The sequence below is a fragment of the Hakea prostrata genome, chromosome 1 (genome assembly GCF_041222555.1).
Source record: "Hakea prostrata isolate BN-2017 chromosome 1, UWA_Hpros_2, whole genome shotgun sequence".
Taxonomy (NCBI): Eukaryota; Viridiplantae; Streptophyta; class Magnoliopsida; order Proteales; family Proteaceae; genus Hakea; species Hakea prostrata.
Window position 1 is genome coordinate 68,546,678 of NC_142600.1, and position 71,899 is coordinate 68,618,576.

Here is a 71,899-nt window from a genome sequence, read left to right on the forward strand (position 1 = left end):
TCTTTTTCCTATAAATAAATGAAATTCACTGTCTTCTGCAGGTCTTCTAAGGCCAATGATGTGGGTAAACAAGTGTATGGAAGCACAGTTCCTGTCCTTGATGGCGAAAAACTAACCATGAGATTATTGGTGAGTTATTATTTGGTTTCAATTATGCAAGCATATAGTGTAGTAGAAAACATTACTCTGTGGTAATGTGTGTTTGTGAACATGTATAGCTTATTTATCAGTCATCATTACCATTAACTCGTATTTCCTTTGTGTCTGCTAATTAACACTGTTTCGCCAACTCAGGTTGATCATTCCATAGTGGAAAGCTTCGCTCAAGGTGGGAGAACGGTAATCACATCGCGGGTTTATCCAACTATGGCGATAAATGGAGAAGCCCGGCTCTTCCTTTTCAACAATGCCACTGGTTCCAGTGTTACTGCCTCCCTCAAGATATGGAAAATGGATTCTGCATCCATTAGACGTTATTTTGATCAATAAGAAGACACACAACATTTCAGCACTGGCTTTCTTCTTGTATAATTTTGTATGATCTCATCCCATTTTTGTGTCAGGCAACTGCCATTAGTTTGCCAAGGATGTTCCTATACATTGGCGATTTCTATTGAATCCAGATGGAAGCATATGTAGAAATTTTTGCTTGTAACCAAGTGAATAAATATTTTTCCAGTATCTATAAATGTCTTTAATTGTTGATGGCTTGAGTCATTGCGAACAGTTTTAAGCTAAATTGTATTTAATTTTTGGATGAGCTTATCTAGATTTAAGTGAGCATGAAACCATCATAGCAGGTAGTAATACTATACTAAATGTTACTGAGATATCATCTTGAGTGCATCAGTTGTATCCTATTCCAGTTCAGTAAGTAAATTCACAAAAATTTCAAGGACATTGAGCAGGCAGACTCATAATTGTGTTGTTATGTTGAATCTTTATGTTCTTTTTTGAGGTGTATTAATGGATTCACTAGGAAATTTGATCTAACAGGTTATCTTCCTACAAATGACATGTCAGAGCTTTCAAACTAATAGAAGGTTGGAATGTCTCTGCTTTAGGTTTGTCTACAACACAAGGTCTCTGGACAAGCACTCTTTGGTTTTTTATTTTATTTTATTTTATTTTTTTAACATATAATTTAAATACAAGGTGAGATTTCGCCCCTAGCCCCAGGGAGACTCAATCCCTTAACCTCATAGTTATGAAGCATTAGTCTCCCTGAAATAACATACAACACTTTTGTTGGCTCAATATTTTATGGGAGCTCTTGAGTTCAAATTCAAATTCAAATTCAGGCCCAACTTATTGGTTTTTTGTGGTGTAACTTCTTGGCCTGTAGTAGCAAGTTCTCTTTTTAGCTTGTTCTGTGGATTAAACTTGGGCCCTGTGGGTAAATGTATGGGTTCTCTTGCACTCTCTCCCACAGTGACAATGACAGTAGAGCAAAAATTTTCTAATTTTAATTTCTGGAGATAGAAACTATTACTTTCTATATGCATATCAGGTTGGAGTTGGACCCAACATGGAGATCTCTGGGCTCAGCCCCATCCTTGTATTTCTCTGTTTTATAAGATTACCGAGCTTCAATAGTGTATTTGGATTCGTAATTATGTCACAGCATTTAGGGGGTAAATGGATAACCAAAATCCGCTTCTGAATTCACATCCGCATCTGTTTAAGGGTATCTGAATCTGTCCGATTACTAATAGGATGTGGATATAATATGCCCATTTCTTACTAGTTATTAGCCGTCCGATAAAATTATCCAATTAAGTTATTTATTTGAATTTGTTTTCTTATTTTTATAGATTTCTACTTTAGATATGTGACTTATTCTCTACTAAAATAAATACCAAAGTTATTAAATTCTTAAAATTTTTAACCTATCCATCACAAATAAACTGGTAAAGATGTCAACAGGGTAATCGAAAACTTGTATTCTATTTGTATTCATACACATTTAGAAGAATTTATTTAAGAAAATAATTATATGATTATCATCTGAATTCAACTGAATCTGTCTGAAAATCAATAGGATATTATCCTAATCTGTTCGAATATAATATAATGCAGATATGGTATTACAACTATCTAATCCAGGTATAAAGAGCGGAGTCGAGTGCCGTGAATCCTCGTAGGTAGCTCATGGCTGACCACACCTTCATAATCATCGTCTATTTTTTTTCTTTTTTCTTCTTTTTGGTGAACATTATAATCATCATGTTAGACTTTCTTGGAGACCCAAAACCTACTAATATATTGACGGAATGATTAATCTTTCTTTTTGGCTGAAAAAGGAATGATTAATCACTAATATAATAGGCTCATTTAATTTATGCCTTTCAAATCCCCAACAATCTCTGCGTTAACTCTCCAAATCTGTCGCGCACTTTGCGGCAGAGAATCAATCCTGTGAGATTCATAATCAGTCATATTATATATTTCTTTCTTTTATGGTGAAGGACACGAATAATAAGTGAATAACTAGAGGATTATAATAGGATGGCCACAGCTTTAAACTTAAGGAACACGTAAAGAACAACCCCTAATAAACCCTACTTAAATATATAATAGGCATTCTTTAATTTAAAAGTTTCCTCAAGTTGGGGTTTAGGATTTAATCTCTGGATTTCACTCCATACCCATAAATCTACAAATTCACATTTTTAGTGTAAAAAGATGAATCTCTATATTTCATGAATCTAGAGATTTTCACAACCAAACAGGTACAAATCTCGCATTCATGAATCCAGAGATTGGATTCATATAACCAAATAAGTCCAAAGTGAAACTGAAACTCTAGACTGTATGTTTTAGGGCATTAAATTAAAGATTGCACACTTTCAAAATTACAAGTTACACGTTCATTATTTTCCATCAAAGATTATATTAACTTAAGAGTGAAATATCCATCTTACCCTAATTATAATATAATGACCAATCTATTCCCATTTAAACCTTCTCACACGATCACACCCAACTCTTAGGTGAGTGAAGGGACCCATCTTCTACCTACATTTTACGGAAAATTGTCTACCACCATTGTTGGAAACACCCTCCCTCCCCCGGCGACCACCGCCCTCACCATTCAAATTAAGTTATTTTCTACCTAATTTGCTAAAATATTTCTTATATTGGTTGCCATGAGTCTTGTTGGAATTCAAAATACCTACATGGAATTCACCATTCAAGAATCAAGCCTCACCTGAAATGGATTCAATTTAAATGCTTCCGATATAACGAACATATTCATTGGACTTGAAAGAGTATGAATTGGACAAGGCAAAGTCCAAGATTATTCTTCCAGTAAACTACTGAAAACATTGACAAATATTAGATGCCAAACTAATGTTTATAACGTCTCGTTTCTCATTGGAGATTCTTGAGCTCCAAGTGCATTCTGATTTTAGACTTGCAGTGTAGGCTTTGTTAGGTTTTCCTACTACTCTAGATTGAATGTATAAAAGTTTGTTATTTGAGATTTCAAAACTTGTTTCAAAGTTTAGGTTTGTTTGGTTTCAATACATTCCTAGATCTAGTAACTCTTTTGCTGATTACCTAACCAAGGGGGCAAGGAGATTTAAGTTGGTTCGACATTGGTGGGGCATCCGGGTTGAGATCCTCGACAGTGCCCTTTGTAGCGGCCATCTAGCAGCCGCAACTGATGAGCGTTGCGTGAACCCTCCAAGAGATCATGGCCGTTGGCTCTTTTCAATCATAATTTTTCATTAAATCGTGTTCATTTCAAAGGTGTACCGGATTAAACCAATAAAACAACCATACCCTTAAATTGAACCAATCCTCTCAATGTCTCTTGTCTCTACCCTCTTTTGACGAAGTTGCAGTAGCCAATCGGAGTCAACAAAACCTCTAGTAAATGAATGCGACTACGAGACCGAACAAAGTTCTATTTTTTTAGAATTATATTTCCGTTTATTGACAGGATTTGGAACCATAAAAGCTACATTCGACACTACAGTGTTCTGCTTGCGAGGTCACAACGCCGACCACCTCAGATCATTGGTGTTGAGTCATCTCACCAACAGAAATTCAAGAAGTAGCTGTCCGGTTTGCAAAGGACCCGCACCCTCAATCACTGCCGTTGTGATCTGAGTATGTCTCTCAGTCGTCCACGCGGACTTTGCTGTCAAATGGAGAGCGACGTGTCCATGGATTGGTCCTTTGACTTGTTAACAACAATGGGATTAGATGAAGGTGTACTGTGAGACTTCGCTGGTTTTTCTGGGATTCAAGATTTTGCCACTCATTTTTTGCCGCCGCCACAACCCAGTTATGCTTTTGCCGCTACAGATACCTCCATTTTTAACGTTTTTGACAACAATGTTGGTTCCCAACTTAGTGATGCAAACCGGTTTCATTTACACAGTTTAATAAAAATTTTGACTGAAAGCAGCTGACATCCATGATCTCTTGTAGTTCATGCGGCGTTCATCCATAGCGGCCGTTGGATGGTCGCTACAAAAGGAGTTGTTGAGGATCTCAACTCGGGGCATCACCCCTTCTTTCATTGTTTCCCCCTCCTGCTCTCTTTGTATTCAATGTCTTTGAATCAATTTATATAATGAAAAAAAGAAAGGGATAATTACTATTGTCCCCCTATACTTTGATTTTATTACTAATCAAACTCCTTCTTTATGAAATTACTGTTGCCCCCCTCACTTCCAACGGTGTTAAGTGGTTGTTAACATCGATTATGTAATGTCTATTTTGCCCTTCATTAAAATTAAGAAGTCAAAAAGATAACATTACCCTCATTTATGAAAATTATATTGAATGTTAATTACATGATTTTATCAATTTTTTATTTTAAAGAATACCAGTCGTCTCCATTTAAAACATGATAAAGACCCATATCAAGAAAGTTTGTGAATGAATTACCTCTTGAGATCTTGTTTCTTCGTCCCTAACTCCATCAAAATGTGCATCATGACAAAGACGAATTATTTCACAGTATAAACTTAAGTTTTAATAGCAAGAAAAATGATATAGGAGAAAAGAAATGAATCTCTCTATGTATGTTGTAATTCTTTGAATTTATACAAAAGATCGAAACAACAATAAACTCTGCTGCAGCGTGATACTTATCAATGAGGGTTTCATTATTGGACTAAAAAATACAAATCATATAGATTTTCAAGTAAGGTTCATCTTCAATGGAAGTGTTGTCCTGGAATTATTTTTCGTTTTTTTGGGGGTAAATATCACTTACCTCCCTTTTTAGTTAACTAAATAACATTTGGATCCCTTCTTAGTTGGATAATATTATTTACCTCCTCTTTTACTTATTAAAGTTATTAAATACCACAATTTTTTTTTAAATTTTTTTGTTACTTAATTCTAATTTTACCATTGAATATTATTCTAAAACCCAAATTACCCTAATTAAAAAGGTATTTTATTTCAAAGCCTCAAATTATTCTCAAATACTCTATTAGTTAAAATCCTAAATTACCTTCTGTTAGGAAATGCCATGTCAGCATTTGTCACATCAACCTCCATTAATTTTGATGATGACAAACACAATCTATTAATATCTTCATTAAGATGTGTCTTATCCAGCTCATCACTAAAGTGGATCTCGATGCAATGTGACCGAACCAAAGACTCACCGGACACTTAAGCTAGAGTCAAATCAAGCTATCTTGGACAAAGAACCAAGTCAAGAGAAGTATTAAGTCCGATGCACAAGAAGAGGCGAAGACCAAGTCAAAGATCAAGACTTAGTTTAATTTAGGACTTAGGACACTCTTGTATACACGCACATGTAAAATCATTGATAATATGTAATTCATGCCACTAAATTAACCTAGGGCATGTTAGTGAAGTGTTTGAGGCTTGGGGTTGACCAAAAAGTCCAAAAATCCAAACCAAGTCCCAGTCCCAAAATCATTCAGCAACTTGTGCACCAGACGGTTGACCGTCTGGGCCGACCTCTTGGTTCTGGCTTAACTTAAACGACTAGTTATTGAGATGGACGATCGTCTAGAGTAAAATTTCAGTGAAATTTTATATCCGTTGGGAAGTTGGGCCAAGCAATTGAAGGATTTCTTTATAAGTCCAACCACCCCCATTTGAAGGGTTTAATCTTGCCAACAAAGTTATTACTCCCTCAAAAGTGAAAAAATCATTATTAAAGTGATCTAGCATCAATTACTAATGTTTCAACTTCATTCAACTTTGAGGAACATTCCAAAGTTGCTAAGCAAGCTCATTGGAGTCAAGCTTGGAGTTATTGAAGGTCATTGAAACCTTTTATTGATGCATTGCGTTTCTTGAAGCATTCATTCATTGCATCACATTCACACAATGGATAAAGTGTCACTCTCCTTGTTAGGTAAATCCAACACTTCTTATAATTGTATTAATTGTGATATTCTAGTCTAGGTTAATTAAAATTTGTTAGAGGGTGTTCTTGCCCTATTTATAACAAATATTGCTTAAGAGTGCTCTTGCCCTACTTAGTAAACAAAAATTATAAAGGGTACTCTTGCCCTATAACAAAGATTGTAAGGATTTGATTTTCTATCAATTGTATTGAAAGAAAATTAATAGTGAAATACTCTCTAGAGGCCAAGAGAGGAGTGGACATAAACTTGTAAAGTTGAATCACTATAAACTCTTGTGTTGTGATTGCTCTTTGTTAATTAATTTCATTTAAATCGTAAATTTATATTGAAATTACAATTAAATTGAAAATTTGGAAAAATCCACTAGATACAACTTAATCATCCCCCTCTAAGTTGTATTAACACCCTCAATTTAAAATATCGTTAAAACCTCAAAATACCTTTTAATAGTTAAAACCTTAAAGTATCCTCAATTAATTTTATTCCAATCTAAAATACCCCTTTGTCTTTTAATCTAGGTATTTTTCTTTCATTAGAGGAACAAAAGAAAGGGGGAAAAAATAATAATAAAGAAAGAAATGAAACCTAAGAAAGACATTTATATTTTTTGATTGATTTTTTTTCTTTACTCTAATGAAAAAGAAACATATAATTAAAGAGCATAGGGGGGTATTTTGAGACTTTAATAAAATTAATTGAGGGATAATTTAGGGTTTTAACTACTGAAGTAATTGAGGGTATTTTAAGTTTTAAGAATAATATTAATTGAGTGTGGGTAGTATATGGTTTTATTTGTTATAGTAATTGATGGTAATTTAAGATTTGGACTAAAACATAATTTTTAAGTCAGGGTAATTTGGGGTTTTAAAAATTACTTAACGAAAAAAATTAATAAAAGGAAGTGTTCGAAAACTTTGCCAGCTAAGAGGGGAGATAAGTGATAACATCCAACGAAGAGGAGGTTCAAGTGCCATTTGGTCAACTAAGAGCGGAGGTAAATGATATTTATCTTTTTTTTTTTTCTTCTTAAGAATTTAATTTGGGGATTGGTGGGACCATACACTTATGAAAAAAAAAATCATCTGCTATGCACAACCATGCACATTTAGCCAAATAACTGACTGAGATTTAAAGATTAATTTCAAATTCGAAAAGTCCAAAATAGTCTTATAATTTTTTTGCTTTCTCAGCCAGTTATTGATATAAATGTGTATTGCGTAGCAGATGATGTTTATTTATTTATGATTGTTGAAACTCTCATGCTTCACTTAAAATTTTCACAATCACAATGATAAAAGTTAAAAAAAAAAACATATAATATATTAATTGATAGGAAATTTGGTCACATGCACAATGATTATTATATATTAGGTGATTTCAATTTTTAACTTTGAATTAAATTTGATATTTCCTTATATTTAGTTTTTATTTTGAATTTTATTTAATCACATCTTTCCTTTATTCAGTGATTTATTTAAAAAAAATAGATTTAAAGTTAATTAAAGGTAATATTATAACTTGACAAAATAATAATTAAGTAAAAAAATAACTACAGGATTATTTTTAGAATTTTGAAAAAAATATATAGATGCCACATCATTAGTAAACTATAGGAAGTTAAGGGTAATGACCATTAGTAAATTGTAGATCAAGTTAAAGATTAGATTAATAATTTAAAAAATTACTGGGAATAAATTATATGAAATAAATTAGGGGCGAAGCTTCGCCTATATTAATAATATAAAAGCTCCCCTGATGTAGTCGTAGTGGGTGCAAGCTGCACTGGATGAACCTTGATCCAAAACAAAAAAGTATAGGAAACCGTAATTATCCAAAAACAAAAATCTCATTTCTCAATTTGTTTTTCTTTCTATTTTTTTTTTTTTTTGGGTAAATAATTTGTCTTTCTTTCCACCGTAAAATACAAAAGGCACGTAAAGTTTTTAAATCATTAGAAGGATAGGGGCGTAAAGTGAGAAGATATAAAAGATTTCCACGTGGATCTACGCATTGTGTTCATCTGACGTGGCAATTCCGCAGAACATGGCAACGCTGAAAAAGCTACGCGGCGCCGAATAAGCGTGAGGTAACGGTTCGGACAACCTCAGCTCCAATATGCTCCGACCCGACCCGACCTGAACTAGCATCGAAGGGGATTTCTTTCCATTGTTAAAAAACTTTAAATTCATGCTGACAGGTTGGAATTTGCAGATTTAGAAGGTTCGAACGATCTTTTTCGTACCAAAAAAGGACAATAGTAATAATATATTCATATTTAATTCCGAATATTCAAATATTTGGGCTGACGACCGGATTGAAAACCTAGAAACCAGCAAATCCCTTTCACACGCGGCCAGCGCGTTTGTATTGTAATAACGAGTAAGGCTGGCCGCGTAGAAGTAGCGGTTACTGAAAGAAGTAATCGACAGTGCCTCCACAAAAAGCCGCTACAGTTCACAAGCAAAACACTCCTTCACTCGTCAATCGTCGTCTCAAATATCAGTCTGTGAGTGATTATGTAAAATCTTGGAACCAGGAAGATTTCTGTGTCTGGTCAATCAAATCTCTCATCCATCCATGGCTTCAATTGGGGTTTTCTCGTGTTTCTTGTTCTGCATTGCTGCAATGCTCAGCTTCTCTTTCGCCGCAGATCCCTTTGTTTCCTATGACTGGACAGTTTCTTACGCAAAAGCTTCACCACTGGGTGTTGAGCAGCAGGTTTTCTTCTTCAATCTCTCTTTTTAATACATTTCTCGGCTCCTTCACTCCTATCTAATCTGTGGTTTGAAGCTTTTCTGGTTTATACTTTTCTGCGATTCGTTGACAGTTGTGTTTTTGTCTATTTGAAACTGCAGGTGATCGCGATCAACGGGCAGTTTCCAGGTCCTACTATTAACGTGACTACCAATAACAATGTTGTGGTTAATGTGATGAACAACTTGGATGAAGAAATCCTCTATACTTGGTAAAAAGATTCAACTCTGTCTTCTTTGTTTCTTTCGGTTATGCTTTGGGTGTTGTACTGGCGATACAAGTGTAAGAACAACCCTTCTTTTGTACAGGGATGGCATTCAACATCGCCGTAATTCTTGGCAAGATGGTGTTCTCGGTACTAATTGTCCTATCCCTAAGGATCATAATTGGACTTATCAGTTTCAGGTTAAAGATCAAATCGGAAGCTTCTTCTACTTCCCTTCTCTCAATTTTCAAAGAGCAGCGGGAGGTTATGGTGGTATAATTATAAATAACCGTCCCGTAGTTTCCATTCCATTTTCCACTCCTGATGGAGATATCACCATCTTGATTGGTGACTGGTACACTCGAAACCACCCGGTTAGTCTTCTTGTTTGCTCCGTGGTCGCCTGTCTCTGCGAATGTTGTTCTTGGAACCTTGATTCAAGGCCGTGAGATGATGCTCTGTTTCTATTTTTGGGTTGCAGGATTTGAGGACGACCCTTGATGCGGGAAAGACACTTGGCATGCCGGATGGAGTTCTCATCAACGGGAAGGGTCCTTATAGATACAACACCACCCTTGTTCCGGAAGGAATTGAATATGAAACCATCGAAGTCCACCCAGGTATATATTCATGAGACAATTTTAGGACATTTGGTCTCTGAATTTTCCACATTTTAGCTTTACTGATTATTCATTCATCATAAGACAATGTTAGGATATTTGTCTTGCTAAAAGAAAAGTTAAGATTTTTGGGCTCTGAGTTTTTCACAATGTAGCCAATTTTGTGAGGCATTGATCAGCCATTCAATAATTTGTGAGGCATCTTGAATGGACCATGAATTCAGAAAATAAAATTTTGTTTTTGATGAATTATTATCAGTTAGCATAAGCCGATGAATATCTTCATGGAGGGTTAATTTTCGGTTGCCAGACTTAATGAAGCAAACATCTTGTTTTTTATTTTTATCAGTCAGTTCTTTTAGATCTCATACCATCTACTATTCACCCAAGGATATACCTCTGTTCTACTTCTAAATACTGAAATTTGTATCTGATCTGTCATTAATGTTTGACATATACATATAATTTTTAAAACCATTGTATATTTTTAATCAATTAATATAATTGCCAGTTTTCTACCAAAGAGGTGAAGTATTAGATGGTTAAAATTGAGCAACATATGTTCTATTTTTATTTACTAATAATAATTCGAGGTCAACACATTATTTTTCATATTTGAGAAGTTTCTCTACTTGACATGGTCTGTGTTTGCCCTTTTGTGTCACATTGAAGCTGTTCTTGATACTACCTCTACTCAGATTGCGAAGTACTCTAATTAACAATGCTTTGATCTTGAGACAGGAAAAACTTACCGTATTCGGGTCCATAATGTTGGAATCTCAACTAGTTTAAACTTCAGGATCCAAAACCATAACCTGCTTCTTGTAGAGACAGAAGGTTCATATACAACGCAACAAAACTATTCTAGCCTGGATATTCATGTCGGACAGTCTTATTCTTTCTTGGTTACAATGGACCAGAATGCAAGTACGGATTATTACATTGTTGCAAGTGCTAGGTTTGTGAATGAATCTCTTTGGCAAAGAGTCACAGGTGTTGCCATCTTGCACTACACAAATTCTAAGGGTAAAGCCAGTGGTCCTCTACCCGATCCACCAAATGATGTTTATGACAAGAGCTTCTCAATGAACCAGGCAAAATCCATCAGGTTTGTGCAGTTTATCTCTTTGAAATTCATCTTCTTATTTTCATTTCTCGTTTGGAATGAATGGGTTCCCTTTGCACGAAGAAAATTAAATCTTCCAAGAAGTTTATATATGTTGTATTAGCATGAATTCTGATTTTTGTTTCTGAAAACTTCAGGTGGAATGTTTCCGCCAGTGGTGCACGTCCTAATCCTCAGGGATCTTATAGATATGGTTCAATTAATGTGACTGATTCATATTTTCTGAAGAACACTCCAGCTATGACGATAAAGGGAAAACGCCGGGCACTACTTAGTGGGATCTCATACGTTAATCCCACCACACCAATCAGGCTTGCAGATGATCATAATTTGACAGGAGTATACAAGCTTGATTTTCCCAAAAAGCCTCTTAATGGAACACCCAAAATGGAAGCATCAGTGATTAATGCTACATATAAGGGATTTATAGAGATAGTATTACAAAACAATGATACAACAGTCCAGAGCTTTCACTTGAATGGTTATGCATTTTTTGTGGTTGGGTAAGCAAACCTTTCTCCTTAATGCCACTGATATTTATGAGTTTATGATTCGTTGTGCTGGTGTTCAGAGTTAGATTTGTTCATCTGGTTGCAGGATGGATTATGGGGAATGGACAGAGAACAACAGGGGTTCATACAATAAATGGGATGCAGTTGCTCGGTCAACAGTACAGGTATTCCATGGTTTTCTAGCTTGTTCTTTTGTTGATTCATCAGAACTCTCATTGAGCTTATTTCTTGCAGGACCTATTCTAAGTTACAATAAAAATGACGACAGTAAATCATGAAACATTAAACTGTTATATTAATGTGAAAGCATATTTTGGATGTGAAGTGTTTTACAAGTTCTCATACAAATATATATATTTTTTTGTAGGTTTTCCCAGGGGCATGGACAGCTATTTTAGTCTCGCTTGATAATGTTGGGGTTTGGAATTTGAGAACAGAAAACCTTGATTCATGGTATCTTGGTCAAGAAACTTATCTGCGTATTGTCAATCCAGAAAAGACCAACAAGACTGAAATGTCCAAGCCAGAAAATGTCTTATATTGTGGTCAACTATCGAAATTGCAGTAGGAATTCAATCTCTTCTTCACCAATTGTTCTCCATTTTTCATAATGTTTGTTATTTGTGCAACAGAATGGGAACTAACCTCCATTAAAATTTTCAGGCGAAAAAATGCAGCATCATCAATCAGAGGAGGAAGATCAAAGCTGCACTTCATATTAGAGATGTTCCTTCTTTTTGCTGTTTTCATTTTCAGCTAAGCAGCTCTTCATGTTGAAGTTCTCTGATGGTTATGGTATTGTGATGGATTTTCTTGTTCCTGTTGCTTGTGGGAAGCATCCCTGGTTGGGGTGATTCTGTGTGTCCTTTGTGCAGAAAGTCCTGTCAATGTTAAAATTTTCTCTGTAGTGATTTTACTGACCTGTTTGTTTTTAGGTCATTACACCCCAGTCACTTGTAATTCTGGATGATATTGGGGACATTTCATTCTTTTCCATCTTAATTTTATGTACTGATCATGAAGTCCCAAATCTTGATACCATCTGATTCGCCATTGATTCCCTTTCCAGAGAAACAAATGTAAATGTGCGTTTAAAAATTTTCATTGGTGGTTTCATTGATTCCCTTCAGCACATACAAATCGACACATGGAGAACTTGGGCTGTTATTTAGTGTTAAATGGAAATTGTTATTATATTATCGTTCATACTTTGAGAGTTGACTTCTTTTCAAAATGGTGCGTTTGCAACATTTTGTGACAAGAAGTACCAACAATTTGTCTACCCCACGATGGAATAGTGGTGCTGGATTCTTGGATGTCATCCTCAGTTTTCTTATGAGTCATTTTGATCATGGCTAGCTCAATATGGATGCTTCTTAAATTAGCCTTTGCGTTTGATCCTGTTGTTGAGGTTTTTCAGATGGAGAGAGGTTGATTTCTCCATTGTTTATCTGAAGAATGTCATGAGCAAAGCTCTAAATCCTGGTAAAATTCGGGATTCACAGTGATTCCAGGCTTCCGGATTGGGCGAACTGTCAGCATTCAAAGTGCAGAGCAAGTGTTCCCCAATCTGCCCTGCTTTTGGGCTTTGCATTTCATTTTGCTTTCTGTGAAGAGTTACATTCATTTGTTAACAATTCTCATGGATTCCAGAGCTTAGAACCTGAAATCTGCAGGAGGGCGCCTCTGGCAAGAAAGAAATATTGAACATTGAGATACCGCAGTATAAAAGAACTTTGGCTCTTCTCACCAAGCCATTGCACTGAAAATCACTTTGTTCTGCAAATACCTGGGTCAATCTTCTCCGCTGATGATGATTTCATTCGGATTTCCACATACATCTTTCAATTGATCCGAGGTGAGACTCATGTAAAACTGGTTGTAAAGCATAGTTTCTCGATCTTATCTTTTGTATTTAATTCCAACTGTTATTCTAAAGTGTCAATATAAGTTATGGGTTCAGTTGAGTATCCAGTGAAGGGATGCTTATGGAAATCAACTCTACCTTGTGTATCTGAATCAATAGGCTGTGGCAGTGTCAATATTGATCACAAGCTTGAGCTATAGTGTCACAGTTCTTGGAGTAAAGCGTGGAGAAAAGGATGTATTAGAAAAGAGGAGGGAAGTTCAGAGAGGGGAAGTTAGCAGAAGATTGAGAAATCAGAAATAGTACTTCAATTCATTCATACCCATCTCTCTGCATTCACTTCCATTTAAAGAATTCTAGAGCTTGTAGTTTTTTACATCAGATCTGATCGTAGGCAATCACGTCCCTCCATAGCTAACAACCTGAGAGTATTCTAGAAGGCATAATCCTTCATAAAGGAGGGAAGCTTGCTTGGTCGATTGGATCTACATGGCGGGACAGGTGGAGTTATGGTGGTAAGTTTTTGGCTTTTGTTGGGAAGCTGATGTGTAACATTCCCTTCCCCATCAAAATCAACCTTGTCCACAAGGTTGAAGTCAGTGAACTGTTGCTGAAAGGCACGGAGTGCGACCCATGTAGCATCCTCTAAAGGAAGTCCTTCCCACTGAACAAACAGCTGGGTGATAGGCTTCCCTATTGCAAGCACCTGGTGTGTTTGGAGAATGGAGATTGGGCGGAGCTCTTTTGGGGGTAATTGCAGTGCGGAAGCAAATGGAGATGGATCTCCCATATAGGGTTTGAGGACTGAAACATGGAAAACAGGGTGAATATATGATCCTTCAGGTAAGGCGATTTTATAAGCTACTTTCCCAATTCTCTCCGTAATCTGGTAAGGTCCATAATAGCTCTGGCCAAGCTTAGTGTTGAGACGATGGGTAACAGATGATTGACAATATGGTTTTAGGCGTACAAAACCCAATCATCTACCTAGTATTCTTTATCATGCTAGCATTTATTAGTCTGCTCCTTCATGTGAGCTTGAGCTCTGCCCAAACTAGCTTTCAAATTGGTCAAAATTTCTTTGCGGCTCTGTAACTCATCTTCAACAATAGTGTTGGTGGTGGAGTGCGGTATGTATCTACTCAGTGTTGGAGGGGGTCTACTGTATAACACCTGATAAAGGATGGTGTTAATGGTAGAATGGTAAGCAATGTTATACCATAGCTCAGCCCATCCCAAGAACTTGTTCCACTTCTGTGGTGCGTCAGAAACAAATTGGCAGAGATACATTTCAAGAGTTCGGTTGAACATCTTTGTTTGACCGTCGGTTTGGGGGTGGTAGGCGGTACTATATGCCAAGGTGGTGCCTTGAAGACAATGAAGCTCCTTCCAGAAGTGGCTGACGAAAATAGTCTCTATTGCTAACAATTGAACAAGGAATTCCATGGTGTCGCACCACATTAGAGGTGAAGGTCTCAGTGATGTGCGCACTTGTAAATCCAGTAGGAAGATAGATAAAATGTGCATACTTAGACAGATGATCAATCACACTCGTTTTGGGACTGATGATGGCTGAAGTAGATTTGAGTAGGGGACTTGAATTGCTGGCATATTTGGCATTCAACGACGTAGTGTTGGACCTCCTTTGCTGGTCCTACCCACCATACATTAGCAGTAAGGCATTTTAACGTGCGCATATAACTTTCGTGGCCGCCCATTGGTGAGTCATGGCATTCCTTAAGAAACTTGTGGTGTAGACTAGAAGTTATAGGAAGGAGAATCCTTACTTGATACAAAATGATGCCATTGCGATCCTCATAATCTTGGTGGTCATCAATGTGGAGCTGAAGGCCCTCTCTTATGCGTTTGAATTCTTTGGAATCCTTTGTTTCTGCCTTAAGAGTCTCAAAAAAATGGGTGATGGAGAAATTATTGCGAAGGTATATAGATGAGGCCTTCGAGACAGAGCATCAGCTCCCTAGTTGTGTTTCCCTAGTTAGTATTGAATTTCAAATTAAATCCGAGCAGTTTGCTGATCCAATACTGTTGCTCTGACATTTGGATTATTTGATCGGTGAGTTCGTGAAGGCTTCGATGGTCAGTTCTGATGATAAACTTGTTCTCAAGTAAATATTGCCTCCATTTGGTTATTGCTTGTGTAATAGCAAACATTTCTCGTGCATATGTAGAAGCCGCCTGTAATCTTGGTGTCAATTTGTGACTATGATACGCAATTGGGCGGCCTTGCTGAGATAAGATTGCCCCAATTCCTCCGCTAGAGGCGTCGGTCTCTACCACGAATGGTTGAGAAAAATCTGGAAGCTTTAGCAGTGGTGCTTGTATCAGGCTCATCTGTAAGCGACGAAAAGCATGCTCGGCTGCCTCGGTCCAAATAAATTCTCCTTTTTGAAGGAGATGAGTTAACGCTAAGGTGATTTGGCCATAGCCTTTGATAAATCTGCAATAATACCCCAATATTAAACCCATAAACCCTCTTACTTCTTTTTGATTTTTGAGAATTGGCCAAGCTGAAACTACAATTACTTTTGCTTGATCGAAAGAGAGCCCCTTTCCAGAAACAACATGCCCCAAACGTTCAATCTCAATTTTACCAAAAGAACACTTCTCATTTTTGCATAGAGTTGATGTTGTCGTAGGGTCTCAAGTGCAAGGTGAAGATGTTGCAGTTGTTTTTCCCAATTTGTGTTGTATATTAGTAGATCATCAAAGAAGACAAGCACACATCGACGCAGGTAAGGGAGAAAGATTTGATTCATGGCTGCTTGGAATGTTGAATGTGCGTTAGTGAGTCCGAAGGGCATTTTACGAGGAATTTGTAATGTCCGTCGTGTGTACGAAAGGTGGTCTTTTCTACTTCTTCCGGTCTTACATGAATTTGGTGGTATCTTACAACGAAGGTCCATCTTTGAGAAGAAATAGGTGCCATAAAGCTCATCGAATAGTTCATCGACAGTAGGTATAGGAAAGCGATCTCTGATTGTTATGGTGTTGAGCGTGCGGTAATCCACATAGAATTTCTAGGTCCCATCTTTTTTTTTTTAACGAGCAACATTATGAAGAGAAAGGACTAATGCTTGGTCTTATTATGCCGCTGCTTAACATTCTGATGACTTGTCATTCGATTTCCTCTTTCTAAAGTGAGGATAACGATGTGGGTGAACGTTCATCGGTTAGTCCCCTTTCTGTAAATGGATCACATGATTGTTGGCCCATTCTGGTGGAAGTCCTGTTGGTTCTTTAAAAACTTCAGAATATAGGTCTAGTAATGCTTGCAGGTCCAATTGATTTGTGGGCATTATGGGCCGACTATTTGAGACCAGCTCCAATCGTAATAGGATGGAGCAAAAACCCAATTGATTTGTGGGCATTATGGGCCGAACAAGCGTTGCACAACCCATGGTATTGTAATTGTATTGGAACGTGCTTTGTGGCCCCATGTAACAGGATCGTTCGATCTATATCTTGGAATTGCAAGGTCATCTGACGATAATAAAAAATGATGGGCCCGAGTTCTGCCATCCACTGCACCCCTATTATGACATTTACTCCTGATACAAGCAACACATGCATCAAGATTAGTGGTGTAATTTTGTAATTTGATGGGAATCCCTCACACTAACCCTTCGCACGCTAATTTGTTTCCATCACCAATCAATACTAAAATGCTGCGTGCTGGTTCCACCGTTAGATCTTGGTGTTTTGCCACTTCACTTCTAATGAAATTATGAGTGCTGCCCCTGTCAACGAGCACTTGAACGGGTTGACCCTCAATGAAACCTGTTAAGTGTAATGTGGTTGTAGAATCAACGCCCATGAGAGAAAACATCTCTTGGCCTGGCTGGTACACTTAGTTTGGCTTGCCCCGTCATACCAGGTTGATGTGATTCCATGGTTCCTTTTGTTTCATTGTCTTCTTCATACTCAAGTAGGAAGAGCTGTTTGTTTTTACATCGGTGCCCTGTAGTGTATTTTCCTCGCAGATGTAACATAAGCCTTTTGTCTAGTTGAGCCTTTATCTCTGCAAGAGTTAATTTCTTATAAGGTACACTGATAGGTGGTGCCGGTAGTGTTGGGATTTTTGGCAAGTTGGTTGTTGATGATGGCAAGAAGGATGGAGTGATTCTGGTTGCCAAGGGTGTGGGTCACATGAAATTCTTCTTAGTCTCACTGATTTTTTGTTCTTGTATTCAAGCTAGCATCATTGCATCCATTAGCTCTGTTGGTCTGAACGCCTTGACTTTGCTGCAGATTTTAGATTTGAGATTGGAGATGAAACAAATGACTAGGAAGTAGACTGGTAAACTGTCTATCGATTTTCAAGAGCTTCAAACTGAGCTTGATAGTCGGTGACAATATTTGTCTGCATCAGTTTGGATAAAGAAGCACTTGGATCTTCAAAATTTGTCGGTCCGAAGTGGATCTCAAGTGAAGGCTAACTAGGTAGAAAAGAGTTTCATCTTGCTCACCCATTGGAAACACTGGAGAGCTATTCCTTCCATATGAATTGATGCCAGATTGAGCATTGTTGATCCTTTGATATCCCATGGATATCAATTAACTTATTGGCGCGAAAAATCCTTTCGATTGGATCTGTTCCATCAAATTTCGGAAAATCTACTCCTGCTGATCTCGCCTGGATAGAATTGGAACTATTGGAGGTTCCTGGAGACGATCCTAAGATCCCTTTGTTATTTGAAGTTGGAGATCCCAACAAATTTCTTCCATCCATGGCTGTTAATTTAGTCGTTATCTCAGCTAACATAACGTGTTGCTCAGCCAGCGTGTTTCGCTGTTCTGCTATAGCTTCCTAGAGGGAACCACTCTTACTAGCATGGTCGGTAGATGCTGAACTCAGCTGTTAGCAGTAATTCTTCAGCTTGTCAACCTCTGGTTCCTTCAGCCATAGGCATCCGGTAGGTTGGACCAAATGTTACATTCTTTGAGTAAAGTGTGGAGAAAAGGATGAATTAGAAAAGAGGAAGGAAGTTAGCAGAAGATTGAAAAATCAGAAATAGGACTTCAATTCATTCATACCCATCTCTCTGCATTCACTTACATTTAAAGACTTCTAGACCTTGTGGTTTGTTATATCAGATCTGATCATAGGCAATCATGTCCCTCCATAGCTAACAACCTGAGAGTATTCTAGAAGGCATAATCCTTCATAAAGGCGGGAAGCTTGCTTGGTCGATTGGATCAACGTGGGGGGACAGGTGGAGCTATGGTGGTAAGTTGCTGGCTTTCGTTGGGAAGCTGACGTGTAACATATAGATACAAAACTAGGTTGGCAGCTGATCTGTTCTTGACTACTTTGGTGAAGAACTGGTCCATAACTTTCTGTTATTTTTGAAGTAGATAATTTGCATTGAGCATCTAGCATCGTGAACAAATAACTTTAATTGATGATAAAATTTTGGGTTTCATGATGAGCATTTTGGCGTTGGATGTGAAATTGCTTGCCATGTAAAGGAGGAGGAGTTGAGGTTGCATAGCTTGTATTTTTCTGTATTTTTTTTCTTTCTAGGTATATATCCACGGGAGGGAACACAATGAAGAAGCAACCTGATCAGGTGGTAAGAATTCGTGCATAATTGTGTTGCCCTAGTGGATGCTTTGGTCAGGATCAAAGGGTATTTTGGTGGCTTCCATTGCATTCTTTTAGGCATGCTTTTCCTAGCAATAATTTAGATGGTGCAATATATTCATGAGAAATTTTTTTTTCCAGAAAGTTTAGATATGTTTTCGTTGTCCTTCAATTCAAGTACATTTCCAATTTGTGAACAGTGTTAGCTAGCATTGATCAAAGCTTATCTTTTAACCCAATTAACTTACGATTGCCAAGGTGACCAAGTTGAGAGCAATGGTTAGAGGTTTGGGTTTGCCCCACCCTCTCCCCCATTGCCTTTCTTACCTGGGCATTGTGATTTTTGAACATCTTCAGATTTTTTTAACACTATTGTGCAATAAAATCCTGTTGCTTGTGTTGCTTTGTAGCTACAGATTTGATGCATGGGGGTAGCATTAGCATCTGAAAATCCATTGCTATAGGTTTGTCGCCAAAAATCCTCAGCTATACATCCATGGCTATAGAGTATGCTTCACCTATGGTTTTTTCTCTATAGCTGCAGAATTAATTAGTGACCTCACGTCAAACAATGGATAAAAAACTGCAAGTAATTTGTAGCTATAGGCTGTTGCAATTGCATTCTTTTACCTTCTATTACAGAAAATAGTCATAAACCCGCTTTTGTTGTAGTAATTGTTTTTGTCCAGTTCTCCTTATATTTGTTACCATCACTATATATTAGATCCTACATACCCAGCACAGAGGACAATTATTTAACTTCTTCCTCTCATACAGTGTACACCAAAATTTGCTTAGGTAATGAACCTAATTGTTAGATGGTTTTGATAAACTTAATACTTCAACACACCTAATTCTTGGGGAGTACTGTTCAATTCTTAATTAAGTTTTCTGAAGATCAAGAAGGAACAAGCACGTTAAGTTCATAGAAGTATTTTCATGTTATGCCATTTTTATCTTCATGATACTTTTTTTTTTTTTTTGGTTCAAAGGGGCTTTATTAAGCCAGGGGATGAGATATTAATATGCCTCAGCGAGAGTCGAATCCATGACCTCTTCACTAAGAGGTGTTGGTTTCAACTAGTAGAACAGTTCTGCATTGGCATCTCCATGATACTTTTATCATATTTAACAATATCTGCAAAATATTTGCATGATGTATGACTGATACTTGTTGTTCATAAATTCATCAAGGATAACGAGCCGGCCTCAAACCATGGTTGACTCGGAGTACATAGGACCAAGGGGCTACACTAGAGTGCCTCCAGAGGTTATCACCCGACTAATGGGTTAAATCCGTAAAACCCGATCCCTTTTGGTCAAGCAAGGGTCCATAGGAAGGGAAGTCAAGAATCCAGCTAGAGCAGAAGTGGTCGAGGATATCTTTTGTGCACAACGCCAGCTGGATCCCACAAAGCAAACTTTGCCCCTAAGGAAACCCTTTAATAATCGTACCTATTAGTAGAGATGGTGAGGTGACATTCTCTTCAATCTTTCTTGGGAAGGTGCAAAGTTGTCAAGTTTGGCCTTGGCTATAGTGCTTATTCTAGTCTTTAATAGGACACAATGAAGCTTCCATTCTTGTGACCAAGGTTTAAAGTATCCCACGATACTATATGATACTAGCAGATACGTATCCATATTTGACCCAAGTGATACGATACATTTCGATATGTCTCTCTATTGAACTACGGTAAAATACATTATCCAGAGCGATACAATAGTCGATATGGGGACAATAAGTCTCTTAAAAGACCTGACCGATACGATATTCGATACCGATACTTTAAACCTTGCTTGTGACCTGGCACCCCCAGTAATGGATCTACACCAGGTGAACAATCCAACGGTTACGAAGAGTCAGGTTTCACTATAAATGCCCCAAATGGTAATGCTCGTTTACTCCCATAACTATCTCTTAGATTTTTAGCTCATGCAGTTCTAAACCCATCTCTAGGGTGTTGCTATACTCAAATTTGACTTGACCTTCAAAGGCAGCTATCCAACCACCCGAGTCAGCCCGTACTCAGCCTTCTTTTTGGACAGGAAAGCAAGTTCAACCGGATTCAAGTGTGGTTTGTTCAAGGTGTCAAATTTGGGCGCAACAATTTGCGTCAAATGCTTAAACTTGTTTGAAGATTGACCTGCTTTGACATATTTTGGTGGTGACTTGAATGACCAGTTTTCTAAGATCTATAATGCTAACATAGGGTATGAAATGGTTTGACTTGGTCGACCTATTTATTCCGTTGGTGTGATGCACCGCATCTAATTATATTATTATTCTAATACTGCGTTGGTATGCCCCAATATTATGGTTAATTAAATAATTAGTGTCATTTGGACTGGATCAAAATGCATTTATGTCCATCGGTCTTTCATATGGAGGAATTAGACTGAACTCAAGACGGGAAATGACCAGCATATCTACTCCTAGAGGTACTAGGAAGTCAACCTCGACATAGACTCCATAGGTGGACCCCCCAAGGTGGGCCCACAATTTGCTGACTAAGACCCATTGAGATTTTATTGTATAAATGATATTATGTATATATCAAAATGCCTTCGGTGAGAAAGCGTTGCAGGGGAGGTGAATTGGTGAAGTGAAGTTTATGAAATAAAAATAATAAGAGAGAGAGAGAGAGAGAGAGAGAGAGAGAGAGAGAGAGAGAGAGAGAGAGAGAGAGAGAGAGAAGGAGGCCTTTGGTCACAAGGAGATGAATGGAAAAACAAGTGGTGACACTTAAAGGTTTGGGAGAGTAATTAGTGAGACTTAGAGGAATGGGAGAGCAAGTGGTGACGTTTAGAACAATGGAGAGCTTGTGGTGACACTAGTAAATAAATGTCACCAAAACTTATAAATAAAATAATAAATAAGTAACATAATAAAAAAATAAGTGAACTATAGGGATGAGGTGGTGGGAAAAAAAATGGTGAAGGAAGGAGGTGGTGGCACCTCCCACCACCCACCATCGTCTCATGCCTTCCCTACCACCAACATGGGTTAAATGAGAATAAATAAATCCAATATTTTACTTATAAAAATGGAATACGGGGGGAGGGGGTTTTAGCATGGAGAAAGAAAGAGAAGAGAGAGAAGAGAGAGAGAGAGAAAGAGAAGTAAATAGAGAGGGAAGAGAAGAATTCGTTTGGAAGAGAAAGAGAAAAATTGAGAGAGTGAGAGAAGAAGTTGTGGGCTGGAGAGAGAAAGAGAGTGAAGTGCGGAAGTGGTACAAGGATATCGAATCTTCCTTATTTTGGGAATTTCAGGGACTTGTTCATATCAAAGCAGACACCCAACAGGTAAAATTTCTCCAAGCTTAGACTGTTCGGAACTCATAGCTTCTTAATTTCCCTAGAAGTTCGACTGGCATATGGGATCCCTAATTCGGAACCGGGTTGTCGACCAGTTCAGTTGTTCTTTCTTTTGATAGAGTTACCCCCACATACATAATCAACTGTAACTTCTTCATTAAGCATTGAAATTGAGAGCTTAAAGATACATTGGAAAGAGAACTCAAAGACCTACATTTCTTATATTTATGAGAAACCTCAAATCTGACCAGAAAGTAGTCAAAAGAGCCAAGGAAGTACTGGAATCTGGCCAATCAGAGTTGGTTTTGAGTTGTACCGTATAAATTGGCCCTATACTATGATTGCACATGTCTTATTATAAATAGAGTAAGTTTTGGTATTATTGGAAATATAGGGGTAAAACAGAAATTTTTTAGCAAAGCATCTGATTTGAAAAGACAAGAACCAAACGGTGAATATGTGAGTATTATGATTCAATCCATGCTATGTACAATTTTACTATATTTTTAACCATCATAACTCATTTGAAAGATTTATGCATTTTGATGCATATAACCAATACAATAATAATTAATTGATTCAATATATGATTATTCTATGCATGATTAATGTGCATACATGTAGGTGTTTTACAAGTTTTGTTAATAATCTAGTGGATTTATTTAATTATGGATTATTCATTATCCTTGCATTTTAAACCATTAAAGGAAAAGTTTAATTAATGCAATATTGAAATTGAATAAAAGACATCGTGCTGACGAGCACTGTCCTATTATAAGTCCTGTTAGGCATTATGATCAAAATTAAAGTGGAAAGATATGGTCCAAGCCGATGATAGTAGCCTATGAGTTGTACATGGCTTTGTGTCCAAAGAATGTAACCACTTCTACACCATTTTGGTGGTATTGCAACTGCAGTGGTTTAGAGAGATGTGCCTACTCCATAGATATTCTTAGGCTTATGATTGTAATGGAAGAGAAAGAGAAAATAAAATATTTGAAAGAGCTTGAATATTTTAGTTTTAGAAATGTTTTCGGAACATGTGTTTTAAGAATGATTGTTTTTATCGCAACACATGCAATGCATTAACAAGTATTTCTAAAGAGACGAAATTATTTGAAGCAAATGCATGTTTTCTTTTTAATATATTACATAATCGTATTAAAATATTGACTGGGCTAATGTTGCTCATACCCCATTACCACATATAGACAGACAATCAAAGGGACAAAGCTAACGGCATAGTAATCAAAGAGCAGAATTGAGATCCCGTGGTCTCTTTTGATAATACTAGCTATTTCAGTTCATAGAAGAGTTGTATCCAAGTATATTAGTGGTTTGTATAAAATAATATATGTTCAATTCAATAGCTAATGTGGTTTTGAAATATAGATGATTGTACTTATTGGTACATATAATTAGAATTTGTAGTTGTCATTAGATGATCTATTTCTATGTTTTCCACTTTTGATAAATTGTATTTTCGTTGTTCTACCATGAAATTTAATTATGTTACTAAGAAAGAATGGTTAAGGAAGAGGTAACTATGGGAATCTAGATGGATACATTAACATTTTCGTTGATGTATGGAAATCTAGTTGGATTCCTGGTTTACCTGGCTTTAAAATTCAATCTCAAAAGCCTTTTGGAGTTGAGGTATCTAGGGTCTCAGATCTGATAAATAATGGAGAACCTACCTGGAATCATGGTCTACTTAATCAATTATTCTCTCCAAGAGAAGTGGAAGCTATCTTGAAAATTAGATTAAGGAGATTCTTTTCTAGAGATAAATTAATATGGGGTGGATCAAAGAATAGTCACATCTCAGTTAAAAGCTCTTATCATCTTTTGTCCAATCAGAGAGATGACCAAATGAGTCTTGAAGCATCATCATCCAGACAGCATTATTGGACACAAATTAATTCCCAGGGATGGATGACCATATGTAAAGTAAATGCCTACCAAAGGTTAAAGCTTTCATTTGGAAAGCAGGAAATCAAGGTATCCTTACTGTAGATAATCTTCTGAGGTGACAAATCATGGTGGACCCTGGGTGTATAAGATGTGGGTGCGAATGTGAAACAACTGATCATATGCTTTTTGATTGTCCATATGCGAGAGCTATCTAGTTTAGATGTAATTTGGATGCAGTTATTAGGAGCAATCAACTAGTAAGCTTACCAGCCCTTCTTAATGGGTGGCGATTACTTACTCTCTCTAATCGTTCGGTAGAGGAGGATTTGTTGTGTTTGGCATTTATGGTTTGTTGGTCCATCCGGAACTAGACTGAGATGTCAGTATTGGACTTTCCCTCCTGCTGGTCAGCTGAAATTGAACTGTGATTTTTCTTGGCTTTCCAAAGAATCTCTTGGGGTTTGTGGTTGCATTGTTCGTGATTCTAGCGGTGCCCCACTGCTGGCTCTATCAATCCCATGTCAGTCTCATTCAGTTTTGGTGGGCGAAGCCACTGCTGTTTTAGAAGGTTTGTTAGCTATGATGGAAGGTGGTTTTTGCGAGGTGATTGTTGAGACAAACAACTTGTCTCTTGCTCGTATGGTTAATTAGAAAATCCTCCCACTTCTTGAAGTGGGCCCACTCATTGAAGACATTCAATATATTTGCTCTCTTCGGGTGGATTTTGTGGTTAGATCTATTTCTAGGGATGCTAATTCAGTTGCTCATTCCCTAGTTAGGATGACCGTGTCTTTGGCAAACAAGACGGTTTGGCCTATTTCCTCTCCCTGGGTTCTTGATCTTTGTAATTAGGCTGTCTAGGTGTTTGTTTGCCCTGTTGTTTAATGATTTTAATGAATCTATTTCTTACCAAAAAAAAAAAAAAAAACCATGTCACCCAGTAGGGTTTAGGTGCCATGAGCCCCACTCCCTAGTAGTTGGGGGAGTAACAGTTGGGTTTTACTTTATATGCCTCACATTCATTGTCAGTATTATATGATAATTGGGGTTTTCAACTTAAAGTTTTGGTTTGAGAGTTTGTAATGCTATATTTGAGTATTTCAGGAGATCTCCATCGTAATCCTCCTGTAGCGTATCACATTGGTAGGTGATCTATAACTTGCAATTGATCATTCAAGATTGGACCTTTTGGTTGTCAGTTGAATTATAATCCTGAGGTGTGGAATTCCAGAGCATGCTAATTGTCAAGAAATGCATGTATTTCTTTCCTTCTAAAGTGTGCTTAGACTCTACTTTATCAGTAGCTACAAGCCCAAACTTATGATGGTGAAGAACAAAACGATTCCATGCATTCACCGATGAATATCATATCCAGGTTCAAACTTTGATTAAGTGATAAATTTTTCCATTAAAAGAATTACTATCAGAAACTACTATGCTCAAGTTTGGAAATCATAGATCAATGGGATGATGTTCTATAACTTGGATAACAAAGCATGCTGGTTTATCATCCTGATATAGGGCATTAATATTCTAAAGCAACATGCCTCAAGTTATTGGATAATAAATGATATTATTTGCATAAGTAAAAACTGTTTTATGCACTTGTGCATGGTAGAAGAATTACTGGTACATGGTACCACTAATTTATGAGCATCATATATAACAAGTGTAATACCAGCACTAGTATAAAATAAAAACTACTAACACATATTTGGATTTAGCAAGTTTAAAGTCTCCAAGCAACAATTTTTCAGAAACAAGATTGACATTGAAGATCCAACATAGATGCATACTACCATCAACAGTGACACCATAAATTTGCAGTTTGTCTCTAATGAAATTGAAGTTGTTAAGACTCAGAACCCTTCTGCATTCTTGAACCAAATCTTAAGCAATCAACTCTCCCAGCAATTTCTCCTCAAAAGGAAGGAGAGAAAGAGGGAGAGAGAGAGAGAGAGAGAGACAGAAAAGAAATCTAACAAATACACTGCATGGGACCTCCTAGAAGGGTGACACGCCAACATTTGTGGAAGAGAAAAACCCATCTTTCATGATAACATCACCTCCTTCCTTCACATGCCAAAACACAGAATTAAAACGATTGAGATGGGTTGTGGTACTGAGAACAGCAATACAAGTAAAAGTGCGTAGCAGTACCTGTTGGTGCACGTTAGTCTTCTTCACAGTCTGGTCTGGCAGAAGACCAAAGTGAATGTGCGGGAAGTGGGCCCACTGAAACACATTTTGCAAAAACAAACAAATTGGAAGTAACCACAGATCAAGAACAGCCAAGAAGAAGAGAAGAAAGAAAAAGATTAATTGAAACCCTAGTTTCGAAGTAAAGATGGAAATTTAAGGAGATGGGAAATTAACCCTAGAATCTTCTTGGATCTTACGTTCTTTGCAGCTGCACTGAAGGCTTCTCTGTGGCTTATATCAGGATTTCCAGCCTTGATGCGTTGGATCTCGTCCCTGCAGAAGGGCAGATAGATTGATAGATGCATGTCAAAAGCTCATCCATGTGCTACCCAAAGTAACATAGATTTTAATGCAGAAAAAATGGTTTGAATGTTTCTGTCTTTATTTTTAATATAAATATAAATATAAATGTTCCACACTTGTCATTATTACTCACTTGATGAATCGGTTGTAGGCAGATGGGACTCTCTGTCGCTTCTCCGGAGCTGGTCAGACAATGGCAGAACAGAAAAACAAATTTAATAACACTTCGCTGACTTTCTCAGAATTCTACTTGTAACCTACTTCCCCCATCATCACTTCATCATCACCTCTATTTATCTCGTTTCCCTCTGAAAATATATAAGAAGATAAAAATTCGTCTTATATGGTGTGTCTGTTATCTGTATTTCCGGACGAAAAAAGAAAAGGTGATGAAATTTCAGTTATTCTGAAAAGGGCTTTTAATTATATGGTTAACTAACAGCAGTGAAAAAGATATGAACCCTAATTCAGATAAATTCAACCAAAGAGAACTTCATTAAAAGCTCTACTTGGGAAGGTTGTTCAAGTCGTTGTTATTCATATATGATCGTGCCTACTCGATGTGGAATTATTGATCCTACCTTAAATCTCAATATCTCAAATGGGTTTTTGGGTTCAAGTTGAAGAAATTGCAGCAATGTTTTTAGGGTTCGCATTATGCTCAACAAATACATGAATTTGGTTTCTCCCCCCCCCCCCCCCCAAAAAAAAATCCAGGCTAGAAAAGTTAGAGATTTGAATTTTTGAAGGTGTCAGCATAAATATCATGCATTTCCCAAAGTTATATTCTTATTGATGCTCTATCGAAAGGTTGGCCTTGTAGACCTAGATTAATAATTGCAAAGGAGAAGAAGAAAAATGAAAGAGAAAATGGGTTTGCTATATCCGAGCGAAGCAAATACAGAAAGGAAAGAAAAAAAAAACAGCCATCTGAGATTATGGTTTTGAGAGTGATACCAGACCCTGCATGAGATCAAAAGTGAAGAAAGTGAAGCTAGCAACTTACGTCTATTAACAACAGGAGGTCGAGGGAGCTCATCTGCAACTCCACGACCTGAGACCCGATGGTCCATTGGGTTAGGTTGATCCACCAGAAGGTTTGGTTGTGGGCTTGGGATCTCTTCCTGCAACACAGCCATGAAATATCAAAACTCAAGACCATGAGTTCGAGTAGTATTGACAGAATCACTTAACTACTATATATACAGTGTTTTGGTATACCAGAAGATTGTGAGAAGAAGAGAAGAAAGCATGACCGAGGTGAAGCTGACTTGCAGGAAGGAGTAAGCTACCCATGTTGACAGAAAGTAGGTTGGTGCAGTGACCGCATCGAACGGTAACATTCTTGAACAAGCTGCTGCAAGGAACGCTCACCTGCAGCCATGAAATTGAGAAACTTTCTTACATGTAAGAGATGAAGAAGAATAAGAAGAAAGAAGCCTAATAATCTAATTTGGAAAACACCCTAATATCAGGAGGAACGATACCGCGAGAACGGTGTCACAGAGCGTGCAATGGACGTAACAGAGCTGCTCGGAAGGAGAGAGGTGGTCCAGTGTAAAGGTTGAAGAGGATGACATTTTAGTTTTCTCCCTGATTGGATTGACTGATTTGACTGATTGATTGATAGGGTGACTTTTGATTGATTGATTGATTGACAGATGAACTGCTTTGGATATGCTCTTCTAGTTACAGGAAAAGAGAGAAAGCAAAGAGGGAAGAGAACTGGGGAGAGAAGAGGAGCGGTTGGAGGAAGAAAAGCAGAAGGAGAAAGTGTGAAGAAGAAGAGCTACAAATAGAACCACACCGATAGACTGATATAGGAACCCAGAAAGAAAAAAGAAAGAAGACCAGCAAATCCCGCTTTATATTTCTTATTTCTGGTTTCCCCTTGATGCTGATTTAAAAAAAAAAATTTCACTTCTATTCAGATAGCTTAAACATCGAGGTGTATGTACAAGACAAGAAGTGTAGACTGTAGAGGGGAACAGAAAAGGCATCTTCCAGCTAGCTAGCTCTAACATACGCCTGTGGTTAAAAAGTAAGCGACTGTGTGGATGCCATTCCCGATAATGAGAGAGAGAGAGAGAGAAAGAGAAGCAGCAGAGCGGCAGAGGTGGGAGAGGAGTAAGAAAGGGACGTGTGCGTGGATTGATTAGCACCTGTTGTTTTCGAAGTTAATAGAGGAGAGCTGTGGGGGACAATAGAAGAAGGGACCCTCTTGTAACTCTCGGGCAATAAGCTTACAAAGATCCCATAGGGCACCGGGGAATTCTCCATCTCTAGCATGTCTTTCTGCTTCAGTACTAATCTCTTAATTTTCTCTGCTAAGATGAACCCAAAAAGCTCTCTTACACAGATTGGACCATTCAACCTTACCTGGTTACCAAAACAAAAAAAAAACCATTCAACCCTACCAGCTCATCTTACCCATCTCTCTCTCTCTCTCTTGCACACATCTCACCCAAAACAGAAGACTAACACAAGCATAGGCACAATCACACATATGTATTCAAAAGAAAGTTAGTGAAGTAGAACAGTAAGACCAATATCCTTTCTTCCTTTAACTTTGCCAGGCACCTTTGTCCTTTGCTGAAACCCATTTCCTATTATTTTCATTCTTGTCCGTGTAAGGCTAATTTGGTTAGGTCTGAAACAGTTCCCTTTCCACTTTCCCTCCAAACATTTTTTAGAGTTCCTTCCTTTGCTAATTTTCCTCTTTCAGTTTGATTTATTTACAAAAGTAGCAATGTAGCTACAACTTTGTTGAAAAAGATGGCTCTCATTCTATTTACATGGGTTCGAAAACCATCACCATCTATCCACATGCAACCCATGGCTCCTTACTTTCCTTCTTCCCTAAAATTGCCCTAAAAGTAGAGGTTCATCCCACTGATCAATTCCACTCACAGCAAACTAGCATGGAAAGAGAGATCTATCACTATTTATGTTTTTTTGGGTGTCGGTACAAAGAGAGGATCTTTGATGATTCTTATGCAAATTATTTCTTTTCCCAGAGTAAGTGATCATTCGTTCACTGTTGTGCCAACTCTTAGGAACTTTGAATTTTGATCTTCTCAAATGATAATTGTTTATAGTTAATAGTTTGTTCTTATAAATGATTTCATGTAAATATGTCATAAATCCAATAAACATAAAATCCAAGAAAACCCTCGAGTCTAGCACTTCCTTGATTTATTGTTCGATAAAAATTATGTTGTCCAACAACAACCTAACTCAAATGAGGAATTAATGGTTCTTCATAATGAGTCGATCATCAATTGGTCGGTTCTGAATATGAAGACTGGATAGGTGAGAGAAGATTAATAATTGGAAGCTGCAACAACAAAGCCCATAGATATGATACATCAGATGCAGTGAGTAGAAAGAGATGGGGGGGATGAACCATGGACCAGATTCACCAGAACATACAGTATGGTTCTTACGAGGGAATACAATCTTTTGTGGTTTATATGACTTTGACAACACATCCGCAACTCCATTTAGTAGCTTGAAAGGTAGACCGTACCTGTATTATGCCAGATTGATAAGACCTTAGAGTTCCCGTACTGTTTCTAGGGCTAGAGCTAATGACAAAAGTACCTTATTTTCACTGTTAGAACTAAGAAGAATCAATGATGACACATGTAGTGTTTTTTTCTTCTTTTATTTGTGTGGAGAGGAATGGAATCTGTGGGGTATGAACACCAGAACACGTACACATATAGTGGCGTTTACTGTTGGGTCTCAATTTCTACAGCTCAAGGCTTGACTGCACAGTGATCAGTGATGGAATATTGGCTCCTCCAATGGGTTGGAAGTTGGAACCCATGGCAAACGCTTCTGTGAAACATATAATGTATAAACCACCACAGCAAGAGTCCCTTGATCTCTGAACGTCGCCACCAAATTACTCGAATTTTCAGGTTTACAAAAAAAAAAAAAGAAAGAAAGAAAAACAGAAGTTGGGCATGCCTTGATTTCCCCTTCATGTAATAATATTTAATCGTGTAAATTATCAGAAAACGAAACAAGTTCTTGGGGTTTTGTCATCTACTTCATCTCCCTTTTTGTATTTCAGTATTAATCACGTTCTTATAATGGATCCCCTGCTCAGCTCATGCATGCAAACATCATTACATGTAGGGTAGGGAAAAGCCATTCTTACCTGCAAAAGGCTCTGATGTGGTATCGCCACTGTTGTCTACAATCTAGATTGTGAGGATCTCTCTCTCTCCCTCTCTCGCTCTCTCGCTCTCTCTCTGTGTCTGAGAAATACGCTATGGTGGCCTTATAGTTGTCCTTGGTGGGGTAGAACCCGATAAAGGCGAAAATGAACGCATGCAGGTCTGAAACTTTGGAGCCGTAGAGTGGTTTGCCTCCTCTGTGACCCTAGACGTACCACAGTGGTTGGGTTTTTGGATCGTTAGATAACCTAACGTGCCATCCTTACATTCATGGCAATTGGCAAATAGCCTGCAAGGATTGTTACCATAGACAAATGCGTGATCTATCTGCAACGATATGAACAGTGATACCCCACAGAAGAGATGAGATCAATTTTGTAGGATAGAGAAGCAGCAACAGGACAACCCTCGCCAACGTAGCGAACTAGAGCACCCATCAGGTCAACCCAGAATGAGACAATGCCCAAAACTCGGATGGATCAGCCTAAGCCTGTTATGTTACTTGATTTTGAAGATGTATTCCCTACTAAGGGGTAGAAAACTCAAATGACTCAATTTTGGAGATTTGTGATGAAGTAGAAAGCTTGACTCGATCCAATGGATTCGACCTGTGTGCCTGATTAAAATCAACATATATGTACCTTAATTACGTTCGCCTACAAGGTCACAGTATTATTATTATTATTTATTTTTTTGAATTTTACTGTAAGGTTTTGTTGAGTTCTTGTAATACCATTGTGACAATTGGTTGACAGATCTTCATTCTATTCTTTTTCTACATAGTAAAAAGTTCTTCATTGTCGTAGACGTAATATACTACATTAGTATACGAACTCCGTTAAATATCTGTATTCTTTTAATTTTTTTTTTTTGTCGTTGTTCATTTGTTCATTTGTTGGTGTTTGCTGTAACAAAGCCAACCCATTTGAGTTGGGACTTGGGAGTCTAGGACCCTAGCTACTAGCTAGGTGACTCAGTTTTTATTTTATTTTTTCTGGGTAAAAGCTAGGTGAAGCTAGCAGTTACTGCACTTGAGCTGTCTCAGGTTGAAATCTCAAGCTGTAAAGCTAAAGAGTAAGGACAACTGGGTGGGAGAGCTTGAGTAAGTGAAAATAAGTCTGACTGGGTTAGCTTTAAAGAAAAGCTAGGTATCTCTGGGGACCGCACCACAAGTAGTTCACATGTTGTCTGATTTCTGTAGAATTATTGCTGACCAAAATGCAATCTAATCTAGTAGCTCTCTCTCTCTCTCGGGTGTTTGATCACTGGGGTCTTCAGTAGTGTTTCACATGAGCTTGAAGCTACAGGTCCACAACTTGTACTTGCTTCTATCTCTATCATTAAATCTTCCCCAAACCAAATTAATTTTGGAAGAAGGTACAAGGGTCGGTGCTTTTCACATTAAAGACGAAGAGTGGGCGTGGTCTGGTAGATAACTCCTTGAATCAAAGGACTTCGATAATAAAGAATCTCTGGCCACACTTTCAAATGGTCCAATCAGAATCTTTGTGATTACTTAATTTTTTGGTGTTCAATGTCTTTAGAAAACTAATTCCAATAATAAGGGTTCCTTTGTGGTCTTGATACTCCTTTTAATGTCTAGAGTATTATGATTTTAAGAGTCATATCATCTCCTATATGAATGTATAGTATATATATTGTATGTATGTTGTATCATACAGATCAATGCATTTAATTGCAACCCAATAGAGAGACCTATCGAAATATATCGTATCAATTATATTCAATATAAAATACGTATAAACTAATATCATACTTTTAATCCTTGAAAACATGGACCATTTGATCAAAGAAAAAGAAAACATGGACCACGGTTCACTGAGTTAAAACATCATTCTTAAGCTTTTCCAGGTCTCTTGAATTTATATTGCGGTTCCATACAGTACTACTTTCACACTGTGAACTTATTAGCCTGCATATAACTCACCAGCCCAATATGATACAATGCAGGATGTCAGAATTAATTGATATATATTCAATCTTCTTGTACTTCTCATTGACTTTTACAGGACTTCTCTCTAAATGCCCATTTTTCTTTTTCTTGTTTCAAGTACAATGGTGGAGCTGATGATACTTTTCCCTTGATTTTCCTTGTGTTCCTTCTGTTACGAGTATTACTTGAAAACAAGTTGAAGCACCAAAGTAAAAGTTCAATCTTTGAAGTGTGTTGCATGGACAGTTCACGGGTTACTGTGACTTTAAAGCCAAATCCATGTGTGTAGAAGGATTAAGAGCTTCTGAGCATCTTAACCTGCATAGTAGTATGTCCAGATGTTCTCTTTTCCATTTTTATCCAAAGAAGCTGTTAGAATTAGAGAGATCAATCACACACAATCGAATAGAAAACAAAGAAGGAGACACGGATTTTATCCTGGTTCACCTCAATGTGAGGCTATGTTCAGCACTAGGTTCTTCACTATATTCTTCTCGAAAACAACCAACTTACAATGTTTTGTTACTAGAGAATATCTATCTATATATATATATATATACTTAGAAACCCTAAGCCATAGTTATTCATAGGCCCAAAGCCCAAACTGTAAAGAAACTACAAGGCCCATAGAAACATGGACCCTCTACAGGATATGGGGGTGCTGCTCCCACACCCCTGTTGGGGCTGCTTCCGCGGACCCCCACCCACTCACTCGTGTCCGTCGGCAATACAATGTGAAGCACGAGCCATACTCAACAATCTCCCACTTGGTGAATGCTTTACATGCTTCCTCCAACACAAAGCAGTTGTACGCCATTCAAACTTCTCAGAACTCACTGCGTTGATAAGAATATCAACACTATTTACTTTTGTGTCAATTTTCTGTAGCATCACAACTTTTTGTTCTATCTTCTCTCTGATAAAATGGTATTGTATGCTAATATGCTTGGTCTTACGTGAAAATCTGGGTTTTTGGCAAAAAATATTGCACTCTGACTATCACACCCAACTGTCACTCCATCTTATGTAAAACCAAGCTCTTTACACAACCTACGCAGCCAAATCACTTCCTTGACAACATGTGTCAAGGCCATGTACTCTCATTCTATAGTAGATAAGGCAACTGTGCTTTGCCTCTTGCTCATCCAACTAACAGCTCCACTAAATAAGAAAACAACATATTCACTAGTAGATCTTCTACTATCAATGTCACCTCCCCAGTCAACATCCACATAGCACTATAGCTCTAATGGTGGTTGTCCCTTTGAGCTCTTCATGCCTTCATAGCATAACTCAAAATCAGATGTACCGCAATGATAGCAAAATTACACATGCTTCACTGCCATCCAATGTTTTTTCCCTGGCTTAGACATATATCTGCTCAACACTCCCCCTGCTTGGGCAATATCTGAACGAGTACAAATCATGGCGTACATTAAACCTTCCAACAGCACTTGCATAGGGAATTGATGCTATCTCTTCTTCCTCCTTTTCAGTCTTGGGGCACTAGATTGCTGATAACTTACAACCTTTAGGCATGGGAGTTTTTACTAGCTTGCAATCTAACATATTGAATTTCTTCAGAACATTTTCAATATATTGCTTTTGACTCAACTACAACCTTCCTTTTTCATAGTCCCTCTTAATCTGCATCCCCAAAATTAGATTTGTTGGGCTTAAATCTTTCATCTCAAATTGCTTTGCTAGCAGTCCTTTAATTGTGCTGATCATCTTCATATTGTTCCCAACAAGCAACATATCATCTACATATAATTTGTTAGGATAACAAAGTTACCTTCTAATCTTTTACATAGACACAATGATTAGCATCACAACGATCAAACCCAAGCTTCAAGACATATGAGTCGAATCGGTACCATATCACTGGGAGACTGTTTCAAGCCATAAAGTCTTCATTTCCTCTGACCACAAATCCCTCTAGCTGCTTCATGTAGATATCCTCTTCCAAATCACCATGGAGGAATGTAGTCTTTACATCCAGCTGCTCCACCTCCAAATTATATGTAGCTACCACAGATAGAACAAGACATGGAATTTAATTTTGCAAAAGGTGAAAATACCTCACCATGATCAACCCCTTCTATCTAGAGTATCCTTTTGCAACGAACCAAGCTTTGAAGTGTTCTATCTCCCCATTTACACCAACCTTTTTTTTAAACACCCACCTGCATCCAATCGCCTTGCAATCTGTAGGTAGTCTCACCAAACTTCAACTTTTGTTTTTATACAGGGAGTTCATCTCATTTTTCATAGCCTCCTCCCATTGTTTGTAGTAATTCGAGCTTCTAGCTTGTTTTACTGTGTTTGGATCGTCACCTATGACATTCAGGGCATAATTATCATTACTGGCATAAAGGATATAATTATCAGGTATATACCTCTCCGATGGTATTCTCTCCCTCATGGATCTCCTTAACACTGGACCAGCTGCTGCTTCAACCTCAGCCTTAACCTCTGTTTCAAAATCTATATCCTCTTTCTCATCAGGTTCGACTGATTTAGAATATGAATTTTCTGCTCCACTTTGTGAGCTAACTAACTGTTCTTCAAAACCCACATCTAACATCACTGTCTGTGGCCTTTTTGAGCATCTGGAAAAATCTTATTCAAATTTGATTATCTGAACACAACATCTTTGCTGTAAGAGATACATCTAGTTTCTAGATTCCACAACTTATATCCCTTCATACCATCGTTGTACCCAATAAAGATGCACTTCTCTAACTTCCTATCAAACATGTTTCTTTTCTCCTTTGGCATGTGTACATATACCTCACAATCAAACACTCTGAGATGAGAAATTTCTGGCCTCTTCACAAACAATACTTCAAACGGGGTCTAATCCTTCAAAGTTGATGTAGGGGACTTGTTTTTGCGATAACATGCAATAGCTACTGCTTCTACACAAAATTCAAATACTAAACCTACACCGCTTAACAAACATCTTGCTTTCTCCATGAGTGTCCGATTCAACCTCTCTGCCACTCCATTATGTTGGGGTGAATATATTTGTGTATTCTGCCTTGCAATTCCACTATCCACACAAAATTTGTCAAACTTCATTGAACAAAATTCTTTTCCGTTGTCAATCATCAGTACTTTGATTTTTCTGTCAAACTGATTTTCCACCAAGGCTTTGAACTCTTTATATTTTTCAAACACCTCATCTTTGCTCTGCAAGAAGTATAATAATTCATATTTTGAAAAATCATCAGTAAAAGAAACATAATACCTCAATTTTCCAAGTGATGCATTAGGTGTACGTCTAAACAAATCATTGTGGATCAAATCTAGAATACCTTTTGCTCTACCTCCTTTGGATTTAAATGAAACCCGCTTTTGTTTCCCATATAGACAATGTTCACAGAAATCAAATCCCATAGAATATCTTGGCATTCCATCCACTAGCCTCTTTGTTGTCAATGTCTCTAGTCCCTTCCAACAAATATGGCCCAACCTTCTATGCCACAACATTGAAGTGTCCTCCTCCACTTGCTCAGAGATATAACTCTCGCCACTGAACACTATGTTGCACAATAGTTTCCACAGCTTCCCACGTTGTTTTTCTTTAGCAGTTACGACCATAGACCCACGAGTAAATTTGCATGAATATTTGTCACTGCTAAAATTGATACCAACATCTACTATAATTCCCATTGAGATAAGGTTTATGGTAACACTAGGAATATGCATCACACCAGGCAAATCCTTGATTGTTCCATCTTTCATCTTCAATCTCACCTTCCCACGACCAACTATATCCAATTTTATGTCATCTCCTATCCTCACTGTACTACCGTGACATGGCTCATAACTACAAAACCATTCCCTACGAGGTGTCACATGGAAATATGCTCCAGTATCAATTATCCACTCATTGCAATCACTTTGAATGAGCTACCGGTATACAAATCTCCTGTGGTACTTTCATCATCCTTCTTTGTTGTAGAAGATGATGCCTCATCTCGCTTTTTTGGGCCTACACTTTTACTTCTACAATCCTTCCTCAAGTGTCCAACTTTCTTGCACTTCCAATTAACACTTTAATCCAGATTTATCTCGAGATTTAGATCTTCCCTTAGATTTACTTCTATCATCAGATTTAAATTTCTCACTGCTTCTCCCTCCAGCCACTAGAGCCTCATTCGTATACTTTCAGAATCCATCTTTTTCATCTCCTCGGACAAAAAGGCTGCTACTACAGTCTCAAAAGATAGTTTGCTAACACCAGAACCAATCGAAATAATTATATGCTCCCACAAGTTAGGCAATGAACAAAGTAAAGTACAAGTTTTATCTTCTTCATCCATATTAACATCTATAGATGCAAGTTGTTCACATATAATATTAAATTCATTTAAATACGCAGAAAAAGAATCACATTCACTCATCCTTAGATTGTACATCTTCTTTTGCAGAAACAGCCAATTCATGGGTGACTTGCTTTGATAAAGACTTCCCAACTTCGTCCAAAGATCATTCGTTGTCTTCTCAAAAATCACGTTCACCAATACATTATCATCAAGGCACAGCAAGATTAGACTTCAAGCCTTCCGATCGTTTTTTATCCATTTCTTCATCTCAACAGACACATTTGCCTCTGATGGTTTATCGTCTTCAACAACGTACCACAGTTCTCTATCCATGAGTAAAGCCTCCATCTTTAACTTCCATAACTCGAAACCCTTTCTTCTGAAGTTCTCCACATCGATTCGTGATTGACAAGTAGACATCTTTCACAGATCAGATTCGCGGATTATTCTTCCCCAAGAAAATCCTATCGCAAATCCTATTTGGCACAAGAAAAGTAGCCAAATCGCAGAGCTTAATGCTCTGATACCAGATGTTAGGATTAGAGCGATCAATCACACACAATTGAATATAGAAAACAAGGAAGAAGAAGACATAGATTTTACCCTGATTCACCTCAATGTGAAGCTATGTCCAACATTAGGTTTTTCAACAAATATATATATATATATATACACACACACACACGCTTAGAATCCCTAAGCCCCAGTTATACATGGGCCAAAGCCTAAACTGTAAAGAAACTCTGAGGCCACAGAAGCATGGACCTTATATAGGCTATAGGGACGCTACCCCCCCACCCCCTTGCTGAGACGGCCTCCCCGGACCTCCGCCCGCTCACTAGGGAGTGGGACCCTGTGTCCGTGGCAACACAATGTGAAGCATGAACCATGCTCAAATAGAAGTGGCCTAAACAAACAATTTTCTTTGGTGTGGGAAAATAATGAACATCAATGCCTAGCCGACGACCACCTTCTCCCAGTTTTGTTATTCATCTCTCACCTTGTCTATGCAAAATTGGTTAAGACCAGACGTTAGCTGGTCCAACTTCGTAGGTGTTCTTACTAACAAAAGTTTCAGAATTTTTTTAGCAAGCACACGAAACTAGTTTGTTTTTTCCACCCAAATCATGATATACTTGGGAGATACATTTTGGGGGAAAAAAAAAAAACATTTGACTTGAAAATTATGTGAATCCATATTTTAAAAAGAGTCAGTTGAATAATGAATCTGGTTTTTAATAACCGTTTTCTTTTTTTTGGTAAATTTTAATAACCATTTGGTTAATTTGGAAACGATTGTATTTGAATAGTCATGAATTTTACCTAAAAATTGGAATTATTTGAATTTCATAGTCTAGATGTTAAGTCTGCGGATTCCATAATTTCACCTAAACAAAAAAATAAAGACCTTAACTCAAATCATAGTCTAGGCCTGTTTAATTACATGAATCTAGAGATTTCAAATCTCTATATACATAAATGAGAAATTTTTACTCTTTTGGTTGTGTGAATAGTTGGATTTATAAAATCTAGGAATTTACCTTTTTACACTAAAAACTTGAATCTTTAGATTTATGGATATGAGGTGAAATCTTTAGTTGTTTTTTTTTTTTTTTTTTTTTGTTGAAGGTACGAAGTTCATCTGGGCCAGTTTGCGTGCACCTCGATTACATCCTCAGAGGGAGCTTTGTTGTCCGTGAGGATCGAACCCATTTATAAAATCTCTGGATTTTAACCCTACTATAAAAGCGCTAAACATTTGCGCATTTTCAAAATCAAGATGAACTTATAGATTTCATTTAATAAATTCAGGTTAATCAAACAGTTAATTTTATAAACCATGACTCTATAGATTTTCTTCATGATTTTCTTCCTTTTGTTCGTGTCATAAAAAACAACGGCTAACGTGTAATCATGTTACCGTGTGTTGCTGATATATCGCAGTGTGATTGACGACACACGGTGATTTTCAGGGTATTGCTGGGGGCAACACGAAACCCCCAGCGACACGATATTTGCAGTTTATCGGCGATATATCGCCAAATGTCGACTTTTTCTACCATTTCTCTCAGCTTCTCTCTAGTCTGCTGCAGTATCCCACTTGCCTTCTCTTGCCCAACCTAGGTTGTCTCCTTTGTTCTCTGCGCCGCATCAGAGGCCTTCTCCTTGGTCCCCCCTTTTGCTTCATAGGCTTTCTGTTTGGCTGCCTCGTTAGTTTCAGAGGCTCTTTGCTTCGCAGCCTCGGCTGCCTCAGAAGCCTTCTGCTTGGCAGCCTCAATCTTCTCGCCGAGGAAACTACCTGCTGCCTGGTCCTTCTCCTGCGCACGCTCTTTCCCCCCTTGGGTGCTTTCTCTTGCCTTATCAATCATACTATCTTTCCTCTCCTGCATAAACAAAATAAGGTTTCAATCTCTCTGCATCAGTGGGTACAAGAAAAGAAAAGCTAAGAAAACAAATGTTTTCAGATAGAAAGAAACCTTAATCACACTCACCTGGGCATGGCCAGCGGCTTGGCCTCTGTTGTAAGCTTCATCATGGGACGACATTTTCTCAGTTGGGAAATTTGCCATATACTCAAACTGAACAAAGGGCTCTTATTTGGAAGCTGAAAACACTTCAAAAAATTGGGCAACATGTCACCAGGCACCGACACGGTGACACCAGGCAACATGTCGGTCCATGCATGTAATGCAATTTATTGCATTGATTGACTTACAAACATTCGCGCTTACTTGAGATGATGCTCAAATTTGAATCCTGCTCTAATGCCAATTGATATAGTCAAAAAATCCAATATTGAAAGAAAACACAAATGATCTTCACCATTGATCTTAAATGATAATACAAAGAACTGGTAAACTTGAGTACTCACTCGACCCAAGAGTATTCACTCAACTCTTCAACATAAGAAGTAAAAATAATTTTCAATAATCAATATAGGATTAGTAGAGTGGTAAAACTCATACTTCTTAGTGAGAGCTCATGGATTCGACACTTTGCGGTCAACATATGTAATATTCTGATCCCCTATAAATAAAATACGGCAACTTCAAAAAAACAATCCCCTTCCAAAGAGGCCATCACATATATAAAGTAGAGAGAGACGTTACAAAGGCAACCATTTTAATTTTAATTTTGGCGTTCATCATGAGTACAATCAAATCCTGGTTTCCCGATTGTGAGTCTTGACTCCAAGCGATGTCTTCGAGGGGTTGGGGGATGCTAATGATTAGGGTAATGAAACAACAATGGCTAAAACATGTATAGATAGACTCTCGTAAATGGAATCACTCAAAATCATTATCCATGTTCGGCCAAGTCAGCTCAAGTGATTCAAATTTAAACATATCGAAACAAGCTTCATCTATTCAACTTGTTTCAGACAATGTTGCTGCAAAACTCCTGCTGGTGCATTTTTCTCATCTCCTCGCTTTCCAGGTCATGGTTTGTTATCTTTATTTTGAAAGCCAGTAGATAATCAGGAACAGCGTGCAAGCAGCAATCACTCCAGCCAGTATAAGGGTATCTTTTGATCTCTTCCTTCTAATGGCACCTGCAATGTAAGCACTGTTAGTATGATAAACTCTCATGGATGGAAATGCAACAGTATGAATGAATATAACAGAGAGAATACCAAGAAGGCCTCGGATAACTGGAAACTTTTCACTAAGTAGCTTGGCCTTCCCCTGGACATCACCTAGCAAAGACCGCTGTGCGCCGAGAACTGCCCTCGTGCTTTGTGCTTGACCGATAACATCATCAATCTGACAAGAAAAACTACAGTTAAGTTATAGTGCAAGATAAAACAATATTCCCATCAGTGCCACTTTGCTTGGAATGGCCAATCCAAATATAACTCACTAGTATCTTGGGAACCATCCACAACGTGGATCAACAGGCAAGTAGTTTCCAGTTGGGGTAGGAGAGGTTAAGAAACAAACCTAAAGTTTCAAAAGAGTGGAAAAGGACAGATCAATGATGCACATCAATAAATTCATGAAAAATAATCTCCTTTGGATAAGCCCATGGAACTCGGTACAATTCCCATAGGCTTCTCAAGTACCCAAACTAAATAAATAAATTGGCTACCCATTGAGTAGGAGTTGCTCTACAGCCGTCTCAAAAAATGGAGTTTTTAGCCCAGATCCATAATCCAAGACTACATTATTCAATTCTTGTAGCTAGCTTCAAATGGCTGGTTCAAGTTGCATTTTAGCAACTGTTTGCTTCAAGTCCTTGCTCACCACTGTACCTGAGATGGGATGTCTAAGATTTTGGAGTCATTAGTGGCATCATAACTTGCAGCTACAGCTGGTATACCTAAACTAGTTCTTAGACGCTTAAGCGGATAATGAATCAATGAAATCTGATCCCAATTTCATTTCCTATCTACGATGCTCAATTATTACTAGAAAAATGTCAACGCTTTTATCTTTCCAGCTGATTCTGAGTTTTGAGTATTTTTTTGTGTCACTAATTAAATCCTATACCTCAACTTCCAGTTTTCTACAGAATCCTACCTTTGATTCTCCAAGCTATTTTATTTGGGCTGATTATCAACGTTGATGGATTTTGCATTCATCCTGCATCCAGAAACCCAAATTCCATGAAACCATGAAACCATGACCCAGAAATTGTCTTTCTAACAGTTTTGGTCCTACATCAATAAGTGTAATTAAAGATTCACTAAGAAAAAGGTGTAAATCAATAAGCAAATTCTGAAAATTATCTATTACTTGAATGCTACTCCAAGTCTGTAAGGTCCCCTTGCAATGCATTAATTGATCAATATATTCTGCATTTTTCCTTAAAAGTTTTCTGTCTTCTGAAGCATATCAAAAAGTTGCCCAATCAACATCCAAAGGCTTCAACTTTTAGCTGAAGGCTTTAACACCAAAGAATCAGACCAGCAACTGCAGGATGAGGGAGGCATCATTAGTCATGTACAGGGTCAATCTCTATGGTGGATCAGATCTCTGAACTCATAATTCAGTTAATATTTGTCTCCTTTATTCATTATATGTCATCTAGCCTTGTAATCTTTTCAGCTTTTGTTCTCCATCTTGTCCTTGCTTATTATGGTTATCTGCTTCTTGTTCTGCTCTTCTTACCAATCTTAAAAGAAGGAATGGAAGAGTAGCAGAAGGGATCGGAAGGTAAAGGCGAATTCACCAAGTAAACTGCCTGATAGGGTAAGTCACATTGGCAAATTTCTGGAGGTTGTCATCTCCCCATTAATAAAACAGCATCTGACAAAATCCACAACACCACTAAAGGCACTAATGGGACTTGAAACTGATCCAAGAATCTCTAAACCATGGGGAAGAAAACAGTTTGTCTGTATGGCAAAAGTAGTTTGAGAGTTTCAGCAACAGAACTTACATCTTTCAAGAGAGATAATATGGACTTCTGCAGGCATTCTCAGGTATATTTTAGAAGGAAATGGGTTAAAAGTACAAGTTTCTCTTTTCTGACGTACTGTACCAGCTAATAAAGTAATAATTCATACACCTTCTATATGATGCTCAGATCAATAAAATGCTGATCAAACTACAGGTTGGCCTGAAAGACAAAACTGCACTCTGAAAATCATTCAGATGTCTTCCAGAACATTGTTTACAACAAATGGTAAAGAGATTATAAAATCTAAAAAACTAAACAAAAAGAGGAGAAGGATCTTCAACAGTTGGGAGCTTAACAAGGCCATTTAATTTTAATTTTTTTTGGTCGCACATTTAAATCAATTCTAAACTAATACAACCGAGAATATTATGAATGTTGATTAATGTTTCATATCAATTATACTAATCTTGTAACAGCATAGAAAAAAAAACAAAATGAAAAATCTCTTAGAACAATGGCTGAAGAAGCATATGTCCTTAACAGACTATCACGATACAAATATAGTCCAACCAGAAACCCACAACCTCCCCCAAATAAAATAAAATAAAAATGGCATCCAAATAAAGAAAAACATACTTCAGGATATAGGAAGCAAGAATATGGAAAAAGCTTTTGAGTCTTACATGAGATATATTTCCATGTATTGAAGCTCTCTCACGTAGTAGTTGCATTCTAGGGGACATACTTCCAGAAACCTAAATGAAAGATGCAAAATATGACTATAAAACCAAGAATGGACTTTTCAAACATATTTGAATAGATGCAAACTAAGTCATAACATATTTGCACTCGCCTTGTGTTCGCTGATATCATCACGAACAGAACTAAGTAGCTCAGCATGCTCCCTCATGGAGCTTACATTCCCCTTGATTCGTCTAAATTCCTGAAGGAGGATACATTCTGTTCAGAAAGACTTGAGGTTGGCCATAAGCAATTCATTAAGCATACATTATGTGAATGATACCAATTAGCATTAGCATTACAGGAACGGAAAGCATCTGAAACAGATAGGCTAGAGTTGAAACTGGAGTCTTGGAGGAAACGGCTATCCAAATATGAATCGGAATGAGAGTAAAAAGTAATGACCCACCTTTTCTTTCATCGACCCCCCCCCGCGGCGCGGCAGGTCTCCCCTCTTTGTTGTTAGTTGAGGTGCAGTAAGCTCAACCAAGTTCATGTTTTTGGTCAAGAATGTCTTAGAAGATTATTCCCTGGGTTGTTTTAGTTGCTTGTGTTGGGATTATAAACCATATGCTGTTCTTGCATTGTTTATTCTCATAATATTGACATAACTACAGGGTGAAAAGGAGGATCCTAGGACTTTTATCACATTTTCTTTCAATTACTTGAAGAGGTTAATCGTATACATGATAAAATATCAAGATGGACAATGCAAAGTCATATGTTCTCAGGTATGTAATCCAGATGCTGTCAATACCAACAGTTTCATACAATAAAATTCAGGTCATGAGGAGGATGCGAAGAGCTATCTGACATTCTCTCATAATTTTGTTCTTCTCCATACCACTTCCTCACAATTACTTAGAATTCCCCAAAATTAAACAAGCCAGAGCAAAGCAAGGTTCCAGGTATGGTCTAATCATCTGATAGGCTAATGAACTGATGAAGTCACTCCGTGGTGGAGTGGTCTTCAAATAACTCTCTAAAGTATGCCATTCAAAGCTCATTATTTAATGAGCTAACTCAATGATTATAACAGAAAAGAACTCATTAATTAAATGGCAAGAGCATGTGTTTCTGTGGAAGAAACACAGTATAGGGCTATTCCAACAGATTGTGTATTCAAGCGCAGTGAAGAAACATATGAGTTAAAAGGGTCCATCTTGCCATTTCTAAGTGAAGGAACAATGAGAAAAACTTTGTTTGAAGTGGAACAGAATAGTAGATGGGATGGGAGAGATTGATGATCATGGTTGAATTATTGATGTGAATCCAATTCTAAGGTTAGGGTTTCTAGGATAATTTCCCTAGAATAAAGGACTCGCCCAGAATCTTCCAGCAAATTAATGGGATGATGTGAGGAACCAAGGATGATCTTAAGACTACTATGTAATGAAAAGGGTTTAACCAAAATTATGAGGGAAAGCTCTTTCGTCAAATTGAAGGGGGTAGGGAAATTTTTGGTGTAAAGGGAAAAATTAGGGTTTTCTCAAAACCCAAGATGGGATAGTTTACTTGGTAGTAGGAAAGCCTAAATAATATTAAGGAAAATGGGAAGGGTAAGGGAACCTGTGGTTGGGGTGTGGGGGGATGATTCTTGTGAGCACTGTGAGTGGCTCTCGGAAATCTCAATTTTTCTCTCTTCTCTCTTCTCGCTTTCTTTCTTTTCTCTTCTTCTCCTCTTTCTTTCTGTCTTTCTTTTTTTCTTCTTCTTTTTTTTTTTTTTTTTCCCTCCCCTGTTGCTGCGAGAAAGAGAGATAGGACAGGGGCAGAGTGAGGGAGGGGCCTAAAAGGGTCGAAGGGGGCAGGGAAGGGAATGGGGGTGTCATGGGGGTCTATGCTGCTGCCAGGTGCAGCAGCAGGTGATGGGATTGGGAGAGTTTGCGCAGAATGGGGGAGGGGCAGGGGATGTCTTATGGGGGGTAAGGGGAGGTGAGGGAGGGGCAGGCGGATGCTGGGATTGAGAGGTAAGGGGTGGGGATGGCCTGCAATGGGGAGGGGAGAAAGGGATTGGGTGTTAGGGCTCGCTATACTGTATGCTGCTATAGACTCTTGAAGAAGATGACAGAGATTTGGAAGGATAGAGGTGCTGATCCTTAAACAAAAACCCTTAATTACTTAACCATGGCCCCCTCAACCAGGAATCATGATCCTTAACTCAAAGTCTCAAACCCAATTTTATTCAATAATCAGACTTAAAAGAATTACAAAGAAAGAATAGGCTATTTATAACTTACTAAAAGAACTAGACTCTAAGTGGGATTCCTTTATAGATTAGGATCCCACCACATAATCTTGAGCCTTGAAATAAAATCTAAATATCTAATAAACACATGCTGAAAATAAAAGAGTAAATAACTTAAAACTCTATCTAATGAAGTTCACTTGAAAAAGAACTCCTTAGGACACTCAACTACTAACTACTAACTCAACAACTAAAGTTAAGAAGTAATAATGAAATTGGACTCTAGGACTAAATTTGGAATTAATTCCAGCAATAAAATAGGGCTGAAAATGCCCAAAATACCCTTCCTAGGGGGTTCGGCCAGCCTAGGGAAGCTTCTTGGAGCCATCTAGTGGGCCCCACTTGGGGTTTAGGCCAGGTCACATCTATTATTGTAGGTGGCTCAGTAGTCCAAGCCAACCTTTTCCACCATTTCTCGTCCGTTGAATTTATCTTTCAAATCTCTCTTCTCTTTCTTGTTCTCCTCCTCTGCGTGCTTTATATCCGTAGTTCTCTCAATGGTTTATTTGTGTTTTCAGAAAGAGAAAAAAGGTAGTACTTAAGTATTCATGACAATTATTTGCAAATTTATGAGATTTCAATTTAGGGAAGAACTGCTCTTGGATCTTTCTGGTGGTCCTAGTTAGGGACCAGAAATTTAGGAACACCAGTTCAACCAACTCATCAGATGTGATCTCAAATACTCCTAACTCATACTGTGCAATTAATGTGTGGTTCAAACCTAATGGGGTATGGTTTAGAAAACATAACCAGAATCATAAGAAACCAATCAATGTGACAATGCAGGAAAAGGTCAGCATAAAAGGGAGGAAGAACAACAAGAAGATAAGGCAGCCATTAATAACTAAGGACAGCAATTATAAATAAGTATATGTTATTTACAATACATTTGCATGATTATAAATAAGTACAATAATCCTAATGAGAACTAAGGACAGAAATTAAGAACTACAAATAATCCCTGACTGGAAAAGCATAATAATAGAACATACAAGCATTATATTCTTATCATTTCCCTCAAGCTGGAGCATATATATCAATAGGCTCCAACTTGGAAAAAGTAGGATAGACATTACCAGCAGAACCCATGCATCCAAATAAAAGAAAAACAGCCAGTAGAACCCAACTTGAATAGATATAATCATAATAGAAGTTAATATAACCAAGGGCAACATTCCTTCCTGTTGTAACACCAACATAAGCACATCAACCATTAGTTATATGGTGGAGAAAAACACTCCTTCCAGTAACAACACAAAAATAAGCACATCAACCATTAGCGAAGTAGTAAAGAGACATTTGTGATGAATAAATCCAAATAGAAAATGAGAATACCATCTGCTTGCTAAAATAAAATGCAACAATCAACAGTAGCGGAGCCCAGAAAAAAGCAGCAGAGGAAGATGAAAATACCACTGTAGCTAGTTAACAATCTTCAACAACAAGACAGATAAAAATCTCACTAAGAAGACAGACAATGACCTTAACAAAAAAGGAAGGCAATAATCTCCACGAGGACAATCGAAGACATTGGTGATAATCTCCAGAAAAAAGTTGTTGAACAAAAAAAAACTCCAGAAAAAAGCACAAACCTTAGTAGTTGTGGTACCACTAGAACAGGGCTGGAAAAAGGAACAGAAAAGAAACAGACACTTGGCCAAGAAAGATAGAATCAGTCTCACATCAGATCCAAGAAGGAAAATAAAACCAGCAATGAACTAGTGTCCAAACAGCAGGAGAAATCTCCAAGTGCAGAACAGAGAAACCAGAACCTTATGCAGAGAAGATCAATCACAGCCACAAGATGTCTTACACTTTGAGCAGAACCAAAAAGAAAAAAAGGTACCCAGTGCACAAGGCTACCAGCACAGCGGACTCTAGGGAGGGCCATAATGCATGCAGCCTTACCTCCACTTTTACATAGAGGCTGTTCCAGGTTCTAATGCGTGACCACCATAACAATTGAGCAACCTTTAGTTTAAGCACAACACATGGAGAAATAATTATGAGGATGGTCATCAGTTCATATGAATCACAAAAGTCAAGGAAATATAGGAAAATGGTAGTGCATTCACAAGTTATAGGTAGATCTATCTCAGCAGCAGCCACAAGGGATCAACAACAGCAACTTAAGTAATACTATAAGCCCTAGTTCTTCGTTGGCATTTGAGTAGGGGTTGTCAACAGAAAAAGGGCAACAAGGGTTCTCGAAACATGCAGGGCAGCAACACATGGCTGTACATCACAATGTATAACCTAAAAATGGCTCTCAAAACAGCAGAGGAAAGAAACAATTCCAGCCCACTGATCAAACCTGCCCTGATACCATGTGATAAATTGGTAATAGATAAGAGTCGGTGCAACAAAAAGAAAATGAAGAACAAGACGGAAAGCAAGGGCGTCTGTACAGCTGGACTAGATCAGTCTAACTATTATGAGTCAATGTCTTGCTATATATAAAGTTAAAAAAAGGGCAAACCCGGTGCCAAGGGCTTTTGCACAAGTAGAGTCTTTGTCTTGGGGGGGGGGTAATTTTCCTATGCAGCCTTACCCCGACAATTTTTGCTAAGAGGCTGTTTCAATACCTTGACCTCAGGCTACGACTGTGGTCCACTAACCATTGCATGGCAATATATAGAATATAGAGAGGAAATAACCATAGTAAAATACAAGGAGCAAGGTGGGGAAGAAATGGAAAAATTGAAATTATTGAATGAGGGCATAGCATAAGTTCCTGGCTGATAAGATAAAAGGAATAGAAAAATAAATAGATAATATTAATATAGGTTATTAGCCAAGATGACAAAGCATTCAATGTAACTAAAAATTGAAACCTGTGTAAACTCATGAAGTATGTCTCTGTGCCTTGCTAGCTTTTGCGTAACCGATGTGGTGGGCGTGGTGGATGCTGCACATCGACTCATTGCATCATTTGCATCAACAAGCTTCTCAATTAATGATTGAATCTCCATGTCCATAGACTTAAACGACCTGCTGGACCCAAGAGTTGGTGACCCAGTATCCCCATAACCTGAAGCATTAACATAATTATTAGAACGAAAGGCAACCAACTGACCACTTCAAGTAATTGAAGCTTGAACCTGCAGACCTGTAACCAATAAATCATGGCTTTTATTATGCTACATTGGGACTTAGAAACAAACTAAACCGCTATAGATACACATCCAAAAAATTACTTAAAAAAGTGCCAAAGATAAGACTGCGCGTTGCCAAAGAGCAGCCAATTCTTGGGCCTATACTTCGTATAGAATCTATTGCCATCTTCGAACAGTTAACTGCTCTCGAAAGCTTCTAGAAAATGAGAAGTGATTACCAGCGATCCAGTTTCCCGTTGCCAGAATAACTCACTCAATTGTGCATTTCTCAATGCAAGCTCTATAATGCGGATTTATTTAATAACAAGCATACAATTAGCAACAATTGAAAGATGGCATTCAAAGGTGTTTCCTACAATACTATCTTTCTGAAGAGAAAATGGGTTCACAACAGGCACCCGAATCTTGATCTGCCTCACTTGTGATCTATTCATTTCTTTATCATTTGTACTCGATAGATTAACCAATATATTATTAGAAGGGGACACATAATAAGAAAAATTCACATTCTGAGGTACGTTAATTGAAATTGGGTTCTGAAATCTAAGATTGTGTCAGAAGAAGTAAGAACAATAACTAAGGAATGAAGAGGAAAGAACCCACCTCCTTGTGCGAACCTCGTGCCAAGTTTCGCATACGAAGATAACTTGACATCTAGATCCCCTTCGATCTTTCTGGCCTCTTTCCTCAATTCCTCCCAACCTGCCTCCTGCAACTCAAGACTCGGATCATCCATTCCCAGAGACAACAGCCGCTATCGTCTTCGCGGGATGAAAAATTGTTGCTGCTGTTCTTCTTGTATTAAGTGGCAGTGGTCATCGGTTGCATCACCGGAGATAGATTTGTCGCAATTCCCATTCGATCGAGGAAGAACCAAGCAAACCTTGACCTCTCTTCTTCCGTTCCCTTTCTACGCATCTAGCAGCTCCGACAACCAGTGGGTAACTGAATCGGAGATTTAGTCCAAATCTTGGAGCAATTTGCACTTCCAACTCCACGCGCCACTCCCCTTCAATCCTTGCCAGTTCAAGGTGTTATTTACCCAGGAAAAAAAACAATTGAACTCGGAAAACAAACGGATCCGAAACAACAGATTCCGATTCCGATTCCGATTCCAATCGGAACATATGAATCAAAATTTGCCAAAACAATCCGACACGATTTTCTTTTTTTATTTTAAAATATAGTCAACATTGACTAGAGGGATGGAGGAAGGTGTGGTAAAGACGAATGATTGAGCCCATGATCTCCTGGGACTTACTATCACCAATTTGGGATTACCACCAAAGGTTGGTTCACTTAGTAATGACTAATACTTTTTAATAAAGTTTGATCATGATTTGACTCTCCTTGGTGGTATCCGAGATTTTTATCAACTTCAACTCTAAATGCTCAAGTTTGCTCCAATTCACCTTTAGATTATGACAAGTGTCCTATTTTGATCCAACGATCAATAATTTTGAAACCCTTAACCATAGTTTCTCTCTCTCTCATTTAACTTGTCTTGTTCTCTCACAACCCTAATTTTTGGTTGCCTCCTTCCTTGGCACCGGCATCAACACCGTCTCATCCGTGGTTATGCTGACCCTAATAACAACAATACCCTTTTTGCTTTTTCCTCCCCCTCTCTCTTTCTCTCTCTAATTTGTTTGTTATTTGGTTTTGCATTTGTTTGCTGCTAAGGGGGCATCAAACATCTAACAATGCACTTTAGCAAACTTGAGCCTAAAAAAAATCCCACCCCTAACATATATAAACTCACCATATATCTAACGGTTCATTCGTTTACCTTAGCCACCATTGCAGATGAGTCTAGAAAAATGCCTCCCACCCCAACCATCCCCAAATTTCTAGGCAAACTTCCATCAATATCCAGCTTATTCCACCCTTGTTGCGGCCTTACCCAAAATAAATCCTATAACACACATGAACATTGTACTTTTCAAGTTTGAACCAAGAAATTAGTATTTACAATGCTTCCCTTGAGATATTCTTGCCATTTAGTAGTATTTCATGTTGTCCAGTCTTTGTTGAAACCTAATATATCAATCATTGAACTGAATGTTGAACAATTAAAACTATTTCACCTTTTCATGAATCATGCTAATCTTTTGCACTTAGCAACTTTTGGACAAAAAATGACTTGATCCAATAAGCAATAAAGAATAGAGGGAAGGCTGGACAGATTTGTGGTTAACAGTTTATGGATGGATAACTATAATGACTCTCATGTTTGGCATATAGACTTCACTCGGTCATATCATAGAGCAATCCTACTCAACAGTGAGGGCAATATAAGAAGAGGGAAAACCCCATCCGATTGAAGCTTTTTGGACATTAAAACCATCTTTTATGTAGGTTGTGAATGACAAATGGCGGCTTCAAAATTGAAAGATTTATCCTCTACCCTGTTTGTGTGGAATAGGGAAATGGTTGGGAACTTAGAGAAGAAAGAAGAAAAAAAATGAAGGAAATTAAAAGTTTATGCTGAGATTTCAGCGGAGGTCAGACATGAAGGTTGGGATTTTCTTAAAAAAAAAAGAATTAATGACCCTCATTAGACTCAATTTAAATCAACAAGAATCTCTATTGTATCAAAAATCCATATTGAATTGGATCAAAGGAGATAGGACACTCTTGTTTGCACCGATTGGGAATTTTTAATTATGCCCAAAGGGCAATTGTGGAATTGTTTTAATTAGGCGTCACAAACTATGAGGATATATTTAGGTATCGTTGTCTCATTCTCTCATTAGTGAGATACAGAATTCATTGGAAACTCTCTCTCTCTCTCTCTCTCTCTCTCTCTCTCCAAAAGACGCAAGAAATCAAAGAAGACGCAGACTTGGATCCTCTTCTTGATTTTGCTTGATCTCATACTCTCTACCTATCCATATACAAAGGTATTTGGATTGTAGACATGTTCTCTTTCCTCAAAATTGAGGATTTACCGGTAACGGATTGTGTGAAGAAATGGCTACATGGATCCTCTCTATTCTTACGCTACATTTTTCTATTTTGAGATTAGTGTATCCAAGTAAGATTATATCATCTCCTTCTGTAGAATAATGAATTTTGGAACATCATGTCATCTCCCATGTTAGATAGATAATCAACTTGGTATCAGAGCCATGTTCCCACGTTTTTTTTATTCCTTTCGGAATCCTTGGATGGTTGATCCATTTTCCTTTTGAATTTGATTGTCGATTTCTTAGGTTGGATCCAAGTGAGAGAATCCAGGTTTTTATTGGAACCTTAAATGGAAAACTAGATAATTTGATTTTGAATGATCCAAGTGGAAGGATCTTATGTGATTTTTCTTCCGATTTTTTTGGGATCCAAATGATATCATCGTCATAGAAAGATTGTTTAATTTGCATAAATCTGTTAATCCATGAAAATAGTTTTTTTTTAATATTTTTTCAATTTTTCGTACATTTTTTTATGTATGAAATGATGAGATCTAAGAAGATGTGTGGTCATACCATGAGGCAACACATAACCGTCATGTCCGACATGATAAGTGAGTTGAGCGCATGTGGGTGCTAAAAGACTGATGAGGAGAAAATCTCCGCAGTCATCAAGTCATTGCCCAAGTCTTGGGAGCACATGAAGATCTTCTTGACATATGTTGATGATGTCAAGACATTCGATCAAGCTGCCAAGCACCTTGAGCTAGAGGAGGACCGGATGATGGTTGATGCCCCTCCCATTAAGGTATTTGTTGATGAAGCAAGCACTAGTAATTGTGCATGCTTTAAGTGCAAGAAGGATAAGGCTCAATCTCAAGAGTGGGAATGGAAACAAGATGACCCCAAGCATTTTAGGGGGACTAGAGGTGGCAAAAAGAAATCACATACAATTTGCTTCAATTGTTGGAAGCCTGGTCATGTTGCTCATGATTGCACTGAGCGGGAGGTATGTACTTTGTGTTATACATGATCTTGTTATGTAACAAGCACTTCAATGCTTGTTGAATTAAATCTTATGTGGATTGTTGATTTAGGTGTAATAGAACACATAACAAGGGAACATTTGAGCTTCGTAGAATACCGTCGTATTCTAAGGGGAAGCAAAAGAATAATAATGGGGAACAACTTGAGTTTGGAGGTCTATAGCACTAGCACGTGAAAATTAGTTTTGCAGGGTGGCCAGACGTTGTTACTCCATGATGTGTTGTATGCTCCAGAAATTCAGCGGAATCTTGTTTTTGTTATTTTTCTTATGAGACATGGGTTTAGAGTTGTATTTGAGAACAATTCTATAGTTTTGTATTTAAGAACAATTCTAGGTGATACAGTTTATGGTAGTGGTTTTCTACAAAATGGTTTAATTGTATTGGATACAATTGATAATTTATCTAATTCTAATAGTGCTTTTGTGTGCGAAAATACTGTGTGTATTGATTCTATTGTGTAGCATGCTAGACTAGGACATATTGTCCTAGATAATTTGAACAGGTTGGCAAGGAAAAACACCATGGGCCAAAGTTCATTATCTAAATTGTCAACCTGTGAATTATGTCTAGTAGGAAAAGCAACTAGAAAACCGTTCAAAAAGGCATTGAGAGCCTCTCTTCCACTAGAACTTATCCATTCATATGTTTGTGGACCGATGAATGTGCATACTAGGAAATGACAAACCTATTTCATCACATTTATAGATGATTATACGCGCTATGGTCATATTTATCTAATTTCTTATAAGTTAGAAGCTCTAGAATGTTTTAAGAAGTTCATGAGCTTAGTTGAGAATCAGTTAGATAAAAGAATTAAAACTCTTAGAACATATAGAGGTCAAGAGTATCTCTTCGACATGTTCAAAGAGTTGTGTGATGAAAATGGGATATCTAGGCAACTTATTATTCCAGGGACTCCACAACAAAGTGGGGTTGCTAAGAGGAGGAATAGAACGTTGTTAGACATGGTGAGATCCATGATGGCGCAAGCAAACCTACCCATCTCTTTTTGGGGAGATGCTTTGCTGAATGTAGCCTATATCTTCAACAAAATTCCAACTAAATTAGTTCCTTCCATACCATATGAGTTGTGGATGGGAAGGAAGCTAGATTTGAGTCACATGCGCGTATGAGTTTGTGCAACATATGTTCACTCTTCCTCTCACCGATATAGGAAGCTTGGACCCAGAGGAAAAAAAAAGTATTTTTGTGAGATATTCTGAACACTCGAAGGGCCATGTCTTTATTGGGTTGGATAAAAGAGAGAGGAGAACGGAACTTGAGTCTAGAGATGCAACATTATTGAAAAATGATTTTCCATATCTTATAGGAGTTAACAAAAGAGTCATTGGAATTATTTGAAATATAATATAGTGATCTTGTCACTCCAGGGAATTAGATTCTAGATAGTGAACTTGGGGTTCATCCAGAAGATCCTAGTGGGAGTGAGAGTGCAGAGATGATAATTCTCTCAAAGGGTGAGCAATCTAACATGCACTTATGCCCTAGTGAGAGTGGGCTAGTTTCTTGTCGACGTTTCGACATAGATGATGAAGCTTACATGGTAGCTCCTGAAGATACTAACTATAAGGCAACTGAGATGAATCCATTCAATGAGCATGAACTGAAGAGCGTTGTGGGAATGAGCTCAAAGGAATGACAAAAAGCTATAAAGGAAGAGTTGGAGTCAATAAGAGTTAACCATGTATAGGACTTGGTTGACTTATCGCCTAGGCTGAAAGGCAAATGGGAACAAGTGGGTTCTCAAGATCAAGAGAAAGATAAATGGATCTATTGAAAGATTCAGGTCTTGTTTGGTGGTTAAGGGCTATACCTAAAGAGAGGGCATTGATTAAGAGGAAAAATTTCCCCTTGTGGTTAGGTTTGCCTCCATCCACCTCATATTAGTCATTTTTTATCAAATGGACTTAAAGCTTTACCAAATGGATGTCAAGACTGTTTTTCTTAATGGAGAACTTGAGGAAGAGATCTATATAGATCAACCTCAAGCCTTTGAAGATAAGGGACTAGAGCAAAAAGTGTGCAAGCTCAAGAGGTCCATATATGGCTTAAAATAAGTATCTAGATAGTAGAATGTGCACTTCCACCAAGCTATAATGGAAAATGGTTTTTCCATGCATGAGGAAAACCACTGTGTTTACACGATTATATGGTAATTTTGTCAATCGACACCTGTGTGTAGATGACATACTCATTGCTAGCAATAGCAAGGAGCTATTGGAAACCATTAAGAAATGGTTGTCCTCCATATTTGACATGAAGGGACACTGGTGAAACAAACTATGTGTTTGTTGTAAAGATTGTCAAAAATAGGCAAAAGAGATTATTGGATTTATCTGAAGAGACCTATATTGACAATGTCTTAAAGAGATATCAAATGCACAAGTGCAAGCCAATAGATAATCTAGTAGAAAACGGTTTGCAATTGAGCCTTGACATGGGTTCTAAGACTGCAAAGGAAAAACCAAAATGGAAAGAGTTTCATATTCCAGTGATATGGGTAGCCCTTATGTACACTATGATGTCTACTAGGCCAGATATTTGTTATGTAGTGGGTTTGGTTAGTCGGTACCAATCAAACCTAAGCATAGAGCATTGGAAAGCAATCAAGAGAATATTGAGATATCTCAAAAGAATGAGTAACTACATGTTGTGTTACCAAGGATCAGATTTGTGATTGACTGGCTATAACGATGCCGACTGGGTTGGAGACATTGATGAGCGCAAATCAACCTCAAGATATGCTTTCTTGTTAGATGATAGGGCCATTTCGTGGTGTAGTAAGAAGCAAACTTGTATAGCACTCTCAATCATAGAAGCAGAGTTTGTGGCATGCTCAACTGCAGTGCAAGAGGCTTTTTGGTTGAGGTTCCTACGACATATTGTATTTGTGTTGACATCTAAAGAGCCTACCCTTGTCTTTTGTGATAGTACAATAATTCTTAGTTATGTTTTTTTTTTTTTTTTGGTAAAACTCTTAGTTAGGTTAAGGACCCCAAGTATCATGGGAAGACCAAACATATAAGTGAGATATCATTTTGTTAGACACACTGTAGCAAGGAAGAAAGTTGTACTTAAGCATATATCTACTAGTTAGATGATAGCTGACCCTCTTACCAAACCTATAGCCAATGATGTTTTTATTTCTCATATAAAGTCCTTAGGTTTGCATAGATTGTGACTTATTTATGTACTTAAACTTTCTTATTATTGAATAATATAAGTTCATTCTTGCTTTTGTTTTTCACTTTTTGTGTGATTGTATTATTCAAGCATAAAACATGATATATCAATAGGCATGAGAATGGTTCACTCACACAAGCATTAGCCTCTAGTGCTTTGGTAGGGAAGAGATGAGACGGATTGTGAATGACCTTGTGTAGGTCGATTCATAATCATGTTGTTGCCTTGATTTTGGAATCAAGATGAGATTATATATGGTGAAGAGAATTGTCATGAATGTTCCCACTATTCATGTTGTCTATAGAAGTTAGGTGGAGTACTTTATGTGGCGTTGCGGTAACGACAATAAAGAAACTCGGGTTAGGCACAAGTGGTGTGACTAGACTAAGACTTATATGGTGTTGGGAGATACATATATTCTATTGTGTATAGAATGCTCCACCATGGCACGTATATCATACTACGTGTGCTTAGGAACCATTGGAAATGAGAGGAGGGATCCCTGCTTCTTTCATTGTATAAGTCCTAGACTTTATGGTCCATTAGTGTTCTTAGTGACTTTTGAAGATGTCATAAAACAAGGGATTAATGTGGCTATTTTGGATGTTACCTATGGTTATGATTGATTTGACCTAAAGGGGAATTACCGGGAAAGGAGTCAATCCCAAGTGTAGTGATGGTTTGGGGCAAAAAGAAAGGTTTTATTCAACTATATTTTAAGAGTGTTTGCTGGTACTAGCTATATTAGTTACAGTAGCAAACATTTTAAGGACAAGAAGGTGATCTCTTAGAGGGATCGAGATACCTTTTTCTGGTGAGTTTGAATAAACCTAGGACATTGTGGCATACTGATGCTTATTTAATGTGTTTCTTTGAATGATACTGCCATTCTGACCTTCTAGGAAAGTTTCTAGTTTGGGGGCTCACGAGTGCAAGTATATCACCGGTCGCATAACCCATTTACCAATATGACTCGTGCATGTTGGTGTTTGGGACACAAGTGGTCTATGCATTTGGGATACATAGTAGAGAGGTTGAGATGTGTATATCTGGGATATACATGTGTGTCTAGGACACATTGTGACGCAGAGATCGATAGTTGCCCTTGTGCAAGTGGAGATGTTGGGAATTCTTAACTATGCCCAAAGGAAAATTATAAAATTGCTTTAATTAGGTGGTTACAAAATATGAGGATATATTTTGGTAATCGTCGTCCCGCTCTCTCATTAGTGAGATACAAGATTCGTTGGAAACTCTCTATCTCTCTCTAGCGCAAGAAATCAAAGAAGACGCAAACTTGGAACCTCTTCTTGATTTTGCTTAATCTCATACTCTCAACCATTCATCCACAAGGTATTTGGGTTGTGGACTTGTTCTCTTTCCTCAAGATTGAGGATTTACCAGAGACGGATTGCATGGAGGAACAACTACGTGGATCCTTTATATTCTTCGGCTGCATTTTTCTATTTTGGGATTAGCGTATTCAGGTACGATTATATCCTCTCATTCTATAGAATAATGAATTTTGGAATATCATGCTATCTCTCATGTTATATAGAGAACCAACAACACCTACCTTCAAGAGAAGAGCATTCAACAAAGTTAGAGGAATAAAGAGTGAAGGAATGTACATCACAGAATAGTCACTCAAAGCAAAAGTGTTTCAAAAGCATTTCAAAGTGGTGTACATGTCTTCAAATCCAATATAGGATGAGGATTATTTCAGGGTCATTAAATGACGAGTTAATTAGGAGGCTGATCACACGTCTTTATTGGCACCAATCATAAAAGCTGAAATTGAGAAAACAATCTACATCATAGGAGCTCAAAAAGCCGGCCCCCTAGACCCCATTGCTTTTTCTTTCACACCACTTGGAGTACTTGCAAGAATGACATCATTAGAATGATGCAATCTTTTTTCAATTCAAGAACATTCATAGCATCAATTAAATAATACCTTCATAGCTTTGGTCCTTAAGGTTGAAGCACCATTATTGATTGGGGATTCATACAAGCCAAATGGATTATGTCGTCTATTACAAAATCATTTAAAAAAATTCTAGTAAATTGGCTGAAATCTCTATTCCAGAAATTAAATCATCTCTCTTAACCAAAATGGATTCACCAAAGGTCAGCATATTCAAGACAATATCTTGCTGGCCCATGAGATGATGCATATTATTGAGTTACAATCAATCTCGACATGAGCAAAGCATACGATTGACTATAATGGTCATTCCTTGAAGCAGCACTAACCAACTAAGGATTTCCAGCACAATGGATTAGATAAGGTAATGTTTGCATATTTGCCCCAACCTACTCTATTCTCCTCAATGGCTACCCTCTAGATTCATTCAAACCAAGCAGAGGTCTTTGGCAAGGTGATCCCTTGTCTTCCTACCTATTTGTTTTATGTGCTGAAGTATTGTCATCACACCTATAGGAAGCCACTCATTTAAGCAAGATCAAGGGAACAAAAATTGCTCGAGGTGGAGAGAAGGTGACTCACGTGACATTTGCTAATGAAATTATCCTGTTTGGGCAATCAAGTCAAAGGAATTGTCAAGATTTTATTAAGTAATTGACATCGATTGTGCTCACTTAGGTCAGCTATTGATCAATATCAACAAAACAAGAGCTTTCTATAGCCCTTCTACTTCTGCAAGCATCAAAAGAAGTTTGGCAAGTAAATTTCATATCACACCCCAACAGATTTGGAGATCTATCTTGGTATATATACCACTAATAAGTGGTAAGTTGAAGAGAAAGCATTGTGAGAGTCCAATACAAAGGGTGAATAAAACAATTCAAGAATTGGAAAGCAAACCTTCTAAGTAATGCAGGTAAATCAGTCCTCATTATTAAAGCTATAGCAACAGCTTTGTCGAGTGCACTATATGTCTAGCTTCAAGCTACCATAAGTGACAATAAAAGAGCTGGAAAAGGCTAATAGGGATTTCTTTTGGGATCAGTGGAGACAAGTCCCTAATTCACACAATCAAATGGGATTCGATCTGTTAAGCAAATAATTTGGAGGTTGGAATATAAGAAATTTAGAAGTAATGAATCTTGCTCTTCATCTCGCAAGGCTTGGGAGCTCCTCACTTCCAATCAATCAGTATGGGGAAAGCAGAGACACAACCTTATGAAACAAAGATAACTGTCAAAGGCCAAGTCTAGGAGGAAATGGTCCTTTCACGAGGCAAAAAGTGAAAGGGAACTCTTCATGGGGCTGGAAAACGATAATCAAAGCTAGAGATTTCATGCAAGAAGGTATTCTATACTTGATTGGCAATGGACATTCAATTAACCCCTGGACAAATTCATAGATCCCTAGAATAAGATCAAGTCAATACCCTCATCCAACAACATCTTTAGGCTCCTCAAAAAGTGGTGGAGTTCATAGATGTGCAGACAAAAACTTGAAACCTGGAAAAGCTGAAAGATTGATGGCCTGATGATATGTTCACAGACATCCTAAAAGTCCAAATTCCTCTCTTTGAGAAAGAGGATCAGATTATCTGGCAACCCACAAGTACAGGTATGTTTACAATTTCATCAGTGTACAGACTCAAGAAAGAAAACCAACCAAGCATAAAGGGAAAAACTTGGGTTGCATTGTGGCATCTAAAGCTAGCACCAAAGGTCACACTTCATTTGGAAGATTCTTCATGATAAAGTTTCTACTCGAGCTTTACTGTCAAAAATGGGTTGTGATATAAGTATTACATGCAATTCTATTGGGAACCAAGAGTAGATGCAAAACACACTTTTAGATGTACTCTTCACTCTTTGGAACAACATTGACAGCTTAAATATGCAGGTGAAAAGAATCACTCAGACAATAGGAATGCAAGCAACAGTGAGCGTAACCTATTGCACCTCAATGGACTTTGGGTATTGTGAAATAATTGTAACAACATCATACATAGTCATAGTACGAACACAACATGGGAAGTGGCTAGAAAAACAAGAAAGAATAAATATTTGAATTTTAGGGGATCTTTTGCATAAAATAATAAGCAGTTTCTACAAAGATATTGTCCATTTATAAAGCCCAACCAACTCACCTTGTCAGGCCCACTATGGCATTTATACCTCACAACACAGAGGCCCAAAACACCTAACGGAGATCTGCCCAGCACTTGTAAATTAGATTGGGCTTTGGCCCATGAAAAGCACGGCTGATAGTTCACATAGATATAATGAGTTAATGAGACAATTGCTTTTGGATAAGGAGTAAGGAGTAATTGGTTTTCTCTTTTTCACAAGGGAGGGCCTCACTTCAAGTATTTTGCATGTGGGATATCATCATATGCTATAAATCACGCGTCTCTCTCTCTCTCTAGATTGATGTATAGATATTTATCGGTTACTTCAACACTGAAGAGAGGTGGGGTTCTGATCGATTATGCAAGGAAGGGGGGGACCAGGAAGTGATGCAAATCGATGGATGTAGGAGTGAGTCCAACAAAGAGGAGGTAATTGGGTGAGAGGGAGGGCTAAGGCATGCTGCAACACATTAATATTAATGCCTGCTTCTCAATCATTTTCTTATTAAGCTTTTATTTATTAGGCACATCGATCACATATTCACATGCATGGTGGAGTACTCTTTAAGGTACAAACTTACTCAACAATGAAGGCCGCGATGATGTTAAGATTATATCTATCTGTCCATTAAAGCTTTTTTAGCAACTCCCAACTAAGCAAAGAAACCCAACAAAAACAAAGCAAGCTTGGCTCACTAACATTTGTTCCACACAAAACACGTGTATGTAGCATTCAAGATGAAACATCAGCCAACCGTTAAACATCTCAGCACCAGTGGTCTAGTGGTAGAATAGTACCCTGCCACGGTACAGACCCGGGTTCGATTCCCGGCTGGTGCATCACAGTAATTTTTTAGGAAGTCGTTTTTGCTTGCCCTTTTTTTTAATGATGTAAAAAATTTAATTTTCAGTAAATATTACTAGGGTAATTTTCATCTGGACCCCTCAGGTTTGTTCCAGGTCACTTTTAGTCCAGTTTAAGTTTTCTTTTGCATAAGGCTCCCCTGTGGTTTCAATAAATGATTAAATAAGGACATAATTAACATAAATCGTTAGTTTAAATTTTTTTGTGACAAAAATACCCTTGTGTCCTTTGGACTTCTTTTTATTATAAATACTAACAAAATAAATAAATAAATAAAAAGCTTTAATAAACTAATTTCCTTGTAAAAACAGTGGAGTTTGAAAACAAAAACAGTTGCTTTGCAACTTCACAATCGCAGGAGGAAGACAAATGGTCTCTTTAAGGCTCTTTTTGGTATCAATTCTCATTGTCTATTATGAGATTTTTTCATTGTTTTAAATGATTTGGCATCTATTATCATTTTGATTTTTATTTAAAATAATAAAAAAACCTTCAAAATCCATAATGGACTCAAAGTCCATTGTGGATTATGAGGGACAATTCATTCTCTTCATTTATGTAGTGGCACACTTGAAATTTTAAAATCAAGATGGGGGTATAATGGTAAAAATGCGTTATTTTATAAAAGTCGCTCCCAATCCCTCTCAAACCCTAACCCGAGCTCTCACTTCTTCTCAACTCTGAAGTTTGAACAGCGGCTGCTCAAATTCTCTCCTTCAAAGCTTCTCGCTACTGCTACTTCATGGCGTAAGGATTGTTAGTGGAGATGAAGTGGAAAGAAAGCCAAGGAACTGCAAATATGGCTACAAATTAGTTTACCAAAAAAGAAAGACCTAAAACTACTACCTATGCTGTTTAATGACAAGCTTCCGGAGAAATCCATAACCGATCAAGAAGAACGGAGTTGTAATTCCTCTTAACGAATGAACCCATCTCTGATTTGCTTGGCATTAAGGCTAACAGGAGTAAGAAGGGGTTGTTGAGCTTTGGTGTCAACTTGCTGTATTCGAAGCGTAAGCGGCTTTGAATTTCATGGTTTCGACTTCCTTTGAAGTTGTAGAATCAGATTGGTGAAGTGCGAGTTGATGGTTTCTCATGTCTCCCTTCAAAGCATAACCCAAGTGAGAGGGATTAAGCAAGTCAGTGGGGAAGAAGTTGTATTGCAGCCCAGCTATTATTGATTCTTCCTCAGCTTTGAAATGTTGAAACAGAGCAAAGTTCAGTGAGCGAGAACTTCCACTGCTTTCGGGTTGGTTTCTCAACTCCTTCTGGTAGGTTTGGTGTGATCTATATTGGAAGAGAATCTGAAACGACAAATGTATAGGAGCAAACAGAGGACAAGCCTTTGTTTGTATCAATATTCCATCTATTTAGGAGAGCCTTGGTGATCTTCCAATTGTGCATTGTTATATCTGCCTTACTGTTTTTGCAACTAGTAAAGATGGGCATTCACTCTTTATTTCTTGTATTGGTGTACAGATTTTTGTGAATTTTTTTCTTTCTTGTTATGATCAAAGTTAATGGTGTCTGCATCGTTGCGTTGGTACTTGTATGGTTTTTTAATTTTCGATGATTGATTGCTTTGAAATCACAGTAATTTTCTTTAATGTAAGTGAAACTACAACATGTTTCCGTGGATGATATTCGCCATTTAATACAATAAAAACAGCTCAGTTGTTATCCTAGCTGAATGTGGTGAAGGGCTGGTGAGGAGAAGAGGTGACACTGGGAAGAATCAGATTTGCAGGGCAGAGAACAATGGCAAAATCAGACTCTTTTTTTTTTTTTTTTTGGCTTTTCTTGGTGCACAAGCTCCAGTCCACTGGCTTCAACCAAACTCAAACTTTCAAGTTATTCCATTCTATTTATTCAATGATGGAGTAAGGAGGTAATTATTTTATGTTAATAAAATTGCAGAAATATCCCCAAGGAAAGCAATTCAAGAATGGTCCTTTACAATATGAAGAACAGCTACGAAAATTATTTCAAGGATTTGTTGCTGATGGGAGTGGTACCATTTGCACAAGTGAAAATGAACCACCATCAAAGATGAGATCTTCTTCTAACAGTGCTGTTGACTTGGATATTGATGACTCAAGTGATGATGAATTGCCAAGTGAATTGTCAAAGAAAAAGAAAAAGAAGCAACAAAGAAGTGCATCAATTCTAGTTTGGTACCCATTGCCGATGATGAGGTCTTGGACATTGCCGATGTGGAAACATATTAGGATAGATGATGAATGTATTGATACTTATTTTCTTTATAAGTGTTTGATGTAATTTTAATTTTAATAGACATTACATTGATACTGTAGTAAGTATGATTGTTTTAGTGGAAAACTTAGAGTTTATATGAATATTATTAAGCTAATATTTTATTTGATGCATTTTTTGGTAATTAGTTAATTATTAATATTAAGATTAATAGGATTTTTTTGTATTAATTTTTTTATTAATTTCTAGAAAATTTTCAATTTGACATACCAAACTTATTTTTCATTCCATAATTTATTGTCGACAAATGTCACCAAACCATTTGTCATTCTTGACCAATAATGAATTCTTATACTTATTTCTTTTAAATAGTCATAATAGACAATGAGAATTGATACCAAAAAGAGCCTAAATCCATCAGTTGGATCTTCAATATAGGTTTTGATCTTGCATACTTAAAATGGTCTGTATTTTCAGACAAACTCCATGAGAAAAAAACATGACAACCAAGAGATCTACTATGTTACGGATGAGTTTCTTCCAGGCCCAATGAACTCGATCTTATGACCTGCAGATCTACTATGTTGTGGATGAGTTTCTTCTGTCAGTCTCTGGCTCACCTCCAACTTCTCCCACCTCATCGTGTTGCTATTTTAAACAAATACACAAAAACCAGATTACCCTTTCCAAGTATGAACTCTTATGCAGATGCAAACGAAATGGTTTTCAACTATAGCAATCCATGCAAGGTCCTGCGATTAAAAGTGTAGAATCCCGCTATTGTAGATGGGGTAAAGGAAACAGAGGACAGAGAGAGAGAGAGAGAGAGAGAGAGAGAGAGAGAGAGAGAGAGAGAGAGAGAGAGAAATACGACTCTAATCCCGGTGCTTTGCCGAGTTAAAATTCTTAAATGGGTGAGATAGAATTGTGTCTGTAGATTAAACAGGAGGAGCAAGTGATTCGTCGTCCTTCAGAAATTTGATCGATTTTTGTCACAGATCTTCTATTTTCTTATTTTCAGACAAACTCCATGGCAGAAACACTGAATGCAGAGGACAAGTTCTTGTTTAACAAGTGAAAAAATTTCCTGACCATTCTAAGCATGCAAGATCAAAATCTGTACTGAAGAGCCACATGATGGATTTAAAGCAGACCATTTGTCTTCCTTCTTCAGCTGTGAAGTTGCTAAGTTGCAGAGCAACGTGCCAGGGGGGGTTTCTTTGTTTCCAAACCCCTTTTTTTTGGGAGGGAAAAATTTTTTTAAAAATTTTTTATTAATTAATTAATATAAAAAAAAAAAAAAAAAAAAAAAAAAAAAAAAAAAAAAAAAAAAAAGAAAAAAACAAAAATGTATTTTATTTTAAAAAAAAATAAAATTTTTATATGTCTTTTTTTATTAATTTAGTGAAAGAAAATGGAAGCGAAAAAAAAAAAAAAAATAAAAACAAAAAAAAAAATGAGAGAGAAAAAATTGGAAATAAGAAAAAAAAAAAACAAAAAACTAATATTACTTCCTTGCACTTGCATTTTATTTGTTCAAAACTCCTTAGTTAAATGATTATCTAAAGCATTGGTTCTAAACTTATTTTAAAAGACCAATTTCGTTCAACCTAAAATTTCATTGAGAAGACCAATCAATCTTTATCTTCACTATTGTTGAAGATGTGCCGGCAGCAAATGTTAGGGAAGAGCCTATGAAGATGAAGGAAGGTTAATGAAATTGCAGAGCCAACATCGGTGTAGAAGAGAAAAGCATCACCAGCAACGCCAAAGGTTGTTAAGGAAGTGATGCCAACCGCGGTAGCAGTTACCAAAGTTGAAAAGTGGAATGAAAAAGAAAGTTTTACTTCTGAAAGATCGTTCAAATCATTTTGGTCCGGTTCGGTTCATGTGTTGTAAAACTGGTTGCAGATTTACTTAAGTCGATGAATAGCGCATGGAGTCCGGATCCTCACCCGACGGGGGAGCACAGACTGCTCCCCGACGGCTTCCCAACCACACAAACACGTGGGGCCCACAGGTGAAGATTTGAAGTTTTTTTAATTTTTTTCAAACAGTATTTTTCACCTGTGGGCCCCACATGTTTGTATTGTTGGAAAGCCGTCGGGGAGCCGTCTGTGCTCCCCCAACGGGGTGAGGATCCGGTCTCTAGCGCATGTAGGTTATTTAACAATCAAGATTCAATGATTCAAAAAGATATCTAATCTAGTCGCCACTACTTGAAACACTGCGACACAAGCACTACTCCCAAGCAAAATCCTCATCAGAGTGTCATACAATATATGACACAACACGGTAGTATTTTATTTTAGTATTTTTCAATCATGATGAACTTAATTACACTACAATTACTTACCTACTCCTACTCCAAACTAGTAGAGAGACAATAAACATAGAATAATAACATACTTGTTTCCATTATGGTTGCCTAGCTTCTTTTGTCTTTGCAACATGTAGGCCATTTTGTATATATGGCAGTATATCAGCCTACATCTCTTCATATATATATATGAACACTACAACATCGTAGGTGGTGAGACATACATTTGAGTATTTCTATTCATAGGCCAAGAGAACTAAGTCTTTCTTGTAGTCCATTTAATAATCAGGATAACTGTTCTCATTGAGTACATAGAAACAGAGGATACTGTTGATCGAACAATAAAAATTCTAAGGCAAAACACGAATTTAGAAAGCCCCAGGAGAGATAATTTCACCTTGCAAGTGATAGAGTTAGTTTCCACCTTCTAAAGTAATCTAATTCCACTGCTTTTTTTCTCTTTTCCAAATGGACCCAAGACAGCAAAGACATATATAGCAATAATTCACATGTTTCCTTTGTGGCTGTCTCAAGCTTTTTTCGCATTCCCATTTCTTCTCCTGTCTTATCCCAACCTTTATCCACTCCATGTTTTTATCTTGATCTCTTCAACCTTTCCGGGCTTTCTATCTTGATGAGATATTGAAATCTCACTCGCCATTTTCTACCCCAAAAAAAAAAAAATCTCACTCGCCATAAATTGATTAATGTTGTGTGTACGTATTTGCACCAAGTACAATAGATCGGTCTTAAACTATGCTTAATCTGAAGAATACTAGCCTGGGAGGCTTGACCACATTGCCGAGTCTACCGCACGTGCCATCAAATCCGAGTCTTCGTGGTCGACCAAGAGCTCATAGGAAGAAAGATACAGCCAACCTGACTACCACGTCTACGGAAGCATTTTTGCCATACCTAACTAGGGATGCAAGTTTGGCTCTAATCCGCCCTAAGCTCATTTGCCCTGAGCCTAAATAGGGTTTGGGCTCAAGATTTTGGCCCGAGAGCGAGCTAGGGTCAAAATATTCTAGTTCTGACTAGGGCCAAGGGCATGCCTGAGATAATTCTTTGGCCGGCCAGGCCTATCCCAACCTGTCCCTAATTCTTTTCCCTAATCTTGGACCTAATTTTGTCCCTAATGCTTGATCTCAATGAATTAGAAACAAGGATAAAGCTATGACCAACTATAGGGTCAATCAAGGCTAGGGACAGGGCCAAGTATATGGCCAATCAGGGCTAAGGTTAGGGTATGGTCAATCAAGCCAATTAGGGTAAAAATGGGCTTGGCTTGGCCCTATAAGGCTTAGGTTAAGGACAATAATCCTTAGCCCTAAATTAGGGTCAGGGCGGAAATGAGCTTAGATTATATTATGTAGGGTTGGGCTTGGGATTGCCAAAGCCCGGCCCAGCCCGACCATCTTTGTCAGGTGCTGACAGGCCAATAACAGTCAACTCTTCTTCATGAAGTGTCCCTTCTGTCCCAAGAAGTCAGTTTCTTTCATAAATACCCCTCAACCATACCATTTAATGAGAATATTCATTTACTTCTATTATACTCATTAAGCTTTTCAGCTTGGGTAATTAAAACCCCTCTTTGGAATGGTGTTATTCTGCAATGACCTGAGTCGGCTTGCAGTCACTCTCTTATTTGGTGAATAGTGGTGAATAGGAAACAGTAATGCGATCATAATTATCCATGGTTCACCATAGAAAGGGTTAATTTTGGACGCAACATGCAATCAAATTCATAGAATAAAACTACAAATTCTCAGGGCAATAGGCTTCAGTGCTTTACATTTGTCAAGATCTGGCAATATCTCGTAGGTGAGATGGGTCTTGACCCAGAAATTAAGAAAGGTAGATAATGAGATCACATGAGTGTTTCACCCATGAATGATGTTATCTTCGTCTACAAACAATACTTAGAAACCCTAATTATTCAGTCACTTTCTATTCTTACTGTGGCACCTGGGGTTGACTTCACAGGGCAGTGACCTCCTCCAGTTGGCTGGACAAAGCATAATAAATCTCCTTTTCACCGCTAGGCACCGTGATCCAAGAAAATTAAAAGGTAAGAAAAGTTAGGAAAAGCAAACCCTAATAAGAACCTGCAGGTCAATTACTCTCTACCTAGGATTCCATCTGCTAAGCATCTCTCTCTATCTCTCTCTCTCGTCCCCATCCCTTCGATTAAAGAGAAAGAAAAATGATGATTCTTCGTAGTCTATGAAATCACGCACAATGATTTTGTCGTTCCAGAAATTTCCATTGCTTGAAAGAGACTGCCATTAGTAATGCTACCATGCTTGACTTGACTTACACCCTAGTTAGAGTGTTTGTGTTACTTATGTTTTTGTTTCAGTTAAAACCCAGCTGGGTGATACTCCAGCCACTCAATCTCTTTGACCTTCGAATATGAAGATAGAAGCTGGTTGTTCGTGACCCAGAAAGCTTCCAAGACTGAACGCTTTATGGAGGGTAGGTAAGTTATGATTTTTACGAAGAAGAACAACACCATTGCTTAAAATACTCAACTGGCCTGTTTCTTTTTTCATGTGTTTTCGGGTTTGGGTTGGTCTTCTCTTATTACCAGCTATTTGTGCTTTCAGCTTGAATTAACTTACAGCTTAAGTAATTAGGGAAGGGTGACTTGTTTACGGACTACGAAAGAGAGAATTTTGGAATTTTCCATGCAAAAAACTATTTATTTGTGAAGAAGTTTTTCACTTGTTTCCTGCAACTTCTTCTACATAACAAGGTATGTTTCAGTAGCTACTGAAGAAAGAAGCATCTGATGGTTTTTCGAAGTCTTAACATGGTAGTTCACCACCATGCCCTTGCTTCATACAAGTCAAATTTAGTTTCAACCGAGTTGTAAGCTATATATCTTTTATTGAAGCCTTATTTGCATCTTTTCTTTCTGATATGAATAGGTAGCATGGGTGATAATCTAAGTTCTTCCTAAGATACTTTGTTCTTATTTTAGCTGTTAAACTGTTCATATGACTAATTTAGTTGCAGAAGCACCAAAGAGCACAACTTAGTCACCTGATTTGAGCTGTTGATATGATTAATGAGTTGTTTATCAAGCATGCTACAAATTTAATTAGTTTTAACTACCATGTAAGTGTTCTGCTTAAATTAGAATTCAGCTGACGTCTTATGCTAATGTCATTTCGAGTTCTAATCCAACGGCGTAAAGCGTTAATAACACTTTTGTTCATCCATAACAAATTGGTGAATGAAATTTACCATATAAAACATAATTAATATTGATTTTCCATCTAAGCTTGAAAATTTTTAGAGGTTACAAAAATTTATTTATTAATTTATTTATTCTCGGATCAAATATGTGTATCTCAGTTTCTTATACCCATTGTAAAGTTTGTCCTGCCACAGCAATCCTTGCGAGAATTTTTATAAGTAACGTTTCTTTATTTTGGTGTCTGGTTGTCTAAGCTAGGGTATATAGTAAGTTTTAGGGATCTAAAGTTAGAAGTTAACTACAAAGATTTTTCGTAGAGGCCTTTAAGTGTTCTTGATAGACCTCCATTGTATTCTCTCTTATTACATGATGATTCATCTTCAGATTTACCCATTGATATAGCATGTCATATTAAAACATCGATTACATTAATCTATTGAGTCATCTTTGCTTTCTTTCCTTTTTTTTTTTTTTTTCCTCTTCTCTTCCTCGCGTTTTTTCTTTTTTAGTTATTGAATAATATGCATTCTTGATTTAGAAGAAGAAAAAAAAAGCATATAATCTGAATCTGTAACACACGCCAACATATAACAAGGACCCCCTCTATATCAGTAATCATTTACTTATACATTGTATGAAAACAGAATTCAGGCAGCTTCCATTGTACATTTTCTTCATGATGGGCAACATATGCAAGGGAATGCTTCTTAAATAATCAATTGAGTCATCTCTTCTTTTTCCGATATGATATAGTCTTCTTCCTTAATTAAATATCTTCTTAAAGTGACAGCTATATAACCCTTCAGATTTTTATGGCCTACAGTCAAACCTTGTTAGGTATTGTCATTTCAAATCCATTTTTCAGGAGCTTGGATGTATCTTTATATATCCGTTAGTACCTTCATCTAAACTTCGAGCATTTGGGTTGAAATCTAATATGATATCAAAGCAAAGCTTCCTCTTTCTTCTAATGATGCGTATATATGAGGTGGGTGTCGGTTATTCCATCAAACAGTTTGATCAGTTCAAGCTTTACAATTCAAGGATACTAGGTTGTTAGTAAACCATTAGTTACTTAATTGATTGTCTTTGGTTCACGTGCCGCACACCCTAGCTCACCATTCACTATCATTGATAAACTCTCTTTTTGTTTGGTAATAGGTAGTTATCATCATGATGATGTAGATCTCTCTTTCTTTCTCTTGGGTGATCTTTAAGGTAAGGCCATCTCCATGGTTCCTTATCATCTTGGAGACTCAAGAGTTTTCAGCACTTAAAGATTTGGATTCGTTATGTTTATGCTGCTATGGAATTGATAGAAGCCAAGAAACAGTAGATCCATGCTTAGAGAATACTACAACCAAAAACAAAATATTATTATTCTAACACTAACATTTTAGGTACAACATAGAAAGACATCTATGAATCGAGCACCAGCCGATCCCACAGCTCATATAGCTGCTAGAACATGGACAACATAATAAAGTCCATTACATACACAGGAGTTCTACAGAAGAAGGCAAAACAATTCAATACTCACCTGAGTAGGAAGCTCTGGACTGACACAGTAGGGTCATAGTAATCAATAATACAAATGGTGGGCAGAAGCTTGACAGACTAAGTTTTACCATTTAGTAGTTTTATTATGTACAGGAATCTAAATCATGGGTTTTTTCTTTTTCAACTACAATTCCTAAGATCAGTATATATATTGTTGCATAGATAACTGTAGTAGATATCACTTCCACAGATCAATCTGGCAGCTTGAGGTTGATGTAGATGCATAGTCTGATGCCACTTCTTGCTTATTGGATTGTCGCACGAGCATGTTCATGTGATCTGAGACATTAAGGACTGTGTCGGTCCCGTTTGAGTAGTTGTTTTCTTTGGAAACATCTTCTTGGCTAAGTTGAGAGGCAACAAATTTGTCGAGAACTCGCCAGTCAGTGACTTGATCAACAGCTTGCTCATGATAAACTGAGTTCATATTGTGATGATGATGACTTTGCTGCATCTGCTCTTCCTGCAGGAATGGTGAAGACTGCAAGGTGCTTCCATGGTTAACATCAAGACCATATGCTGCTACAGAACTGCAACTAGCACTAGCTGCTGACTGTGGAAGTTTTGGGCTTTCTAATTGAGGAAGCTGGAGGAAGGGGTCATTTGGCCTGTGATACTGCAACTCTAGCTCTTGCTTGCAGGAGTATGGGTGGTGGTATGCCATATCAGGCTGCACAATCCTCTTTGGTGAATCAAATTCTGTCATGAATGAGACTTGATCATCATACCAACAAGGAGAATCATGTTCACTCACCCTCCTCACAGTTGTTATTCTCTTCTTGAAGACCCTACAGACCACCCAACCCTCTTCCTGGAAAGAGGGAAAGAAACAAAAAATGAAATTCCTTTACTACTTCTCATTGTGAATAATTTTAGTTCTTCTTCCGGTAGTCAGAAAAAGCTTTATTGGAGATTAACATGAGTATCTAATAACAAAGGAAATAGTTAAGGCAGAAAGAAAAAACATATACACCATTAAACACATGCACAAAAATCTGCCACCACAGGCACAATTTCCTCACAAATTTTCAAAATCCCCCCCCCCCCCCTTTATTGGCAAATCAAATTTTTCAGGAAGGAACAGAAAATAAATTACAATCTATGCAAAGGCTAAGAGAGCGATATTCCAAAGAAACAATTCTGATTTACATTTCAATCAGAGAAAATGGCAGTGAAAATAGGGAAATAATAAAACCATAAATTCACTTTGACAAAATTCATGGGGAGAATCTCATACATATTGATTTTGACTTCAGAATCAAATAACCAGAAAAATAAGAAGGATAAAACTGAAAGTGATCGACTTATTATGGTTTATTCAATTGGTTGGCAAAAAACAAATCTGATGGTGGCTGCAAAAAGATTGTTGGAATATGAATTGGTAGGGTATGGACTGTCTAAGGAAAGGAAACTAAGGGCTTAACATTGGAAAAGATATCATTTTGTAATCTGTGTTGACATTAATGCAGAGCTTTTGTAAGTTACAGAAAGCCCTATACTTAAGAGGGACTGCATTTCTTTAAGTCTCAAGCATAAGAACATTTACTCTCATTCAGAGGAGGAAAAAAAAAAAAGAAGAAAGAAAGAAAAGATGATTCCCTTTATCTGAATCTTATTAGTATCCAGTATGTAGTGGTATCAACATTATGATTTTCACTATTATTTACCTGGAAGCTAAAAATTCATCACTAAAGAGGTGTTAGAGCAAGATCCAAAGTAAAAAAGGAACCCCTTTGTGATAGGTTACTGTGCAGTGGAGTAATCAATTAGCCCAAAACAAGAACAAACAACATATATACTTGCC

The 71,899-nt window shown here is 37.5% G+C and overlaps 5 protein-coding genes, 1 non-coding gene and 1 pseudogene across 6 annotated transcripts in view; 3 read left to right on the top strand and 4 right to left on the bottom strand.

The window, feature by feature from the left end:
* The window catches only part of LOC149029570 (acid beta-fructofuranosidase-like), a 5,739-nt gene extending 4,893 nt beyond the window's left edge, over positions 1-846 (top strand). Inside the window, exons 6-7 of the mRNA XM_089141955.1 lie at positions 42-129; positions 295-846. Of these exons, the coding sequence (XP_088998081.1) occupies positions 42-129; positions 295-489 (283 nt within the window). The 3' untranslated portion in view covers positions 490-846. The remainder of the gene's footprint in view (positions 1-41; positions 130-294) is intronic.
* A 7,969-nt stretch (positions 847-8,815) lies between these two features.
* LOC149029571 (monocopper oxidase-like protein SKU5) lies at positions 8,816-12,491 on the top strand. The gene is made up of 9 exons (XM_089151013.1): positions 8,816-9,092; positions 9,230-9,339; positions 9,437-9,707; positions 9,815-9,953; positions 10,695-11,061; positions 11,217-11,582; positions 11,677-11,755; positions 11,959-12,155; positions 12,255-12,491. Exons 1-9 carry the CDS (start codon positions 8,952-8,954, stop codon positions 12,349-12,351), a joined length of 1,767 nt encoding a protein of 588 aa, XP_089007139.1. The 5' UTR covers positions 8,816-8,951; the 3' UTR covers positions 12,352-12,491.
* A 13,608-nt stretch (positions 12,492-26,099) lies between these two features.
* On the bottom strand, positions 26,100-28,539 carry LOC149029572 (protein YABBY 4-like). The gene is made up of 7 exons (XM_089151022.1): positions 28,285-28,539; positions 28,019-28,171; positions 27,804-27,921; positions 26,931-26,979; positions 26,692-26,767; positions 26,453-26,527; positions 26,100-26,365 (listed from the first exon to the last, which is right to left on the bottom strand). Exons 1-7 carry the CDS (start codon positions 28,375-28,377, stop codon positions 26,297-26,299), a joined length of 633 nt encoding a protein of 210 aa, XP_089007148.1. The 5' UTR covers positions 28,378-28,539; the 3' UTR covers positions 26,100-26,296.
* A 10,634-nt stretch (positions 28,540-39,173) lies between these two features.
* On the bottom strand, positions 39,174-39,818 carry LOC149029573 (uncharacterized; annotated as a pseudogene).
* A 502-nt stretch (positions 39,819-40,320) lies between these two features.
* GOS12 (golgi snare 12) lies at positions 40,321-49,734 on the bottom strand. Its single transcript, XM_089141956.1, has 6 exons — positions 49,321-49,734; positions 48,436-48,632; positions 43,469-43,558; positions 43,299-43,370; positions 40,907-41,036; positions 40,321-40,825 (listed from the first exon to the last, which is right to left on the bottom strand). The coding sequence occupies exons 1-6, from the start codon at positions 49,451-49,453 to the stop codon at positions 40,728-40,730; spliced, it is 720 nt and encodes a 239-aa protein (XP_088998082.1). The 5' UTR covers positions 49,454-49,734; the 3' UTR covers positions 40,321-40,727.
* Positions 49,735-60,700: 10,966 nt separating this feature from the next.
* TRNAG-GCC (transfer RNA glycine (anticodon GCC)) lies at positions 60,701-60,771 on the top strand. Its single transcript has one exon. It is a non-coding gene; the product is annotated as a tRNA-Gly (tRNA).
* Positions 60,772-69,945: 9,174 nt separating this feature from the next.
* LOC149029576 (NAC domain-containing protein 7-like) overlaps positions 69,946-71,899 on the bottom strand; it is a 5,015-nt gene continuing 3,061 nt past the window's right edge. Inside the window, exons 3-4 of the mRNA XM_089141957.1 lie at position 71,899; positions 69,946-70,906 (exon numbers count right to left, since the gene is read on the bottom strand). The exon at position 71,899 is cut by the window's right edge and continues 271 nt beyond it. Of these exons, the coding sequence (XP_088998083.1) occupies positions 70,274-70,906; position 71,899 (634 nt within the window). The 3' untranslated portion in view covers positions 69,946-70,273. The remainder of the gene's footprint in view (positions 70,907-71,898) is intronic.

Coding starts and splice junctions, on each gene's coding strand:
- LOC149029571 (XM_089151013.1), top strand. CDS start 8,952: ATGGCTTCAATTGGGGTTTTCTCGTGTTTCTTGTTCTGCATTGCTGCA. Junction 9,093..9,229: donor CACTGGGTGTTGAGCAGCAG/GTTTTCTTCTTC, acceptor TTGAAACTGCAG/GTGATCGCGATCAACGGGCA. Junction 9,340..9,436: donor GAAGAAATCCTCTATACTTG/GTAAAAAGATTC, acceptor TCTTTTGTACAG/GGATGGCATTCAACATCGCC.
- GOS12 (XM_089141956.1), bottom strand. CDS start 49,453: ATGGATGATCCGAGTCTTGAGTTGCAGGAGGCAGGTTGGGAGGAATTG. Junction 48,633..49,320: donor CACGAGGTTCGCACAAGGAG/GTGGGTTCTTTC, acceptor TTAATGCTTCAG/GTTATGGGGATACTGGGTCA. Junction 40,826..40,906: donor AGTTATCCGAGGCCTTCTTG/GTATTCTCTCTG, acceptor CTTACATTGCAG/GTGCCATTAGAAGGAAGAGA.
- LOC149029572 (XM_089151022.1), bottom strand. CDS start 28,377: ATGTCATCCTCTTCAACCTTTACACTGGACCACCTCTCTCCTTCCGAG. Junction 27,922..28,018: donor CTTCTTCTCACAATCTTCTG/GTATACCAAAAC, acceptor GCTGTGTTGCAG/GAAGAGATCCCAAGCCCACA. Junction 26,528..26,691: donor TCAGTGCAGCTGCAAAGAAC/GTAAGATCCAAG, acceptor AATGTGTTTCAG/TGGGCCCACTTCCCGCACAT.